At 37.7% G+C, this 72,089-nt stretch overlaps 1 long non-coding RNA gene across 2 annotated transcripts; it reads right to left on the bottom strand.

Moving 5' to 3' along the window:
• Positions 1-21,460: 21,460 nt before the first annotated feature.
• On the bottom strand, positions 21,461-43,151 carry LOC146508610 (uncharacterized). Of its 2 annotated transcripts, none has more exons than XR_014876896.1 (3): positions 42,468-43,151; positions 40,840-40,916; positions 21,461-25,698 (listed from the first exon to the last, which is right to left on the bottom strand). It is a non-coding gene; the product is annotated as an uncharacterized LOC146508610 (long non-coding RNA). The 2 variants fall into 2 exon arrangements; XR_014876895.1 differs by lacking the exon at positions 21,461-25,698 and adding an exon at positions 33,991-36,691.
• Between the last annotated feature and the right edge of the window lie 28,938 nt (positions 43,152-72,089).

The raw sequence follows: 72,089 nt of genomic DNA, 5'->3' as shown, positions 1-72,089 counted from the left end.
GTATATATATACAAAAAACATATATGTATATGCATTAGATCCTGAAGTACCGCGACCAACATCTGCACCTTGAAGGGATCAAAAAAATGAGAAGGATTCATGGATGTGTTGCGGGTGTTATTTTGTTGTAACTCTATCGCCACGCTGTCAACTGGAAGCAACTCTGCAGCACATAGAAAACTAACTTGACAGCCCACTTTAACATCTGGGTGGTAGGTTAATCACATGATTACTTTGGCAGTAGATTGAGGTACAAATCCTAAAAGGAAAAATTGCATACTGATTCATTCTGGTCCTTATGAAATGTATACAATGAGATCAGTGTATACTCAAAATCTGGCAACTTCCTACATTACATTTCTTCCTGCTTGAGTTGACATTTTGACCAATATGAACACTGTCAATAAATTCTATTTTGTATCTGTTAAAATGTTCTTGGCTTTTGAAATATGAAGTTTTTAGATTTATGATTTATGTTATTCTTTAGAATCAAGTCTTCATTTAAATACTACCAAGTCAATAAGTTATTATTTTGAGCGATTTGGGTCGGTGTTTACTACCAGCTCACAAATTAGATTTTTTCTTGGTGATTACGCCGATATACAACCTTGTAGTACTGTTTCTAATAAGTCAGCAGTTGGCAGTAAACTGTAAATTAAACTGATAAACAGTTTTAAAGTAACATGCTACTGTCATCACATTACAGTTACATCTGTCAGTAACCCAGTAATATAAGGCATCACTGTTCAGTAATCACATTATTGTTAAAATTATGAACAAAAAAGCAAACAAAAAAACAACAACATATTTTTCTTCCTTCTCACTTGCGCTACAATCAGCTGATTTCAAGTCACACATAAAGTAAAAAATGGTGTCTCCAACTTCTGAGTAGTGACGATATGGATATTTCTTTTTGATATAAGAAAGGAAATTACCAAATAATAAAAACAATGATGAGCACTTCAACTTGTTGGATTACATCATCTGTAAAGTTTTCTACAGTCGAATCACTTCAGTGATGGCTTTGGAGGTTTGTGATGGCATCTGGAACTATAGCCTAAGAGTTATATTTTTGATTTTATGTGACAATGATCATGTTACAGAGGAATGTAAAAGTAATGTAATGAGTAGTATGAGCAAATTACATCCTCCAGTCGGTAATTAATCACTTTGCATTTCTCTATAATGGCTGCAAATGTAAACACTATATTTTAAAGTGTTTGAGTAATATCAACACATAACAACAAATCAGGAATAACAATCGGAAATGTGTCAGTTAAACGTTTTGCGATATTTTACATTTTTACCCCCGAGTCAGTCTGGCTGGTGTCATTCGTTATCTGAGCTGTCAATATGCCAGGCATCTACATCTATTTACTCTGGAGGAGGCTATTAAATTTTGTGAAAGGAGTTTCATATCCGTCGATGAGTGAGTGAAGCTCACTTCTATCCGGTGGCAGTGAGTTTGAGTTGAGTTACTGAACACATCTTGAACTTTTCTCTATGTAGGGACTGTTTTTGTCTGTGTTAGCTGCTGTTAGCTGGTGTTACTGAAATGTTTTCAGACTCAAAACCCCATATGACATGCAAATGCATTCAAACTGTTTATCAGAAGGAAAGGATGATTTCTAGGACACTCAAGCCTATTGTTATCTGGCATAACATTAGCTTATAACCAGCTGTGACACGATCTGTAATAAATAAATTTGTATTCTTATTTTATAGCCCTTACTTGGATTCAGAAGATGGGACAGAAGAGAAAAAAAGAGGATGGGGTAGAGATGAGGAAGGAAAGAGGAATGGTGGATAAAATAGAAGAAGAAAAGGCAGAAGAAAGAGAACGTGAGACAGAGATAAAGAAAATACACCAGTATAAATCTTAAATTGTACTGGGTTACCTAAAATAATGCTTTGGTTTTAAGAAAAGTAACAAGTAATGTTTAACACGTTACTTTTTTTGAATGAAGTCCCCAACATTACCCTTAAATACATTAATACTCAGTTTCTTTCACATGTTACAAGACAGAAATAGTTATAAGGTCGAGGCGTGAAGAAGTAGTATGCTAACAGGTTCTAGATGGTCTGTAGCAGACTGTATTTAGAAAAATCAGTAGACAGTACCATTGTTTCAGGGGATGACTTCCAATTTCCATCAGCCAAATATGAAATCATTCCGCTGCCAATACTGACTGCCAAGTTAGGGCGACAGAGAAAACACTACAGCTAAATCTTATGTTTGTAGTACAAGGAATGAAACCGTCACTTTCCTGTATAGCTTAATCAGAGAGATTAATTTAAAAGTCGATACTGAAACATCGATGGCTCGAGGAGAGCACAGCATGGAGAAAACAGGCATCAAAGTCAAAAGTCTTTCAAATCATTTGGTATGCATGAGTTTGGCAGTGCAAGTCAATGCAAAGTAGAACAGCTAGTCGTTAGCTATTTAAACACACTGGTATGAAGGAGGCAAACAGAAGCTGTGTGTCCTTTTAAACTTTTTTTAAATTAGTGGGGATATAAGAAAGATTCAAAAACTGGAAGATTTTAACTTTGCATAGCATCATTACATGGCTGAAATGAAAGTGTGCATGTGTGTGTGTGTGTGTGCATATATGTAGGTCTGTGTGTGTGTGAATGAAGTGAGAGGGTGTACATATGTTTAACTGTGCACATGACAGGAAGAAGACAGGGGCAGAAAGATGAGAAGGGAAAGGGGGGCGTCTCTGTGTGCAACCTTCTGTTAAGATTTGGCAATGGACAATTCGCCTCATCCACTCCCATCTTGTTACTGTGACACTCCAGCCCATTAAATAGAATAGATTATTGATTTTGCTCTCTTCGCCTGCTCTGAGATTTTCCATCAGACCTTCTGTGCAGTAAAAGAAGTGCTGAAGAAAAGCACAAGTCATTATGTGTACTGCCACACAATGATGCATCCCTTATACATATAGGGGGTACGTGAAAAAAAAAAAAAACTCCACCGTGGCAGAGACTGAGGGGTATCGTGGTGCTTATTCAGAAATTAAGTCCAAACTCTTCATGTGGCATAAGGATTTGAATGAGAGTGGTGCCACTGCAAAATGCGCATGCTGTTTTTGTATCGATTCTGCGTCACAGAAAAGACGAGGTAAGCCTGTTTGATAATCGAAAGAGGAGGCACTGAGAAAAACTCCCTGTTCATCATCAGACTTGGATATTGAGTGATGACATCACATCCCCAGGTGCCCATCACAGGACTGCTCACTTGGCTTTGCTCCCGACGAGAAGCCGAATTGATTTATTACTCACATTCAGCTCCTGTTCTTGTCACAGAATATTTTGTCATCATCTCTCTTAGATGCTTTTGACCCACCAATGCTTAACTGCTCCAATGCTCAATAGAGACACTTATCTTATCTACTGTATTTAGATCTTTTTTTTTTAATTTAACTGACATAGCCTTATTTCATTAATCTCACCACAACAGTCATTGCTCTTTAGAAGATCATTATAACTGTGTGGAAATATTACAATTGGCAAACACCTTTTGCAAGAAAAAACGCACAATTTATCTTTTTTGTAAATTTATTTATTTGTTTGTTTAAAAGGATGTTGGGAAGGAGATTAGGTGATGATTTCTCTACTGGTAAAGGTATTTCTACAACATGTAAACAATTCAAAACATGAAAAAAGAGTAAAGTAATAGTTAAATGCACAATACTACTAGCCGAGCAGGAGGCACATTTACTTTAATTTACTTGTTTTAGATTAGTAAGAGGATATATTGAGGCTTTTCATTTACCAAGAGAAAAGATAACGGACTTTTAGATACCTGAGGTAATCGTACTTGCTAGTACGATTACCTGGTTGCTAGTAAGTATTATATAATTCATAATTTTATTTTTTTTAAGTCCACATGGACATCAAAAGCATTTCCTAATAAAATTAAAGACGAAGTAGAGGTAATAATCTTGCCTGCCTGGGTTTGCGCACTAAAGAAAGTCACATTTATTTAAACAGGAAGGTTAATTATTAAGAAATTGGTCAATAAGTGTCCTGATAATAGTCAGAGTATTACATTAACACCACTAACGCTAGTTTTAAAGGAAAAGCCTGGTGAATTATAAGGGTTTGTAATGACTACATGTAATGTGTGTTTTTAGGTGTCTTCCCAGATCTTTGGGGATTAACTCCTGATTTAATGGTGTTTTTATTCAATAAAGTTCATATACAGTACCTGCATTTCTAAAATTCAGAAATCTGTGGCAGCTACACCCATGTTATAAGACCGAAACTGTACATTAAGTCCAGCCATGGTTAAAAAATTTTGCCAGAGAAAATACATTTATTTTTCTCCACTGTGGAGGTGCAGGTGTTTGCGCTGATTTGGCATTAGCTTACTGCAAATGAGATCCAGAAACCTGCTGGTTCAGTGCAACAGTGGCAAACAAGGACACACACTGTTATTGATGCGAAACACCTGAAATCAGACCAGATGGTATCATACAAGTGCAGACTCACAATACATGCATTTACAGTAACAAGAAGAAAGAAGAATGTTGTAAAAAGTGTGTTTGTGAAACGTCTTCTCTTCTAAATATTTCACCGTCAACTGTAAGCTGTAAAGTGGAAACATTTAGACGCCACAGCAAGTCACCGACTGCTGATGCCCATGAGTGCATGAAATCTCCAACACTATGCTGACAGAATAAATCCAAACCTCCTTTGGCATTAATATCAGATAAGATAAGATAAGAAGAACTTTATTGTCATTGTAGTTATACAACGAAATTTGTTTGGTAGCTCACAGAGTCCAGCAGCACAAAGCATGTGCACCAGGAGCTTCGTGGTTGGGTTTTAATGGCTAAGCAGCTCCTGCAGGTAGAATTTGCTGGTAGTCAAGCTACACTGTATATTAATACAGTGTAGCTTGTGTTCTGAGAGTGAAATGTTAAATTACATTTTTTAGGGTCAGTGACATCAACATGTAACCATCAGGTAACTGATAACTGTTGCAGCTGTTGCTTTCTTTGAGTACAGATGGCCATCTGTATGTAAGTGTCGCTATTTGAAAAAGCCAAACAGCTGGATTACCTCCCAGAGGCAAACTTGAAAGAATAAAAATAATGAAAAACACTGAATTGAGTGACTTACAAGTTACAGTGCAAGTCGTAACTCTTCAATTGCTTTTCATGATTTAATTCAGCTTTTTTTCCTCTCTTTTAACAGTTGTGAGTGACTATTTTATGGAGGTGTGGTAACCTTTGAAAACTCTATTTTAATTCACTGAGGAAAAACAATTGGGTTGCACACGTGAAGCAGCAACAGGTAAATAATAGAGGAGCCACTGATCTAGTCAAATCTGGCTCATTATCTGAATTTTAAGTCAAAACAAATGGTGCGTGTATGGTGTATGGTGACTGAGTCATTATAGAAAACAATGTAATCAACAGGCATCATCCATTATCTCCCTCCCTTGCTGGCTGCCAATATAATATGCTGTATTTTTATGCGTATGCTGTTGCGTCGTTTACCGGCTCTCTATTGCTTTGTAGATGCAGAATTGCACCGTTTGACTTTGGGCCTAAATCTTTGATACTTGTAAGGTTTTCATTATGCTGCACAGACAGATTCCTCAATATGATGATATTGTAGTCCATTTAATTTCTCAAACACATTGGAGATCTCAGAAAAGAAGTGCACAAATAATTGCATGGTTGATCAATGCCATTCATTTACCTGACTGGTTTTAATCTGCACTCTCAAAGCACCCACTGAGCAGGTTAGAGCTGGCAGCTGCATTTACTGGGTGGGTCTGCTCGAGTCTCATTCGCAGAGAGGATTGCTGTGTTGATTAGCAATAATTTTAAAAATGGATGCAAGTTAATGGCACTTGCCGATGATAGAGTGATTTCTGCTCTTCTAAACTGAAATGAGGCAGGAAAGTTGTGTGCTACAGCCGGGACAGGCTGTCAAGTGCTCATGTCTACTTGACTGGACATGAAGCATACCAGTTTTAACTTAATGTTTATCTTATATCACTAGTTTCCACATTTTAACTTTGAATGAAAAGTAAGAATGGAGAGAAAAAACTGTCTTGCATCACCATTTTCCACAGTTTCCACTGTTATAAGACAGTTTTTTGTATCTCGAATCCACAAATACACAAATATATAATAATCATATCAAATATCAGCAGTGTGAGCAGAACCACGCACTTCTTTGCTGATTACACTGGCACATGTTTTGTAATACATTTTAGACACCATTAGGGATCATTCAAGATCTGACTTACATGCTACCAACTTGCTCTGCGTGCACCAGGGATCACCTTGGCCTGCAAATACCTATTCAAATGCCAAACTTAATTACCTTGCTTATATCCATGTAATGTTACTGGTTTAATGTTCATGACAATCTACCTTACTAATCAAAAGGAACATTTGAAAATAAAAAAGAAAGAAATAATTTCAACCAGGGCCATTGCCAAGTAAACACTAGCAGTCTGGTCTTTTATTGTCTGTTGCAGTATTAAGATCCCTACAGCAGATGGATCTTTTGATCAATATGCATTTAAGTCCAGCTAGCATTGTCCATGTAAATGGTAACAGACAACACTATGGACTTTGTGCCTCCATGAATTGTCACTGTTCAGTTTCATGTTATTATTAATATAATTATTGTTTAAGTTTCCCTGTATCTTTCAGTGCACTACTACTCTTTTGTTGTATTCTCTACAATGATAAAAATAAGCTTTCTATTCTATTATTTTCCTGTGTATTTCAATATCACACTATCATTTATCCATAAGTTACTGAAAGACATGGCCGACCTCTCCCATAAGATGCTGTCCTGTATTATAGAACACAGTAAACTTTAGGAAATACAATCTATTGTGTCATGAAAACATATATACTTCCCATAAGCAGAAGATTTCTTTGCCCTATCTAGCACCTTTAACTCAGATTTTTCTTACACATCGAAATGATCTTCACACTGTTGTGATCAGATTTCTGTTCATTAGCTCTCACTTTTCCTACCTTCAGCACTGTGACGGTGGACTCCTCTCCCTTGACTGACTTGTCTGATAGGATTTAGTCCCCTCTATGCTGATGAAATCTGGGCAGTTCAGCAGCTGTGATTCTATCCTGTCTCCTGGTGATATAGCACATCCCTCTGCCCTCAGTGTCCGTGCACCAACCAGTCAGTTTTCTCATTTTGCCACACAGACATACTGAATTAAAGAAAGGATGGAAGCGCTCAAGAAATGTCAAAAACAGCAGCTCCACCATCATCATTAGAATAGAATAGAATAGAATAGAATAGCTTTTTATTGTCACTGTTACAAGAACAATGAAAGGCAGTTTGGCATTTCTCCGTGTGTGAAGTACACACTAGTGTAAGTATTTACACAATAACAGATAAATTTACATTTACACAAGAAAGATATGTACAAGTTATACATACACCTGCAAACATACACGCACATGCATACATATATATATATATATATATATATATATATATATATATATATATATATACTGTATATATGCATCCGTACATACACACACATATTTTCACATACATGCTTACATCTATATACATACACATACATGCCATCTAACTAGCAGGTGCATTGAGAGGTGCAGTGTGATCAGTGACATTGCACATTGAGTGTGTTGGGGGGATGATATTGCACATTTAGTGGGGGGGGGGGGGGGTGGTGCTGTTGCAACTATAATAAATAAGGTTACAATAAATACAGTTTAAAGAGGTAGGGGTGTTGGTTGCATTGAAGTATAAATAGAAATGCGATCTATAAATAAGGTGTAATTAGTGGCTTTACAGGAATTTTAGGATTGAGTGAATTTAGGAAGCAATAATAAAAATTTAAAAATATGCACATTTCAAGTAAATATGGCACTGAATAGTGAATATGCTTTTGTGTCTATTTCTTTGAGTGAATTCAAAGAGGAGAAAAGAATACAGGCAAAGAGAAAGGATGCAAAAGAGGAGAATAAGATGATGGAAGAGAAATAGAAGGGATCATTATGCAAGCCACAATTTCCTGACCACAAGCAATTTCTGCACAACTGTATGACATGCATTGCAAAGTGTAAGGTGATAGATTTTTCATGGCAGCATTTCACTTTTTCTTCTCTGTTCCACTGCCACTTCCAGGGGTTGCAAACCAGCCTGACTCATTTTTTACGGTGCAAATCCCCCAAGGAAAGCCTGTGGTCTGCCTCTGGCTTATAGTGAAATGCCACCAGTAGTGAGTGCTACATCCTCACATTCAGCTTCCAGGCATTACAGCTACAAAGCCCAGCAAAGCATCCCAGAGGCTTGAGGTTGAGGAAATAATGTTACCAACTCACACTGCATTACTGCCCCCAACACCAGCAAGTTACTGTAACGAGGGTGCAGTGTCATACAACAACATGAGTGCCAAGACACTAAAGAGCCAGATGCAATTTAAGTTTAACGCCACATACCTTAAAAATATATTTCAACTTTTAAATTACGTCTTGATATATATCCAGCCCTGCAGTTATTGACTGGGCTCACGTAAATACAAACTGTAAAGGAGCTTTCTATGGTCGGGAAACAGTGCTGCTTTCCGGGGTGAATCAGAAACAACTTCTTTTATAATTCAAAACTCTGACTGTCCCTTGCTGATTAAATCTCACAACAATGATGTGACATTATTAAGTCCAGTTAGAAATTGTGAAAAGAAAAGAAATCAGCTATTCCAAATTCAGTAGAGCTGTAATTGCTTTGGACTACAATATTACTTTGTCATACAAAAATTTTAGTATTCTGAGCAGATGACACTTATTTAATGGGGCAAAGAGCGGAATAATTCTTTACAGTGCATCAGTTTTAGCATATATTCAATGTTTTCTATGCGTTTAATGCAAGATTTTACAAAACACTACAATTTCATATTTCTATGAATTCAAAACAATTAAGAATAGGTGCTTATAATATAATCATGTCTAAACAATTTGCACATATTCATCTAAATGCAGGCTTTACTCATGCAGGTTTGTGACTTTCACATTATGCACATTACAGCACCACTTGCCGTGTCCTGACAAGTTGACAAATGTTGGAGAAACACACTGATTTAATGATGTGTTTTCTATCTAATTATTGCTGAGAGTCAAGAATTAGTTTAAAGGCCCTTCCTGACAATTTGTCAAACATGTGAGGGCCTTTACAAAAACTCACATGACCACGATAATAAAACATGTCATGCAGACTTTGAGAAATTAAGCTTTCTAACATGAAACATTCATACTGAATAAATACAAGTCTGGATTGAAGTGTCAGGGAAGCTACTCTAAAAGCAACATTTGTCGCTCATAATGTCATTATTTTTTGTTAGAACGGCCTTTTCACTAACTTTGTGAGTGTACGTGATGGTTCAAAAGCAAAGTGAGAACAGGAAAAAAAAGCTCTCTTCCATTTGCCTGCAAAGAGCCACTCCAGGGAGTTGGAGTGGAAATGAGCTAGTGCGTTACTCAGACCAGGTCAAATAGTTTGAGGTGATGAATCACTGCAGCAGTTCAATTAATGAAGAGATACAGAGAAGCTAGTCGAGACCAAATAGAGAATTGACTTTTAACTGAACAGACTCCCACTTCTTCCCAAAAGGGATTTTTCTAGCAGACCTCCATTTTTTTTAATTACAAATGATGCAATTTTTAAAAGCTTGCTTGTCTGAAATTGAAACAAGCAGATAATATGCAGGTGTGTCTTTGTTGCTGCGTCTCCTTCTTTAGCCTTAGATTAGTAAGACCTCATCCACATAAAATTTGTGACATCTTCATAAAATGATAACTACCAGTACTTAAATATGACTAATTTGTGTAATTTACATTTACATTCTTCTTGTAAGTGTCAAGAGATTCACATTTACATTTTTATTGCTTTTGACTAGCGTGATCATTTAACAGTGAACCTCCAGTTGTTAAAAATATGGAGCCTGTTGCGACAGACAGGAATAAAATATAGTGCTCAAATCCAGAAAGAGGGATATGCACCATGATCATGCTCACGACATGAGACATACTGCAGTGCACAGCACATACACAATACTGACTTTTTTATACACAAATAGAACCCAGAACCACCTTCAAGCGCTGTCTCAAAGGAAAGCATTTCTCCCATGACCTTGCTGAGGTCACCAATGCCTGCATGCTTCCAGTCCCCTTCTCAGCACAAGTGATAATGTAGAGTCCATTGAAAACTACTCTGATGGGGGAAAAAACAACTGCTTTTGTTTAATGTTGCCTTAAAAAAATCATGCATGAACAGATATCGTAATTACTAGCTTTTTGGGACAATAGAAAGTGACAAGTTACACTTTGAAGTGTATTTTAAATCATAGCGGTGCCACTTTTGCAGGGTTATTTCTTTAATGTCTCATTTGGGATTAATGACAAACCACACATCAGGTTTTTTTTAAATATGAAAATATCACGTGTGAGTAATATCTGTTTTTTCACGAGCGACAACTAGATCTCAACTTGTGCAATTGGTCTTGTACACAAAAATGCACAAATGAAAGGTAATTTAGACATGTACAGCAAAGCTTCGAGAAGTAACCTACTGACTGACTTTGCTGAATGTCTTTTTCCACGTGCTTAATGAGACACGTGACGCAAAAGATAAAAAGATAGCATTAAAAAAGCAAAAACAACACCATATTATCATATGTGCTTTACATGTCTTCTAACTGACAAAAAATGCAAACAAGTCGAACATGCGACAAGGCATTTTCAATTAAAAAGCTCAATCCTGCTGGTATGTAGCGCTATTTCATTTTCTACAAAGTGCACAGATCCACTCTACAGAAATCATATGCATAATGGGGCAAAAAACATAACAGTGGTGAGGTGGTATTATGTAGTCAGCATTGTTCGATCATGGTGAGTAAGCTGTCAAGCTGAAAAAGCAGTCCCTGAATCCCATTAAGAGTGATGGTCTCTTGATGCCAGCGATTTTGTAATGCTAGAATAACTGTTCAGGAAGTCGGTGTGTTTTCCGCTGAAAGCTTTAAGCTGCAACATGTGTGCATGTCATACACAACATGTTTTAAATTTTCATTTTTTTGTACACTGTAAACCAGCATCATCGTGCAGCTGAAAACAGCATAATTAGAGCACATGCATAAACAATAGGAACATGCATATATTTATTTATAAATTCTATACAACTTCCATAAGTAGCAGCCATATCGATGCCAGATGTTCCCTAGAGCTGCAACAGAATGGGCTCTGGCAGTTGGTCTAAATTCCCTCTCATCACATCTCTCCTCGCTCCTGCCTGCCTCCTCATTGACAGTCACGTCACATTCAAAACAATCCTCAGGCAATAATTGCCATAAACAAAAAAAAAAAAAAAGGGGGGGGGGGGGGGGGAAAGAAAAAAGCCCTGTTTATCTGGTCGGAACAGCAGTCCCAATGAATGCACGCTACCATGGGGAGTGAGGGGTAACACGGGAAAGAATGAAACCTTGATATTCATACAAAAGAATGAAATCAATTTTAACCAAATACATATCTCCTTTTTCTCTCCCACTGTTTAGCTTCTTTGATGTTTCGGGTTAAAATAATGGTTCCCACACTTTTGAGTGTACGGGCGGCACAGTCAGTCTGCTTGATAATTATAGATTAGCTTGGCACTGGCATTATCAGTACCTGGGTAAGCTGTTTCCTAATTATGTGAGGAGAGATAGAAACCTTGTCTACACACCCAGTCTGTAAGAAGAGCTGCCTGTCTGGTAAGTGACGCCTATGTCCACAATGTGGCAATATTTTTATTTTTATCGCAAGGTACTAATTTGTCTAGGTAGCTGCGTTAGTGCAGTAAATTAGACTCCACAGAATTATTAGCTTAAATGACAGCTGCCTATGAGAGACTATGTGGTACGAGCTAGACGTGGTAATGGATAATATGTGGATCATAGTGTCATGTTGCGTTATAAATTCATATTATGAACCACGACTGTACACCGGTCGCTACTTAAATAAAGCTTAAATAGTTCTTTAAATTTCACAATAATTAGAGTACTCTGTTCCAACATAGTATCAGCACTAGTACAGAGCTTATAAAGTATTAACCATGACATAAGCAGTCTATCTTAAAGACACTTTTTCAGTCATACAATTCATTGTTTCCACTATAGGCTAAAACCATTTATTCACAGCAGACTGCCAATACAGCTTCATGCACCACAGCAAGCCTGGCCTCATGTTATTTCATATAAAAATGTTCCACACAGTGGGGTATACAGATTTAACTTTGGAGAAAAAATCATAAATGTATTTGTCCTCGGCATCAGTATAGTGTGCTAGAAATTTAGGGTTCATCCATCCATTAAATTTAATTATTCTATAGAAACATACCTGTAGTGGCAGAGAAGACATGTAAGGACAGTATTCATACTTCAGACTATTGTTTGGAAGGATTAAACAAAAACAAAAGCAAATAGGTAAACTGGGGGGTAGGAACTTGTGAAACAATATTTATTATAGTCTTTATATTTATATAAAAAAAAATACCCATTCATAATATTCACATTTAACACACACATATATACACACTAGGACCCTTACTGGATATATATATATATATATATATATATATATATATATATATATATATATATATATATACATATATATATATATATATATATATATATATACATATATATATATATATATATATATGCATACACACACACACACACACACACAAGTAAAATCAATTATCAGGATATCCTATAAGTGCAGGCCTCTTATGGGGATTTAAAGGCTCTTTAATGTTAATTTTGTCTTAGGTCATTTAGTCATATTACAAAGAAAACACTGCATTAAAGTAGACCGCTGATGCTGAACTAACAGAATGAACATTTTATGTGGAACCTTTATGGAATTGCACCACTACAAATAACATGCCAGTAGGTATCCAGAGTGGGAGCCAGGAGAGCCCTTAACATGAGAGGCGAAATTACATTTTTGTGACATTTATTTCCCTCTCCACTGTTGCACAACGCTCATTTGGTGGTGCCATGGGGCTTGTTGGCTTCCACAGTAGTGATGTTGCGTCCATTAGAAAAGACTTTCACTTTACTTGTCGAGAAAAAAAGCCAGCTTGTCAAAGCCACAGTTGTGAATTGCTGGGTGTTTTAGGGACAAGCCTCTGAGGGTGGCCTGAAAGTGCACTTTATCACCCTGGGGAGTCAGAGAAAATCACTTAGTGGGACGATTGCTTTTCCCTTTTAGAGGAGGACTCCCAGACAGAGGTGGTGGAGGAAGAAGATGAGATTCCATGACACTCAGCTGACTTGCTGGGTCATAAGGACAATGTTTTTTGTTATATTTTACACCTACGTTCCCATGATAGCAAATTTTGAGATAGACAATGGCACTAAAACAGCTGAGAGCACAAAGTATCATAGCTTAATTGAGTTTGCGCAAGCTTTGAAAATGCTTGTATCCGAGGACTAAGGATATCCGAAGTAAGCCACACATTTTTCCCATCCCATTTCCCATGAAATGCATAGGAATATGAGAAAGCTGTCCCATATTAGCCAAATATCCAAATGCTCCTAGGCAATTGCATCTCATTTGGCGGCATCATTAGACCAAGCCTGTGTAATCCCCATGAAAGCACAAGAGACACAGGTCTGCAGAACCAGTCCCAGGGTCAGAGCACTGCTGTGGGGGCACTGGACTGCAAGACACTGATGAATGTCAGGAGACCGAAGCCCACCAGCCATCTGGCGGTCTGAAAACACTGATGGTGGAATGCCATCGATCTGTGTCACATCTACAAGCTTGGAGATGTGGTATACCACACAACGTTTTTTGTTTTGTTTTGTTTTTAAACGGGGTCGTGGTCTCAGCAGATATTTGAGACTGTAGTTGTTACAAACTATTAATGTAAGTGTTGTACATCAATACTTCTTTTATAAATTACAAATGTCTCAATTTTATTTTAAATAATACCATATGAAAAGCAACAACATCCAGTTGTCCCATTAGCAGGTTTTCTGCTACTTGTTCTGAGACTTTTCAGGGCAATGAGATGATCCAACTAAACGAACTAATGTCAGGATTGATATTTTTTATATTGTCATTTATGCTTAGAAATATATAATCATTTGTATGCTGATAAAGTATCTTATCCTTATTAGGTTTGATAAAAGTCTGTGAGCGCTTGTGTACCATGAGATGAGAGGGAGCAGCCTCAACGTTATAATTTCCACGATAGATTTAGAAACCAGACTGTTCTGTTCTATTAAAGTGCGAGACTTGAGATACGGCCTATTGCAAGTTTGTGTTTTTATAGTTTAGCAAGACGCTTACTTCTGCTTTTCTGCATACCTCATACACACAGTTTAAGTTAATTGAAAGGTCGTATGTCTATGTATGGCATGGCTGGAAACACACACACACACACGGACCTACACGTAATTGCATATTCATGTATGTTACAATAAAACGACTGTAGCGAAAGAGCTCTGTCTTGTCCGTTTTGTCGTGCAGATACTGGTCTTGCGGGGTTTGTGCCTAGGATAAACCCAACGCCTAATATTAAAATGTAATTTTAAAAAACTATTTATACAATGTTGGTATTATAAAGTTATATTTATCACTTTATACTAGAGCCTGGCAAGCAACATTTGAAAAAAATAAATAAATTGAGATCCTGCAAAGGTTTTTACGAAATCCTGAGTTACTCTTGCAATTTCTTGCAAAAGTTTCAAATTGAGTTAATTGGCTGCAGCTTAGGAGGTAGCGCAAGTCATCTACTGATCAAAAGGGCTGGTGGTTTGATGCCTAGCTGCTTTAGTCTGCATGCCAAATGTTCTTGCGCAAGGTACTAAGCACAAGTTGCTCATATGAATGCATGTGAATGTTCAATAGAAAGCACTTAAGCAAAAAAAGTGCTTTGGTGAATGAGGAATTTTGTATAAAGTGCTTTGAGTGTTCCAGATGAAGCAGAAAAACACTACATAACAAAAAGTCAATTTACTGAGACCTTGGAAACAACCATAGCAGTGAAGAGAGTTGTACATTTTTATTTTGAACTTGGCCTAAATGATGACATTAAGAGAATCCCATATGGAAAAGATATATATAAATCTTATAAACTTTATATTAGTGTGAAACTTGTATGAAAAGCATACAAGAGTGAAAACAGATATAAGATCTCTTGAAAAATTATATAATGAAACTTGTATGTTTTGGATACTTACTAAAACAATATATGAAAGTAATAAGAAAGTGGCCACTTTCATGAGTAATTCATATAGGTTTTTACTATTTCTTTTCCATATGGGATAAATCAGTGTTTGGCAGTATTTAAGTGAGAGACATCTGAAGGAAGTCTCTCACTTCAGGAAGTCTGAATTGCACGGGGACACAGTCATCGCAAGGCGATGTCAGTCTTGGTTGAATTCATTAACAACCAGCTGCAGTACTCTAGACAGCCTCACGGGTACCAATGGAACCCTATGTATGATAAATGCAGAAAATAAGTCTTTCTCAGGATCTCGCAAAAATACTACTAATTTATTTTTTCTAATGTCCTTAGCCGATCTCCGTGTTGTACCACCTCCAAACAACAGATAACTTTTCAAGTTCAAAACGTTTGCAATGTAGTTAATGAAACTCCAGAGAACTAGCTTTTGTTTCATGATGTAGTTTACATTCAAATCTGCAGCAATTTTTTTCTTAGAATTAAGTAGGTATTGTTATTTTGTTAACTATAGCCAGGTTGTTAAAACACAAGTAAGTTATAACGCTTTTAAACAGTACTGACAGGGAGAGTTGGGAGAACTAACTAAATGAATCCACTAAATATTTACTTTCTGGAAAGAAAGAAATACTCGTCATGACTTGACACACCCTACGTGACGTAGCTTAGACATAACTTGCAGTCACTGCTCATGTCGTATCATCTGTTTCTCTCTTAACCCTTACCTGCAGTTTACTTTCTTACGTGTGAATTACAAATACATTACTAAATTAGTGTAATGTCTGTTTTTATGAGAAAAAATAAGCCCTTTGTTCCTCATATTGGATCACTGTTATTGTGTGGCTGGATCATTTTGAGTCACAGAGGGAGAGAAGGCTTGGAAGGCAGAGAGGAAGACATTAGCTTCACAGCATGTGTGAGTGAACTGAAGGGAGAATTCAGAAGGAACGAAAATATCTTTTTTTACATGTATTTTTTGACTTTGTGACACATCCTCACAAATCACTTTATTGTTTCCTGAATTGCACCAGATGAATAAATGCACAGCAATGTGTAGCTTTGTATCAGTTGTGTCAAACAGTAAATTCATGTGCAACCGACTGGCTTTATATTCACTTAATATGACAGTGACAGCTTGCTTAGTGTCAACATTAAACATATACGTTATGTCATTTAGATAGGAGAAAAGTGAATAATGTGTGCATGGTAGCAAGGCCAACAGTATTACAGTGTTTCATTGTTGTTCTAAGACTTGTTAAATCAAACGTTGTGCAGCCAGAAAATATTTCATTGTGGAATAGCTTGATTGAGTATTTAAATTTACTGTGGATATTTGTCAGTGTTGGTGAGATACTTTAAAATAAAAGAGCTTACCAAGAATTTGTATTCTACCAACTCTATGCCAATATAGATGCAATTTGGATCTACATGATGATGACTTTTATTTTTATTTTTTACATTTTTTGACATTATATACAGAAAGTAGTAAAAGAAGAAATATCAGACATGTTAATAACTAAAATAATAATTGTATAATCATTTGCAAAAGTAACATGGGCTACAAAGTATTTTCTTGAAGCTTGCCGTGAGAAGTTCTGCCTAGTTCAAAAAAGTAAATTAATAAAATACTGTTGTTATGCAGATTAGACATATGCACCTGCTCACTGCTTTGTTTGAATTTCTTCATGTATATACATTGCAATCCTGATTTGGTAAATAGTTATCAGTAAATAGTTTCATGGCCTTCTAGGACCACAAACACTTACTATTGAGAGAATGGCATGTGTTCCAGTACAAATCACAATGTGTCCCTGTCTGTAGTGTCCCAGTAAGCCAGTAAACAGTGTGACTCTGAGCTAGTATGCACAACACCAGCACCCAGAACCTGAAACAACAATGAGTGTTCATTGAAAAAAACTCTCCTCTATAGAAGAAAAAAAAAAAAACATTTTTCTGCCGATGTATGGCTTATTAGAAAAATCAGGGGACAGCAATGTGCAGGGAAATAGCAGTCATACAAGGAATTCCATAAATAAAAGTCCCAGTCATTTTTCCCCCCAGGAGTAGTTGAAACAGTTCCTGATTGAGTCATCAGTACCACTGTTGCCCCCTCCAGCACATACAGTGGGACTGACAAGGAATTTACATAAAACAAATGAATTAACAACAAAGGTTTGCCAGATAGCTGGGTGATCAAGGGCACTGAGACTAAACTCGAACTGAATACACAACAAAAACGAGCACCAATAGAATAACTATAACACAAAAAAGCATGGAAAACCTGTGCATAAGTAGTAAAATCAAGCTTTACTAATCAATAAATAGCTAAAGCACAGCAAGTGAATATTCACCTTTTATTGACAGTTTAAAAAAAAATTCCCTATGCAACATGTTTTTTCAACATTGTAAGAAATCTGGTATCCTGGCCTACGAATAAAACATCTCATCAAGAGTAAACATCCTTGTGATCCAGTGTTACTGTGACTTCCAGTGTTAAATCCAGTAATAAAAATAGAACCCAGTGCAACAACAGTTACTTACTTTAGTTGGCAATAGCGAAAGCAAGAATATAACATTAGCTTGTCCTCCATTTTTACACAAATTACCTTTACCCAAATGTTTACATATAGTTACACAATAAAATTGTTGAATGAAGTGCAGAATTCCTGCTTTAATTTAAAAGGAATTACAAAAAAGAAATCTAATCCTAATCTGGCCTTCTTGTTATTGAGTGTAACCAGCGGTTTGCACAATGTCGTAAACCCTCTGTATTTCCATTCACGAAGGCATCTCTTGATTATATAACTTTATCTCCTTGAGAATGTTCTTGACTTGGTTTGGTGTAAAGCTGTTTCCTAACCATGGAAAAAACTCTGTCACCATGCACTTGGCTGTAGCTCAAGAGGTAAAGTCACCTCCTTATTGGAAGGTAGCTGTTTGATCCCCTTCTGCTCCAGTCTGCATGCCAAATATCCTTGGGCAAGATATTAAACCCATGCATCGATCGGAGTATGAATGTGTGTGAATGTTAGATAGAAAGCACTTACATAGAAGGAGCATAGAAAAAAACGCTTGTGTGAGTAGTGAATGAGGCGAGTTGTGTAAAATGCTTTGAGTGCTCAGACAGAATAGAAAAGCTCTATAAGAACCATTTACTATTTGCATTTTGTCTTTTGCTTGCTGAGCTGCCCAGTGCATTTATTATTTTTAAGAATATATTCGATTTTTGATTTGGCCATTATTCAAGTTGTTACTATTAGATAGATTTATTTGGGTTTTTCAGCCTACCAGCCTAGCTTTGACATCTACTGGACTGCATTTAAAATTGCAATGAAAAGCAAATATATGTAACCTGGTCATGGAACTGTTATCAGGCAATTGTCCAATTATATCGAGGCTCAGAAAATATGGCTGTAATTCCCTATCAGTTAATATACCAATTTTATAAAACCACTTTAAAATTTACAATTCAAATTAGAGTGTGCAATATTTTCACTGCTAGATGCCAATAGATTGCTGTTAACTCAGTTCTGCAATCTTAACCCTCCCGCTTAAAGTGAATAATTCTAGCTATAGGACACACGTTTTAGTCAATTCAGTTGAGTTAAATTTTATTTTTATAGTGCAAAATAAAAACAACAAATCAAAAACATTGAAATTTAGTCTTTACCCCTTAACGGCTCCAGCTGTTTCGACCAGATCTGACTAGTTTTCTCCTGTCTGTGGAACGGTGTCAGTCCACTGTTTACCTCAGCTGTCAATGCTGGGTGAAAAGTGTCCGCATCTGTTTACTCTGGAAGTTGTCTGTAAAGATTGTGAAAGGAGTCCAACCCGAGTCAATGAGTCAGAGAAGTTCACTTCAGACTGATGACAGTGAGTTGTTGAGGATATGGTGGGGAAACAGGGTGGCTTCCACAAATTGCAATCCCACTCATATTTATTTCTAATTGATCAATTATAAGTTAATGAGAAGTTTGTTAGAAGATATCATTACACACTAATTTATGAGTACAATATCTTTTTTTAGTTGTATTGATTGTTTGATTTAAAATCCACTCTGGTGTAAAAAAAACAAAATTCCAAAAATTGTGTTTTCTGTAAAAGCCTTGGTTCGGTTCGGGTCATTTAGTGTACTGGTGCTTCAGTGCTTGTCAAACAATAGTAAACTAGGTTAGGTGACTACCTTGAATTAATGGCAAAGAAAATACTGCAAAAAACATTACCAAGCTCCCTCTATATGGCATGAGGCTGAAATGGGCTAAGGATTTGTTTAATGGATTTTAAAAACAGTGTGAGCATTTGACTTCCAACTGTTAAGGCAGACCTGCAGAAAAAAAAGCAACACTGGGAACATCTGCCTGTCTCTAATGTGTTACTGGGTTTCGAGTTTTCCTGGGGATTCAAGGCAGTAGAAAAACAAAGCAAAATGCAAGCAGAATTCAAAACAAAGCAGGTGCCCCACGCAGTAGAAGCTGCACTCTCCAGAACTGGCTGTTTACCTCATTCAACACTGGCGTAAAGGATCATAAACTCGGCTGTTTAATGAACTTAACATGCTGTGTGCAGTTTAAAGATAGAAATGACGTGGATCATCGTACATCATGTGGATCTATCCACCTTATTTTTAATAAAAGGGAGATGTTGGCTGAGATGTTGATTTCACTTTATTATGTTAAGTTTTCTGAACAGCTTACTAATTTACAGTTAACTAAAGTGCAACCTCAACCCAATCCTTTTACCTCGGATAATCAGATATGCAAAGGTTAATATATACTTTCTGTCAACTGGTGACAAACATTATGATATAGGAGCATCAGGAGCAGCTTGAACCACAGTGCCCTCGCAGCTCGGGTAGCTGCAACTGCTAAAAGTAGCAGCAAAGCACTTTTCTTTCTTTCTCTTAAGAGTCATTACATACAAGGATTAGAGGACAAATTCCAGGAAAAGCATTAGCAATTAGAAGTCCAGCAGCCGTCAAGGTATGTAATTATAGGCAATGTGTGTGATTAGGGTAAGAGGTTCAATAAATTACATTAACATACTTTTAAAATCACAAGGGAGAGTCTACAAAGATCCTAAAAGAGGCAGAATGCATGTATCGATTTCCTTTCCCCCAATGGAAATTTATTTGGTGGCTGCTGAGCAATGAGCGCCATTGCAGTACTCAATTTCCTGACACAAACAATTGTAACACTAAAGAGCAAGTGGGTGTGCTGCAGAAAATGTGACATGATTTTTTTGTTTTGTTTTGTTTAAAGTTCCAGGCTTTTTGTCATCAGCAGCTGCTGTGTTATTTTATTTTTTATTTTTTCAAAACATCTTCAATTCAAAATAGAGTGTAATTTATTATTTTTTGCCACATTCGGCACAGAAAAAGTACAGAGAGAGACTGATTTTCTCTTATCTTGCTACCCAGTATGATCCTCTTCTTTTTTATTTGGATACTAAGATGAAGTGGGAAAATAACCTGCCATCTTGTTATGTGATTCTATATTTGCAGAGTGTTTAATCTACTGCCAGAGCCATCTCACTAATGAATCTGATGAAGTTTGTTGATAAAGTGAACACAACTTCCTGACAAGAGAATACTTATCCATGATAAGCAAAGTTGACTTCGTGTTTAGGCTCGGTTGAAGCGTACAGCTGAACAGCTCCAAACACTTCTTGATGTCAAGGTGTGTGCATGTGTGTGTATTGCACAGTTGCCTGGCAGAACCTGAAACGCAGCTGTTGGCTTTAATCGACTTTTCGGATAGGGGAGATTTTCCAGTCCAGGGACACACACCTTCAAATCGGCTCAGAAGCTTGCTGGCAGGACAGGGAGCCCCATCTCCATGGTCAAATGGCACCTTTCAACCTGTCTGCTGACGGGCTGGCTGGGAGGAGAGGCTCGGGGTCCAGGGGAAGAAACTGGCAGCATCGGCATGGCAGTCTTTTACGGTGGAAGAACGTAATTGCACAAGGCATCTCCAAACCCCACGGAACTGGCAGCTGTCCACACCTTTCCCTTGAGCAGGCTTAGAGGAGTACATCACTCGTATGAAAATCATGCTGGAAGCACAAACCAAGGGTTTTCAAAAACTTCACCTGAAGTTTGATTCTGTAAATGGTGTCTTTTTTCCCTATATTGCTTGGCAGTGGAAACACTCTAATGAATATGTTTTACATCCCATTTCAATGGTGCAACAATTAAAAACCTGTGTCAAGTTATTCAACTAATTATTTAGAGAAAGTAATGAGAGTTGCTTGCAAGTAGCCAGAAATAATCAGTTAATGTAGATGATTACATTATTTAAATTAAGATATAGTTCACACAGATCCTTGTGGAACTAGAAATTCCTGTTCATATGTCGAAGTTGGCACTAGATAGCTGAGTGTTTTTGTCCAGTATTAACAAGAAGCTTATTTTTCAGGGCAGCAATCCTATTTCGTTTTGCCATTTGGAATTTTTGATTGGATCTGAGTATTGCTTTCCCACCATAACGTCCTCGCTTGTCCAGCTGCTGTCTGTTATGTAGGCATTGGTGCTCTTGTTAACTGCTTGGAATAGCAGTTTAACTGGAGTGTCAGAGCCCGCAGCGAAACGGTTGCCATTCTTCAGGAGGAAGCATGTGGCACATAGCATCATTAAGAGGATGAGACCCTCAAGGTGATGTAGGCAATGTCCATGATACTTCTTGGCACAATCAATTCTACTTATGGAACCACTTACCTTCCAATGGCCCGTAATCTATTTTTAATATTTGCCAGATAAGTGCACACACAGGCATTCTTCAAGGAAAGGCTGAATTTTTTTTAAATTAGTCACTTAAAAAAAGAAAAGAAAGAGCGAGAGAGAGGTACAGTATGTTCACTTAATGGCAGCAAATTGTTCCGAGAAACTACATGAATCCAAGGTCTGGAATAGATAATATGATGTGAAAACACCAAAAACTGGAAATAACAATGCCAGCCTCCACCTGATAATGGACCTCATATTTTGATGTCTAATGTGATGCCTTACCTAATTTAAGCTGGCATTTAACAGAAAAGGTTTTGTATTCAAATGTATTATTTTGATGGCAAGCACTGAAATTCTGTTTCATCCTCACATTATTACAACCGCTGTTAATGGACCAACAAAAAAATGCCATTCATGTGTTACATGAGAGAAATCCCATAAATCATCAAACATCAGATGTATAGCTATGTTAGATGGGCATTGTTTTTAACAAACAGGTGTTAGAGTGTTCAAATCTATACACAGGAATCCAAATTAACATGCAATAACTGAGAGAAGTACTGGAAATATCAGTTAGAGGTACTGATTTAAGGCCTATGTGACCCCATACAGAGGTAATGTGTGATTCAGATTTCTACATGATTTTAATAATTGCATGTTGTGTTATAAACTCAGAAGAACACATAACTGTATATTTTCTGTTGACTGAAAATAGATATCTTTTCAACTAATGTTAAATAAGTAATGCTAGCTGTCTTCTTAAGCAGATTTCAGCAGCCACAGTGGAGTCTGTAAAGTAATAATACTGATATGTAATTCATTTGTGTTGCAGTATAGTATTTTGTACATGCTAATAGAAATGTCAGCTAGCAAACTTGTGAAAGTAAGATGATCACCAAATGAACCAGACAATATGATGGAGTTCCTGAACACCTCGCTGCTCACTATTATCAGATGCGTTTGCCTCTCTCCTCCCTCTAATCAGAGCTCTTGACTGAGCGCAGATGTCATAATTATTAATCTGCGCCGACGAGCCACTGATGATTGATGAGAGGCACATCCTAATCAATGGCAAATGTATGATAAGTGTTTACTGTGAAGATTATGGCAGCAGTACCTCAGGTGGAGTGGCTTTTCTCCTCATTATCCCACCACCACATCACAAGCAAATAACTCACTGACACTTAGGCCTGATCTTTAATCAGGGATTATCTGGCACTTGACATTATTTTTGAGAATATGTTATTCTGCCATATGCTTTGAACCGCAGACAGGAAAACAAATTTCTTCCCCCACTGGCTTTAATAGAAATATTTCATCATGCACAAGTATTTTGGATGCCTGTAAGGCAGTGTTTTTCCAAGCTTGTGTGTTTATGGATGCAATTACACTTTTGAGTCCAGACTTTAATTGAGACTTTGTGTAATTTGGTTTTGGACTTTGCTGATAACAGAGCCTTCTGGTGCATTTTTCTGTCATGTTTAATATCCAATTTCAGCTTGAACCTTCATTTAGTTAGTTTCATGTTCACCAAATCTGGAAATCATATGGACTCAGTTCTGTGGAAAGGGAAAATGTAAGCACTGTTCCCACAAATCTCTGCAACAGCTTACAAAGTCTGACATTCCTAGCTAAGGGCTCAGTGCAGAAACCCACAAAGCACAAGCAATTGCTGGTTGACAATGCAAATACCTTTTGTAACAACCAGCACTCAGGCTCTTCTGGACCTACTCAAGACCCTTTGAGGATCAAAGAAAAAGAGGTGGATTTTGGGGTGTGATTGTCTTGGTAAACCTTCAGCCAGTCACTCCCCTGAGAGGATGGTTGGCTCGAGACAGGAAGACTAGACGTCTGTAGGTTTCGGTGCGCATCCTGGGACATTGGCCTGCTCTTTGTTTAAGTCATAACAGCAATGGCAGCAGGACAAAGTGTTATAATAGCCACCAAACTGTCATAATTAAACTGCACACTGGCTAACATCAAGATCTCCATTGCCATTTCTGCAGTCATTTTTTCCATATGCTACATGGCTGGAATCTGAGTGATTTGGGATGTGGAAAGCTGCAAATGTGTATGCTTAAATGAATAATGAACAGCTCAAATTATGACAATCCTTTCTGTGGACTCATAGAGGGTGACTTAGTTACATTGCGTTGTACAACGAATCAAAGATTCTTTGAGAAATCTCTTTTCTCTCTCTTTTTTTCTTGTCAGAATGGTTCATTTATTCATTTCAGTTTACCAAAACGAAGTCCCTACTTCTATTCAAATCCATATACCTCGCTTAATCTACAAGAATTCTAATTGCTTCTGATTGATATTCTGTTTTAAAGCACAAAAAAAGCTTAGAAAAGAATCATCAACTGTGCCTGCCTGTAGCAGAGTGGAATCCAATTACAGACAATCCTTAGATGGCAGTGTTCAACCACAGCAGAACAACAGGAAACAATATGAATCGTGTGTAAATAGAGAAAATACAGGTTTTAACATACATAAATCAAGAAAGACGTGAAGGATCTTCCAGGGATGACTTTTTAATTAACGCATAATATTTAATTCTAAAACATTATGCCGTATAATATGACCGTCTATTAACATTGCAATACAGTGTGGTATACAATATAATAAAAACTCTCTTCTTACTGACATATACATATTACTGAGATTTATTTATAGTGCATTTTCAAAAGATCTAATTCATATTACACAAATTATAAAAACAATGCATTTCATGTTATAGAAACAAAGGAAGCCTTTCTAATGGCCTCATTTATATCCTTCTGCAATAAGAACAAACAGATCTAATGGCAGTTCACATCTTATGTATTCTCAGCCTTTATGAATGCAAAGTGCTGCTAGCAGAATTCCCTGGCTGGTAATTCTATCAGCTTGAGATTAAATTTGATTCCTTTTTATTATGTTTTCCCTGAGAAGAGAGTACATGGACACAGTGGCACCACTGGGATGCATCTATCAAATGAAGTTCTATGTTGGGAGACGGTGTGATCTCTTAACGTGCTCATAACATATTGTTTGGACTACAGCATTCCCAGTGGAACTAAAAGGAGGCCGTACAGCAGATTACACTCAACGCTATAGTATCTGGGAGGTCCCTTAAAATTGACATATCAATCAAGCATTCATTACCAAGTGTACAAGTGAAAATTGGCATATTGTGCAGTGCTATTGTATAAGTGAAAAGGCTGTCAAATCATCTAACTGATGTCAGCTGGGCCTGTGTCAAATAAAGCCGAAGAGTGATTCAGATAATGTTAGAGGACTGCAACAGCACAGTGACAGAGCACTCTTAAAATCAACAACTAGAAGTCAAAGGGGACATGATGACATCATGGCATAAGAACAAATGTCAAAGCCTCACCGAGGAGCCTGAAGCAGGCTTGTAAAATCATATATAAATGGGACAGTGATGTAAAATTCCCAGCATAATGCTTGAACATTTACATTTGGTATGCCAACTATGTAAGGGCTATATTCACATCTCGTGATAATAGTAAAACCGCCTGGAGCAGAGAACTACAATGAGCTAGTAGTAGAGAAATGTGCTGTAACTGATAACTGAGCAATATTGAAGGCAAGGCTCTCTGCTGGAATTCCCTTCACTGTAGAAAACCTTTGTTGGATTCTGTGGTCCTCTCAGTGCAGAGAGAGCACCGGTATGTGTCACAGTGGGAGGCTTGAAACTTTCTGTAGAGACTCTAAACAAGGAAGCAGAGAAAACAACAGACTACTGAGTAGATGCTGCTTTAGCTGTGTTCATGCACAGACAAATGAAAGGAAGAAGCAGGAATAACTTTCCCTCTGGTTGTGTTCCAGAGACTTGCAGGAATGATGCTAACAAGAAATAACACTATTCTGGTGGATTGTGATATTTAAACACTTTACATTGATGTTAACATGTTGCTTTTTACTACTGCCATCCATGCGAATGATGAACAAACATGACTACAGATGTGGACGGCACATTTTTCTGCTTGCATTTCCAACTGTTTTATACTGTAAAAAGCTGTGACTCATCCTAACAACAAACTTAACTCAAGATGTGTTGGTTCATGGACTCGCTGTTAAAGATTTGGCAGATGTACAGTACTATGCAAAAATTTTGAATAACCCATCATTTCTTTATATTTTGCTTTTGAGAAGACTGATTTTTTTTTTTTTTTTTTTTTTTTTTTAATTGCTAGTAATCATTCTCTTAAGTTTTTCTTTGGGCATTTGCTGATTCCTAGTCCAGTTCTTGTACCCAACAATCCTAAGAGTAATTTCTTGTCTTTATTTTTTCATTCAACATTCCAGCATGAAAAGCACACAACTCAATGGATGTGATAGTGTTGTGTCTACACATAAAACAGAACAAACAAAGATCCAGTTTTAGATTGTAGGCATTTTATTACTAGCAGTGTGTCACAAGATAAATAATCTGTCCTTAAGGAATAGGGGGAAAATCCGCAAAGACCTGAAAAAATGGCCTGAGAAATGCATCTGGCCCTCCAATTGATCAATCTGTGGTTTGCTGAAGTCTCATTAGAAATGGAAGTGGATGGGTGGCTGTCAAGAAGCCAATCTTAAGGAAGGGAAACAGGAAGAAAAGGCGGAGGTATGCCAAAGTACACAATAAATCAGTAGCAACAAGAGTGATGAACCCTAATTTTAAACTTGTGATTCAAATCGTTGTCAGTAGGTAAAGAGGAGGTCAGAAGAAAGGTACAGCAATGATTACCTAGCACCATTAGTAAAAAATGTCAAATCTTGACACAGAATGGAACAAAAAGCATCCATCATCCAAAGAAGAGCCTTGTTCTATTTAACCTCTTAAGCCCCAAGCCTAACTGATCTCCTGCCTTTTGCCCGCAGATCAGGGGGCGTTGGGGCTTAAGAGGTTAAAGAAATTACAAGAAATCTTGCGTAAGAGTTCAGTCATACCAAACGCTTATTTTCAAGCTCATTACAACTGTGCAAACTATGTTTTTGCATTATGTAATGCATTTTCATGCATGTTTGCACACGTTTTAATATATTCCCATTTTCCTGGCCAAACATGTAGGGTGGATCGAGAGCTTTGCACTTTACTGTAGATGGACAAATGATTGTAAAACTCCTCATCCATAGTGATTTCTTTTAAAAGCAAACATGTCACAGTGTCCATATTGAAGGCTAAATGATTTTCGCAAGGGGAGTTTGTTTTCAGTTTTCAAACTGAATAGCGATTAAGATTTAACATGTGCATAAATAAGAATTTTATCTAACTGAGTATTATGTGCGTTAAACATGCCTGGCCTATTTGGAATAGCAGTGGAAGCAGGACAAGCTGACCCAATAAGGCAAATTGCTATTACATTAAAGTGGACAATGCCACCACAGAATGCAGCGACCACAATCTAAGCCGTAAGCATAAATATCTCATTTGACTTGATGCACCATCTGAGTAATTCCACAAGCTCTGCTTCAATGGTGATTGCTACAGAGTCTTGGCAGAGGTAGAGAAGTCAAATAATTAGATCAGAGCACCACATATTCCATGGTCCACACACTTGTCTGTTATTCATGAGATGCTTTTTTTTGTGTGTGCATGGGTTGTTTGGCCCTATCAGGTTTTCAGCTGGCAGAGAGAAGATTTGGACGAGTACCATTAAAATATAAATATTTTATTTTAAAACCATTCATTCGGTTTTAATTATTATATAATGCATTATGCAAGCAAAATGTAATGCTCCGAGTGTGATTTTGGTAGGTTCATCATGCCTCGAAGCTTGTTCTGACTGCTCTGCACAAGCTTGGACATGAATGTACAACCTCACAACCAGGCGCAGGTAAGAGCACTGTTATACAAAGCATAACAGCAAAACCCGATGCTAATTATTTTGCACGTTTTCCTTTTCTCCTTTAACCTAGAGTAATAAATGACCTAAAAAAAATATTCCCTGTTGCTAACATTATATTTTTGACACATGTTGGTGTTCACATATGATTTCTTTCCAGCAGAGAATAAAGACAAATGTGAGCCTGTTGATGTTCCTATCTAGATGAAGGTGTTCCATAAATCATGCAGCATCACCCTGGCTTGTTTCAGCTGTTCTATAATGGAGGAGTTCTTACAAGGCCCAATTAAAAGAACCCACACAGCTCAGATTGAGGGTTTAAATTATTTAGCAAGTTGCATAAATATGAGTGTTTGCTATTTAACAAGGTGTAAGAACATGAATTATGAGCATCATTTCTTTTTCACTCTCTGCGGGGGGCTTGCTTATTTATGTCAAAAAATCAGGGGTATAAAATTGCTATTGATTTTATTTTGAGGTATCTTAGTTGCTAGGTTATTTAAAGTAATCCTAATCACAATTTATATTTGTGTCACATGACTAGTTTTAGGTGATTGTTTTCATTTTAATACTCACAAATGCATTTTTTTCTTTTTTTTTTTTTTGCTCACCTTGCTCTTATCGCAGCTGTTTTCAGATTAGATGCTCTACAGCAGACAGCCAAGACAGATACCAGCTGGCTAAAACCATGACAAAAATAGGAAGGAAACGAAGTGCATGGGGAGAATCTCTTGCCATATATATATATATAGATGTATAGATGCAGCATGACAGGAACAGTGGAAAACTGTCTCCAGTCTCCGGCACTAAAATGTACCAGTTGGCCAAAATTGTTAGGATCCCTGCGTTGGTTCCCAATGTTTTGTGTTTTTTGGACTTGAATCTATGTTGTATTGAGTTTTGTGAAGTGAGTCATGTTTCTAATTCTTAGTCTTTTGCTAATTTAGTCAGTTCCCTTTCATGTCCAAATTTAGTCTCACCTGTGTGTGTCCTTCCCAGTGTCCCCACTGTGTAGTCAATCATGTCTGTCTGGGAATGTCAAGTTTGGCGTTGCTCTCTCTGTCTCTCTATCGCTCGTGAAAAACTGATGTTGCATTCAACTGCAAACATTTTGTCAAAAACAAAGGAATCCAAGCCACTTACAATATGAATAATTGTCACAACTGCGTGGCAAGAAAAAGACTTTCATCACAAATCAACATCTGAATTTCAATAAAATTACTAATTCAAACTGAAGTTTTACTAAATCGGCTCAAATTCCTCACTGTGCAATTGTGTTGTCCAGAGAGAAAAATCTGAAAGCAAACTTTACAGCGTGTTTCATTTTCTCTTCACTAATCAGGTTTTCTCGTTGACTCCTACACAGATGGTCCTTTGTGTACTTCACACAATGCCATTTTGCTTGTAAAATGTCAAGGGGAAGAATTTCCATCAGTCAAAGCACATTTAATCAACTTAACCAAGAGAATTTTGCTGCTACTGCAGGTAAATAAAGAACTTTATATTTATTCCAGTATCTTTTATAGTCACAAAATGCTGTGAAATAGTGTATGCTAATGTGAAAAGGGAATCATCAATACTGAGCTCACATTCACCTCTGTAAAGTAAATAACATGAACCTGCAGTTTAGGCTCAAGAGCTGATAAGAGTGCAGAAATATGGAGAGTTGGTAGACAGTGCTGAGCATGGCAAGGTCACCAGCAAGTCAGAGTAAGGTCGTCAGCACCACGCCAGTCTGCCTGCTGCTCCTCAAGCCTGACCTTGTCAAAGTCAAGTGTTGAGTTGCTAATGCCCCTTAACCCAGCGTGTGTAGTGCTAGAAGCCTTCACCAATGCTATATGGCCGGATTTAGCCGCTGGCATTAGAGATGAAGCTAGCACTCCTAATTGCCTCCGCGTGATTCCCAAGCTTGACCCATAGTTGGCTGCCACTTCATCTCCCTTTCGTCTGTCTCTCACTCCTTTTTCCGCCAGAGCTACACCCATAGCGGGACAGCTGGCTCTCATCCAGGAGCATCAAAATATTGTCAGGACCACTCTCTGTGCTCCCGCTACCCTCGTCTCCAAATTAACCTTTAAATCAAAGAAGGAGTCCTCGCCTCTCCTCTCCTCCCCTGCTTCTCCCTCATCTTGTCCTCTGGGTGAATTAATAAAACCTTAATTTCCTCATTAGCCCTGTCAATTCATGCAGGGAGTAATAGGCACTACTTGGGGAAGTGCTCTCTTACATACAAAAATGTACCATTGACAATTAGCTTTCTGGGCTCTTTTAAGGGTGGAGGGAGGTCTTTTGCTCTAAGAGCAAAGAGCATCTTTTGGCATACTTTATACTCATGCCTATATGTGTTCATTTGTCTGTGGTACAGTGCAGTCAGTGTTCTTACAGATTTGTTGTATTTTCCAGCAATTATAAGAGAAAGCTTCACAGCAGGATACTTTGACTCAGACGGGAGGACTATGTGAAAGTGCTCAACAGCGTTTCATCCTAACTGCACGTATTGTGTCCTGTGCATTGTACATAATACAGTATCATTGGTCTCAAATTCTTTCCCCACCAATTTGAAGCAATGATTAACAAATAGAGTCAGACTGTAGAAGTGACAACAAGAAAATTAATGTCCTAAACTGGCACTATAGTCTGAACTAAACATCAGTAAGTCGGTTTTGGATTGTATGTGGCAGGAGCCAAAATCCAAACAGTTTTCTCTAACTTGAGTCTTACCGAGATGCTCCTTACCAAGTAACTTGATAAGCTGCGTGCATCATGTCTTTAGAAGAGCTGGAGTTGTTCCCACTGAATACTGATGTTTCTTAATTTATTAGAAACTATTTTAATCTACTGTTTTATTGATGTCTTTTTGTCTTTATAAGGTGACCTTGGGTTTTAGAAAGGGACACTCAAATAAAATGTATTATTATTGTATTCTGTTAACTGTACTTTGTAAGAATATAACTGATAAATTAAAACTGTTTATAGCTTTCTTCATGGAAAGCATTGAACTGCATAGCTTGTGTTAACTTATACCAACAATCAAAGGAATCCGGTCTTTAAGTCTGTCGGCCCAAACTCCGCTTCAGATCCCAAAGTCAAACGATCATCACTGAGAGTTAAAAACTGTCTAAATTCTTTTATCTGTAATAAAATGATCAGTGTGGCTACTCTACCAGGTGTAACAATTAAGTTTAACATCTAGGCAACCATGAAAACAGAATTTATAAAATCTAACAGAGTTAGAAGTTAGCAGGAAGTTAGCTCGCTAGTTTCCATCTAAATATAATATGTTCGGACTGAGAGATTTCTGAAACGAATTAAGACGTACAGCTTTGCTATCACTTCCGACATAAATGAAGACAGGAAAGTAAACAGCAGCGATGTTTGTAGGGTTACTGAAGTTGGGCAAGCTGGTATATAATGATGTGCTATGTGATTACTAGCAGCACATAAACAGTGAAGCTGGAGGATGAACGCTATGGAATTTCCCAGAGGAACCCACTCGAGGGATTAATAAAGTTTTATCTTACCTTATCTAACTTTTTTCCACTTGATAAAAGTTAACAAGAGTGTTCCCGATGGTTAGGGACAAATGCAGTCGCATGGCAGGATGCTGTAAATGGACCAAACTTCAGTCAGGAGAACAACTGAGATAATCCATCCACAATACGGGGTTAGTCATTAATATACTGCTGCATGGGCTGGGCTGTAGTTACATCATAAGATTTTAAAAACTGAGCTTTAAAATGAATAGTGGCAACCAACATTGATCACGGACTGTTTTTAGGGGCTTGTTGAGGTTAAATAGAACAAGATACAAAGCATTAAAACATTTCAAGAACAGCCTTATTAAACACAGAGCAGTTTGGGCCCGGAAGCAGGATTCATTGCGTCGTCACTTAATGACCGGATTGTTATGATGAGTTTTAGAAGAAATAAATTTCTTATTTGGCACATCTGATCTATTTTTCCATTGCTATGGAAATGTTCATTTAATAAAGCCCGCAGACAACGATGAGCAATAGCTAACATCTTTTAATAAAAACCAAAGCTTGAGTGAGAGAGCGGCCATCAAGGGGCGCTGACCAGCTGTTTCTCCCAATCCCAGGCCAGCCCTGGGTTTAAATACAGCTCACAAAACAAAAGGCATTACACAGCTGTTGTTTACACCTTTGGTCTCCCCCAAAGAAAGAGTTCACAATCCCTTATCACCTTTTACAGCGGTTGATCCCCTTGTCTATTCCCCCCGTCCTCAAAGAGAAACAAAAGACTTCTCCAACACTGGCACCAGGCTTCCTGTGTGAGTGCCCCCATTTCCCAAGATACAATCACCAGGCCCCCACCATCTGTTTAACTGTGTGAATAAAGTGTGAACCAGACATCCTAAACCAGGTGACATAAAAGTGCTGTTACTAAGAGAATACATCAATATATAAATGAAAGAAATTCTAATACACTATTTTATTCTCACTAAATGTCTAGCATCCTAAATATTAGGTTTTATGGGTATAACATTTGCTTGTGTATACTTTAGTACAAATATGCTATATTACCAACATTAATAAACTAGTACAAGCACATAGTGTATGTCCTCCTCTCCTGGAGAGCTTACGGTTCACTTATAAAATCACTGACAGGTCACATGATGACTTGTACTAATTGTGAGCCACACAGTGAAAAAACAAACTATGCAGGAGTAACTTAGGCTGTTTAAACAGAGGTTGGTGGTTAGATGCTAACCTAAAGGCCACATTTTTCTCCCCATTTTCTGAGTTGTTATTGTTTTTGAGAACTTTATGTTTATGTAATGTATTTTTGACATTTGTCATGCCCTGCAGTGCAAAAGTCGCAGGTTTCATGAAGCGTGACAAGTTTCTTTGGAGAAGCACTTAGCTTCAGGAGAAATGTATGTGTGCGAGAACACAGATTTCAGAGATATTTGTGTTTTTCTTTCTCTTGGTTTCATGTCCAAGTTAACGTTAAAAACGGTTTGTTTTAGATGCACCATATCCATAGTATTCCTGGTTGATTTCCACTCAAAACCCACTAATATGTCTCACTAGTTGGACCAACATGACATATTCTTAGAATGGCGCTGGCTTATCAGGCCATTTTCAATCTCTATTACATCCTTATCTACACTGACTGGGAGCTCATGAATCTGTCTTTGTAACAATGTTATAGATATGACCACATTTGACCGTAAACCACACGCAATTTGAAAGTCTGATGTTTTAAAGGAAAAAATATTATATAATTTAACAGTAAGTCACTGCTGTGGTATAGATCAGAAGCCAATCTGCTAATAAATCACTGGCAATCTGACATTAAATGTCAGAATTTGATGGCTCTTAAAAGAACATTGGCAAAAAGCATGCTTGATTAGCAAGACCCAGCAGAACTCTGTCAGAGTCATTTTTCTAGATAAATATATGATGTGACGGTTGACGTTTGTGATTTCGTGTAACTTGGGGACTCAGTTATGTAGTTGATGTTCAAAGCTGGCACACAAGGGGGGATGATGGGTAACTTGGCGCAGAGTACTGGCTAGAGGAGGGTGGCTGGTGGTGCTGAGGGAAGATGCTCTTTGTTGGAGGGTGTTTTCTTGGGCTCAGCACAGCAGGACATCACAGGCTTGCACTGTCAACACATGCCTTTAATGTTGCAAGTCTCCAAAAGAAACATCAAAAGGCTCTATCCATCGCGCTGAGATTTATTTTATTTTTACCTTATCTTTTTAGAGATTATTAAGAGTGCTCGGGATTCATGACAGATTTTTTTTTTAATAAATAACTCCGTTTAGAAGTTCAAAGCCAAACTGTCAGGATGAAATGTCAGCATCTGGACAAATAAATTTTAAAAAATGTGTTTGTATTACAACACAAAAGAGCAAGAGAGCTGGTGAACAAAGGTACCATGAAAATAATAAATCAGTGAAAATAAATCAGTTGTCATCCTGATTTGGGAAGCATCCTGGACTGCATCTTAGCATACAAATCAAGTGATTATCATTATTATTATTATTATTATTATTATTATTATTATTATTACAGCATTATCCTTCCCTGTTGCATTCATATTCAGGTTTAAGCTGTGTTAGTAAATCTGCATTTTCTAAGAAAAATAATATTTTTATTCCTAACTGTAAAAAGCAGCATTTGGTTAAATATACCAGTATCGTAAAAAATTATTTACTTTATTTACTTGTATAATTCAGTGTAATGAACTATAAAGTGAACTTCTTGCCTCTTCTGACTAACATATGTTAGAATAAATTCTAATGTGTTAGTTATTCTAGGTTTTCTCAAAGAAATCTTCCCATACAAGCAAATGTTAGAAAGGATGAATCAGTCTTTCCACTAATACACTTCAGTGCAGTCCTCTGTCTAATGGGCTACCCTGCAATACAAGAAAAAAATCTTTAAGTCCATATATTCTAAATGGGTCATTAATCAGTAGAGCATGACTTCTAGCTCAGGGCATGCAGATGTTTTAGCATAATATCATGTATGCAGCCATTAAGTGCATACAAAGTTAGCAGTTATAAATAGGTCATCTAGAGGCAAGGTTTTCACCTATCGAATGGAGACATGGAACCAATCAAATCTGCAAGCTTTTATTTCAGCCACCAAGATCAATAGCTGCAAGCTAGAAACGAGGAGCCTCTATCTAAAATGAGAGCTTGTTGTTTCAACTTTGGCTGCCATTATTGCTCTAAACTGCACTGAGTGAAATGCTTGATGTGCAAAAATAACCAAGTGGGATGGATCTCAGAAAAAAAAAGATTAAATTGATAATAAACAAGGTTCATTTCATGGCTTTAAATGTTGCTACCTTGTCCTACTTTATGAAAAGTCATCACCTAGACTTGCACTGTATGCGCCGTGCGCACATTTCTATTCGCACCTTTCATGGAAAGTTCCAAACACAAACTTGAACTAAATCCCAAAGTTTGTTGCTTGAAGTCAGTTGTTACCTCTATCTCACTTAATCCTCACATTTCCACTAACCTGAAAAATACAAAATGATATTTTCAAGGCAGAGCACTTTGAAAATGTTTAGCGCAGAAATACCTTTTGAGGTACAGGAGTCGAGTGCGTATTCACCCCCCTCTACCTCTCCTTCCTCTCAGTGTTTCAAAGTTGTGATAAGATGTGACAATCTATCAGACTTCAGTGAGGGTTTTTTACCATGTATGCTGCAGCCCTTAGTTATCTTGGTGGCATTTTCCTTGCGATATAACAGAGAATCAATTATGAGTACACAGATATGCAAAAGGTTTAGTCTGCAAAAGATGCTTCTTGACAGTCTGATGATATGATGGCGGTAAATAAGCTCCATACGTTTTTTTTTCTTCCTGAGCTAAAAATACTATTCCCTCGAGCAAACGGCTGCATGTTAAGATAAAGAGAGGAGAGCAGCCTTTAGAAAGGCACAGAGTGTGGAATTACAGACGTGACGCAAAACAACAGTCATGATCGTAATGATGTTGGTGATGTCAACTTATCTAGGTTTGTTCTACTGTACTGTCTCAGTAATGTTTAGTCACAGATTTCATAGTCTCACAAGAACATACAACGAATACTGGTTTGCACAGACTTGGATACAGCATGTGCATGTGAGATATTTTATAATCACTGCAAGTATTTGCAAACTATCAATTATTGCAATATAGATGACACTGAAAACTAACAGAATTAAAATCACTTATCATTCTCCAATCAGTCTAAGAAATAGTAGATGAAAAGATAATGCAAAAAAAAATGTTTTAAACATTCTTGATAACATAAATGCAGATGTGATGTTTTAAGGAGCATTTCTAAATAGTGTTAACCACAGATGCTAGATGAAGTCTAACACCAGTGATACACTTGATGATGAGACCATTTTTTAAAAAGATGATTTAAAATCAGATGTGTATCGATTTGGGTTTCTTTGCTTTCTTACTCTTAGATGTGAGGCAATGGTTTAGTTAGTCAAAGATTTATGATGGAACCACACAGCATTTTGGATTCTCTAAGAAAAGACCTCTGAGGCTTTACGGCTGCTGTTTATACAGTTCCAGTGAACTGCAAACACTTCAAACATCTCAGGAAAAAGGCATGTAAGAACTCCCAACAGGCTTTCTAATCAAATGTCACAAGACCTTCATGGAAACAGTGAAGCAATTCAGCCTATGGCTATGCCAGTGAAATGGCAAAAGCCAACACATCAAGAAGACTTTGTTTGTTTCCAAACCTCCTCAACCTTGTTGGCAGTAACAAGATGCCTCTTGCACTGGCCGTCGTGATGGATTGTTTGTTTGCCTGGGTTTGGTTTATTATATATAATTGAACAATAATAGAATATCGATCCAGCAATAATAAAGTGATGTGTCAAACATTGTGCGAGTCAGCGGTTGCAGCAAAATGTCAATTCTGGTGAGAGAGAGAGAGAGAGAAAAAAAGCGATTAAAAAAACATTTTTAAACATTTTCTTTTTTTTATAGGCTGCAAAGGTAAACATACACTACAGCTACTGTATATAAAAGTGATTATGCTCTTTCGTGAGAGATGTTTGTTGATTCATAAACACACTGCTGTCCCTGAAGACTTATTGATTGTGTGGTGTGTGGGGTCATCTTCTTTGCTTCCAGTTGGCAAAGCACTGCTTAGATGGTGACAGAGAGGATCTTAACTGAATAAAGACAGAAGCTTTACTTCCATTTCCTCTTTTTCTGTGCAGCTTTGACATGGAAATTCCTCAAACAGGAAGCTGCAGGATGTGGAGCCTTTTTTAAGTCGCCACTGAGATTAATAGACAATGCTTCCAGCTCCTCCTATGGGTGTAGAGGACAGGAGCACATTTACGCCACACTTGCATGCTCCTCCGGTTGCGTATACTGTGGCGATGACAAATGGGAAAGGACACACATTAGCTCTCAGCGTACCTCACGCAGCTTCCTACTCAGTAATGGATTCACCTTCGTGCCATCATCACCTTCTATTAGGCCCAGGACAGAATCAATAGTTTTCTAAATGCAGCTGAATCATTCATCATAAGAGGCCTTGTGCCATCCACCGCAGCTACCTCCTGCTACCGCTCCGACCTGCCTTACTTGTTTTGCCTCCTCACATAGAGTATTGATTACCCATTTATGCCAGCACCAAAAGAGAAAAGCTTGATCAAACTGCGCAGAGATGCTATCACATTAACAGATTTCAATACACATGAAAGCACAACGCATTAAATCCAATATGACCCTTGAAGCCTGGAGAAGGTAAGTTATAAATTTAAATTTCATGATATGACGGTGATATGAGAAAAACAAATAGGTGATATTATGGTGATATATTCAAAATGAGCTCTGGCAATAATAAATATAAGGAACCAACGTTTAGGAAATTAAATATAACGGAGATACTTATTATCTTCAGAAAAAGAGGGAGAGATTTATTTAATATAAGCTTGATGCAGTTTCTAATGTAAACACACAAAATCAAACAGCTATTAGCTCAACTTGAGAGGTCAGCCTAATTCACAGAATGGGTCTCTCCACCATGAGAGTCTGCAGGCAGCACCAGCCGGGCCTGGCCTTTATTCTGCCAGCATTCTTCTGGGAGGCTGGGCACTGGCTGCGAGGACATGATTAATTGCTGCAATAAAGCTCATTATGGAGATTAAGTAGGAGTTACAGGAGCATTATTGATCACTGTCCTTTAAATAACCTTAAAGTTGCTTGTTTGTGCATGTTTGTATGACGCTGGTCAATGTAGAGGGCAAAATGGGAGGAGGAGATTCAATGCAATGTTGCCGCAAGACATTAACATATGACATAAAATCAGTCCTGGGTGATCACGCGAAATGTGTTGGCATGCTTGCAGTGACACGGGGTCTTCACAAGTCACATTTCCTCTAGACTGCTGTCATATAGTCTCACACTTATCAGTGGAAAAGATCATGTTTGACATAAGGAGACAACTGCCACCCACCCATACAAACACACCACTGCCGATGCCACCACATCTAAAAGACCCTATTCTGACCCTTTCAGGAACATTTTAAATACAATTCAAAATAACATAAAACGAATTATTATTACAGTATGCGCCTCTTTGTGATGCATTGCTGGCTTCAGTTGGGATTTGTTATAATGCACGTTTGCTCCATTTATCCTATACAACTACTTTCTGCTTTGTCATGGGTTTATAACAACCAATACATTATAACTGTTGCTCTTTGAATTCTAGTTGAATCTATGTAAATTCATTTTTGGTTTTCTGCAGTGCTCCAGAACTACTGCATCATTTATTTTGTACACATGTACATAAATGCAAACCTTTCTTTAACAGAAAAAAAAAATGGAAATGCCACCTTTTGTTACCTCAATCCTTTTTAAAAAAATCCTCTTATCCTTCCTAGCTTCTGACACCCCTTGCATTTCCAATAAACCCCTCAGTCTCCTGTTGAAGTATAAATGCCTTGGTATTTTCAGAATATTGATCCCATGTTAAATCTTCTACTATGAATAGAATATAAAGGGTACTATTTTTATATCTGTAACCTTGACTGTGACACTGTGACTAGTTTACCTGACTGGTAAACTGTAGACTAGAGTATTTCTATTGGGCGATACAGAAATATACACAAGAGCCCTTTCAACAGGGCTTTCCAGAGTTTGGCACTTACTAGGTCAATACTTTTCTTGCGGCCCACACATTTCTTTGTCTGAGTCATCTGCTGAAAAAACCTGCTTGTGAGCAATGTATGATAATAAAAAGCTATGATCCACAACAAAGCTAATGAATATAATACACCTGGTTGTTTGTCTTTCACTTATCCTATAATTGACTTTTTATTTGTGAAGAATCTGGCCAAGGACAAGTGTAGGTAGTTAAGATTGTCAATAGGGAAAAAAAGCATCAACATAACATATTAAAGTAGTATAAGACATGTCAGAATAGCTCTGAATAGCTCTGTAATGTCTAATCTTAGGTATGAAACTGACACTGCTGTTCAGAAAAACAATAACAGAGACAAACAAACTGGGTGATTAATTAATTTTTGGTGAATAGCCACATTTATAGGGAAAAAATCTTTTGAATGTCCCTTCCAAACGTGTTGTGCTTAAATGCAATAAATACATAAATTCTGATGCCTTCTTGTGAAAATTCATCCATATCAGGACAAATCAGTTGGTCAAGCTTTAACACTCTCCATCAGCAATAAGTTGTCAAATGAGGCAGGCCAGGAGATCAGCACCTGCTCCTGCCATGCAGTTGACAGGTGTTAACCTGTCACTCATTCCTCAATTTGCCTCGCTACTCGCCACTGGCTTCACGTTTCCAGTGAGACCGACCTGAACACGCAGCTTTCCTCCAAGAAGGCAAAACTCATTTAGAGTGATGACGACAGCAGCTAAGGTTTTGCGGCATTTGCTATGTTCGTCACGTCCGTGAATAAAAGGACCTATTCCTATCACGCTAATAATGCTGGGCTGCTCATGTCACGCTCAGCGCTGGCATGGGGGCGTTTTGTGCATGTCAGTGAGATAAGAGAATAGCAGGGTGCATGTTCACGTGCCTTATCGGACTATGCCAGGAGAGGGTTTCGCCTGCTGTTTACAATGCTGCAACCTCAAAGACGCAAGTGCAAAATATGCATGTGATGCAGGTGGGTAAGAAAGGAGGAGAGAGGTGTGGGCTACAATAGGAAAAGGTAATTTTCATAATTAAATTAGTCTTGATAAACTGCTTAACACTGAATATAGAGTGTAAATATATGTGATGCAGTTTAGAGTTTGAAAAATAAAATGGAATATTCCCAACGCTCTGTACACCACATTCGGAAAATAACAGGATATTTGCTATATGCTATTTGCTATTTGCTATATATATAATCCTTGGATCAGGATAGTTTTTATACATCTACCCCTGACACTTTCCCTCATGATACTATGTGTTCTCTGCTCTAGGCAATGTAATGAAGTCAAAAAATAATTCCCTAAAGTCTTTAACATAACCTCTCACTGCAAAAGCCATACACCTGCAGCTGCTTATAAAGGAGTAATACCCCTGGCTCTACAGATAAGTCAAGGGCACAGAGTTAAACTCAGGCCTTATTCAGTGCTTCTACAAGCTCTCCAGTTCGCTATCGGTAATCTACAGGTGAGTAAGCATGGGCTAGTAGACTGGAGTTTGGCAGACAGAGATAAGCAGATTCATTGACATGGGACACTTTGGCATCATTTCATTCCCAGACCTATTACACCTTATTGATCTCTGCTCCAGTTGCTTTCTAAATCCCACAACACAAATAAGGCAGCTGCTTTGACTCAGAAATTCTCGAAACCCAGCCTCGCCTCACTGCCAGACACTCGCTTCCAGCAACAGGATCAGTCCAAACATAATTTGAAAGTATTTTAGGTTAGTAATTAAACTCCCCCTTGCGCTGTATCCCTATTAACTCGACTTTTGATCACCCGGTGGCTTGATATACAGAGTGGGCGGTTTCAGTAAGCATGCAAATTTGAATTTTGTCTTCCGTCTACAAATAAAATGTTGCAAAACATCAAGGAGTCTGATTCGTTTAATCTCTGAATCCTTGCTCATTTAGGTAGTTATGCACACGCACACACATAAAACACAACATTAGGCAATGTTTGATTGATAAAAGGTGTGTGCTAAACATAAATGCCACCATCAGCTATGAAAAAAAATGAAAGGCTTTAACTTTTGAATAAACTTTTGATTTAACCAAAACACCAAACTACATCTTGCATGAAATTAAAACAATGGGGCTTGCACAGCTGAACAAATGGTAAATGGAGGGAGAAGAAAGGTAATAGCTGCCTTAAAGGCCCTTTGTCATCACAAGAAAATGACAGAGGAATGAAAAGAAAAACAGAACTATTCAGTGTGACAAACAAAGCCATGCAAACATCAGAGATGTGCAGATTAACAGGGAAAACAAATGGATGCTGGCAGATCACAACATTAACCAACAAGTACGATTGTGAGGAATAAAAAGAGTGACAATACTTATTCTTACCTCACCAACATACAAGTGGAGGATCCGTGCAGAAACACTGCTGTCGGTGTCAATCTATTACAATGGCCTTAGGTCACCTGCAATGATCAATTTACTCTTTAAAAAAGCCAAGAAAATCCAAGTTTTCTATTATAGCAAGTGTTCAGTTATTAAAGTATGTATTTCAAAAAGTACATACAATAGTATATTTGTAATTACACATAACAAAAATGTAAATCAATACGTTTTCAGTCAGTAACACGCTGACTGAAAACATGCGCTTGCTTATTTTACCCCAACTGCCCGCAGTACTGCTCCCCCTAGTGGTGTAAACCTTCACATCATTTTAAATAGTTCCACACAATACTCCTACCATATGTTCAATATTAAGATCAAGACATTTCATGGACACACTCCATTGTCAGACCCCGGCCTTGGTCTGGCTGTTGGCTGGCAGTGGCTTGCCCATGTGGATCCCCACTGTGAGGCCAGACTCTTTGTACTCTTTGGACTCTTTTTGGTCAGTAGTATAATTCTCAGTCAGTGTCCTCTGTTCTAGACCTGCTGTTCTGGCATTTAATATCACATTTCATATTACATGACCTATTTCTCTTAGAGGTAATTGTAAAGATGACGTCACCACAGTGCTCTTGTGCCGGCTGTCTACTGCCTGCTAGCATCTCATCAGGCTTTTCAAACTTTATTCACGCCAGGAGTTGGTTTTCTAATTTTGGACTCGAGCAATTTTAAATCTTAAAAGCTCCACAAATTCATGCAGGTGTCTTTAGTTATTTTCGTCAATTAGACTTAATTTGCAAGTTGAAGATAGATGGATAACTGATTTGTGATACGTGACAACAACACAATGTCCAAATGAAAATGTTATATGTAATTTTTGCTGGCCTAAAGGCAAGTACATACTGAGATTTCAGCAATCGTTGGCCCATGGTACAAAAGTGTCAGGCTATGTCTTCTTGGCACAGTCCTAATAACAGCTGGAGGACATATAAAACGAATCCTTCTGCTGCCACGAATCCTAAAATGTTCTATATCTGTCTGGTTTGTTTTGATTGTTTTCCACCAATTGGACCAGTTTCAAGAAAATGTTGAAGTGATTGGCAGGCAATGGCAAATGGCATGCATGATGATATAAGTTATCCCACGACCCACGTAGTGAATAAGTCATCTTAAATTTCTTATACTGTCAGAATCTGGTCCCAGGCTGCCTTGGTTCACAAAACCATTATAAAAGTGGAGGTCTCATGCGACAGAGCACCACTGTTCAGGGGATCAAAGGCATTCATTATTCTTTCAAACTAGACAACTTTTGTCTAGCAAAGCCTGAAATTGCACAGTTTAGCATGTGCAACGAAGGAGATTTGAATAAAGCAAAACGGACCAAACATATCTACACTTATTGAATGTCACCAGCTGTGACTGGTACTCCGCTGTCTAGCTAAGGTAGCGTTTCCTCTGCAGCCTAGCAGTGTTATAGTGTTAGCTACAGACTTCTTTGTTTAAAGAGGAAACAGTGATTAACCAAGACCTGCTAAAGACGCTACTTAAACACATTTTGTCAAAGCCTACATCTAAACTGGGGTTTTGGATATTTGTGTTAAAATTCGTGGAGGTGGAATGAAATAGCTTACCTTCACCTCACCAAGGTAAGTAGAGCCGTTTGGTAACAGTCTGGTAACATTCTGTCAGTATTTATGTATTAGTTGCTGGTTTTGCTGTCTAGACGCTTTTCGACATCTCTGAGCTAATATTAGCTAGCTACTAGTGGCTGCAGGTATTTTTAAGGGCTGTTTTGTAGTCACTTTTTAGTTTGGTTAGTGCTGCATGGTAATGCTTACATGTTATTGACTGCTGCGGTTTGATAGTTTGGGTTTTGTTGGTGTTCTGAACTAGCTTTGTTGTTGGTACTGCAGTGTTCCTGTATGATTCACAACACAATGTTGGAAAAGTCAATTCAGTTTCATTTATTTATTTATTTATGTAGCACTAAATCACAACAAAAAAGTAAGGGCCCTACAATAGTAGCGACACAACATAAGTTATATGCTGATACTGGGAGATATGGATGATATTCAGAATAATAACATTTATTTTGGACTCAAACTAGATTTTGCTCTTAGTTCTTGCTTGTGTGTGTCTCTGGTAGAGGGTAATGTTAAAATTTGGGTTATGGAAGAATGTGCTGCTTTGTCTAGAGAGGTATACTATACTTGCCTTTCTTTGTGTTAGCTGGCTTGACAAAACCTAAATCCCCAATCAACCCTTTCTGCTTCAGACTCTGTGCATGCTCACATAAAAGGTGTTTCACACATAACTCTTCTTCTGTACAAAGTGATCTCTGTGATTGCAGCCATCTCCAATCAGAGACACATGATCAGATAAAATGGTGACTAGAAATCTATAAAGAACATAAAAATATAACAATAAAAAGAAATTAAGAAATTAATGCTGCCGAAAATTGTTAATCATGGGATTTAACATTTTAATTTGAGTTAATATATTTATTTTAACAATGAGTGTGCCCTTGTACAGCTCAGAAACTTTAAACTGTATATAGACTATCTCAGTCTAATAAAGGAGATGTAGAAATCACTTTAGTTTGTTGCCAGATCAAAAAGAAATTCTTTTTATTGATTAAACAGGTCGCATTGGTGTGTGTTCTGTCTTAGTGACTCAGTTCAAATAGTGTTAGTAGCAGATTAGAATCAAGCATAAAAACATTTCAAGATTTTCTGCATCACAAACTCAGTACATGCAAATTTAAGTGATAATATGATGCACAGTTTGCAGCTTTACAGCTGGGCTTCATTCAGTGGTGTTAGCAAGGTACGGTTTAACAGGTTGTGCATATGAAATCATTACCTCAGGAGAGATTATATATATCTATATTTCACTTAAAACATGCTGAAAATAAAGAATCAGTGGTAAACATGGTGCTTCTGGCCAATTTTAAGCCGAAACCCTGAACATAATCTGCTCCCAACCAGGTTATGTGTTTAGCATAAGTTACCATGGTGATTTAGCCAGTTAAAAGGTGAGCTGCTTTCACGGCACTGAAATTTCTGACTTTGAGCTCCACAAAGCTCTCAGACCCATTAATCTCACTTTGTCGTGCCCCCCTTGGAATGTCCACAAATTGAGTTTATCTGTTTAAGACAATGACAGCTCCTTCCAAAACATCTGTTGAGACATCAGGGATCACTGCTTCACTTTAGCAAAATAAGCGTTTGCTTTTTGTGTGCTTCATTGCTGTTCTTGAGGCTCTTGTATCAGGTGGTTGTAATGTGCATAAATTTCCATATGGATTGCTATGAATTTTGGATTGCTCTCCTGCAACAGTTGATCTTATTTTGCTTTTTGTGAAATCGTAGTCTTTGAGTCGTATAGGTTAAACTCACTTTGTGCGTTAAGCCTCGGATTAATGTTTGTGTTCTAAGAAATTTGCTGATGACTTGCTGCATATAAGTCTTTTGCAGAAAACTAGCTCTTGTGCTATTTGTAGACTGCTAATTTAATTATCCTGCTCTATGGCAAATATTGAGTGCTAGCATATGATATACAGTAACAAGTCTTAAATGTCATTATTAGGCAGGCATATAAATCAAGCAGTGTATCCTGAAATAAAAACAACATGGACTGAATATAACATACTTTGAATTTGGCTATATTCAAATCTGATCAATATACAAAATTACATAGGCTTCACTTTCATTACGCTTTCACATTTTAAACTTGACCAGAATTGGCTCCTTCACTGCTGAACATAATTACATTTAAAATGGCCAGTTTATTATCGCTTTCATTTAAAATATAGCAAAGATTTTCTAATGAAGTACCACAGTACCTGCGTGTCAGGAAAGATATCATTTTTTCATGCGGACCTGCTGCAATAATACATTAGGGCCTTTATGTCTGACAGTCAGAAAACGCTGTGATAGATCATTTCTATGTATTTTCAGCAGAAAGAAAGGAAAATGGCCCAAAGAATTACCATATTATACTTTATTTAGTTTAGCTTTAGACTTAATTATAATCAATTTCCCCCACTGTGCCTGGAATAAATGCAAAGAGGCACAAATCAATGTTTAGAGGAATGCTCCCTAACTGATGATGATCCATAATCACATTTGGGCCTCTGTGTTATCCAGTTCGACACGTTCCTCTTCACTTGCACTCCTCTCACTCAAACTGTTATCAGTCAAAAGCCCGACAGCGGCTCTCTGTTTCTCGGCCTTGTACGTGTCTTTGTCAGTCCACGTGTCAGCATTCGGACAAGCCGCTATCGGAAGAGGTTGCTTCCTAGCCATTACTTCCGCCTGTGTGACAACAGCCGGCGTTATCTTCTGTAGTGATGTGAGCCCGTAGCTGAGTTGCTGATTAATAGACACGAGGTCACGTCACCTCCCTCTCTCCCTGTCTGTCTCTCGCTTTTTCTTCTCTCTCCCACTGTCTCATTCACTCCGTTTGTCACCATGTGAACGAGATTGGAGCAGGCAAGTTGAACCAGTCACAGACAAAATTAGTGTTACAAGAACAAGGTCATTTGTAGGTGGTAAACATTAAGTGTGAATAAATGTTTTTAAAACTGCTCTCTCTTAAGGACTCAGACACAGACACACACACCGAAAGACGCACATGCACGCCTACACGCACACATACACAGAGTCTTTCCCTCTGTTTTTAATTAAAAGCCTGAGTGACAACGTGGCCTATTTCTTCCGTGGCACTTTCAAATTGAGAGAGCGAGATAAGACTTGTATTTAGGGGGCCTTATCATACTCATCTATTTACTGCCGGTAATTTTTCTTTTCTTGCCTTACAAGAAAAGTGCAGCCAGAAAAATTCTCCTCTATCCTCTAGGTTTCAAATCTCAAAAGCAAAACTATATGTCTTTCTGGCGTTCTAAATCCTCCTTCTGCCCCTGGAACATGGAGTACAAGAGTGAGAAATGGAGACAATGGATTTTGCCCGTGTCCTAATGCGCTTTCCATCTAAGCTGTTATATTGAGTCAATATCCTACCAGCCCGATGAATGATTAACATGGCTGTTTTTTGCAGTGTGCTCTGGTTCCGGGGTGTTTACTCCACAGTAGGGCCAGGTCGGATGTCTAAACATTGTCATTTCTGAGCCCAGATCCACGCAGGATGCATAATGACAGACCGACATTAAAGCCTCTACAGCACCAAAGAATCTGTTTCTCCTCGGTCTATTTTTGCATCCCAGTAAGAAGTCACTTGATCCTACCTCCTTCCTGACAGTTCAGCAACTGGATATCATTTTGTGTCTGCCTGTAAGATTAGCATAAAAGTAAAAGGGAAAGCATTTTACTCTGAGAACCAACAGGAGATATGACAAGCTCTGAAACATTTACGCTTGGCTTTGATTTGTTTGGCCTGGTTTGTGTCTGGTATGTCTGAAGGCAAGGCTTAATCAAAAGAAATGTACCCATATTGCTCTGGAATATATTATGTAATGCCATTCATACAGTGCAGCGGATGACTGAAGTGCATTTGTAAGCAAATGAGCTGCATTGTTTGTGGCTTTAACCTTGACAAAGGCAACCTGTGATAATAAAGCATTTGTCAGAAAGCCAGCCCCACTCTGAGCTGCTTCTCCCTCTTAATGTGAGATGTGGTTGTGTCGTCGCCGCTAACATTTAGTCTTCGTTCACGATGAACGGTTGCACAGCCAGACTTGTACAAGGGTAACATGTAGCAGACTTGTCATAGTATGGCAATTCAAGTGAAGACCTTCATATTTTTGCTGTTTCTTGGCCCATCAAACTCTCAAATTGCTTAAGCAGGTTTGTTAGTTAGACCGTCTGTCTGTATGTCAGCAGGATGACAGAACAGCTACAAAGCTGAGTTATTGTGTATTTGTATGTAGAGCAAACATCTTGACCACTTTCTTTGTATTTTGACTTTGCTGTTTGGGTGCATTTTTTTTCTTCTTCTTCTTCTTTATATTCTTCTTTCAGCTGTTCCCATCAGGAGTCTCCACAGCAGATCATCTGCCTCCATCTTGCCCTACTCCCAGCATCCTCTTCTGCACTAACTCTCTACATGGCCTCCTTCACTACATTATAAATGCTCTCTGTGGTCTTCCACTTTTCCTTCTGCCCCGCAGCTCTATCTTCAACATCCTTTGTCCACTGTATCCAGAATCCCTCCTCTGGACATGTACAAACCATTTAAACCTTGCTTCTCTAACTTTGTTACTAAATCACTTAACTTGAGGTGTCCCTCTGATATTCTCATTGCTCTCAGTTCTCATTTCTGACTTCCCCCGGTCACTCAAGATAAAAATCTTTACATCTTCAAATCTGCCTGCAGCTTTTTACATTTTTTAAAATGTATTTATTTTTTTGTTATAGACAAATTCATTCAGTTTGACAGTTGCACATAATGTCACAAATAAAGACGATTAAGATTGCATTTTACTAACCTTAATCCATTTTTTAAACTGCATTGTGATGACGTGGTACATTTCATTTTGGATAACATGTAATTTCTCCACCTCCATTTATGATTGGAGCTGAATTCTGTTACTGTCAGTTAAAATGGCAGTTTTCACCCAAAGAAAAAACATTATGATCTGGGGCAAATTGACAGTAACATGAAACTTGTGTCTGTTGTCTGGTGCATCGATGCAAGCTGGCATTGTTGTCAAGCAGGGACAACAATACATCATTGTTCAACATTTTTTAATAATGCTAAAGATATTTACTGTGTCTTTTAGTAGTTCAACAACACCAGGGAACAATGGATAAGGGAACTGTATAACCTTTGCTGTAGGAGAATCCAAATCTCAAAGTTTTAAGTTAATCTTTTAAATCTGTTTTAGGTTTATCAGGTTCATATTTCTGAATCAGATTTTGGATCGTTTGGAGCAAATGCTGTTTTTGATTGACTGATACATTTAAAGAGCCTGTATATAATCTGAAAACCAATTTTTTAATACATTTCAGATTGTTCCTACAGCTTGTGAAAATTTCCTGACTCTGGTTGCATTATGCAGTAAAATCACATTATCAAGTTCTAGATATTTGCAATAAGGATTTTTAAAATGTAAAATTCATTCTACATTTGGAGGATGATTCAAACTTGAACATTGACTGATTACATACAAGTGAATAAATACATAATTATCTGGCAAATGTTTTAGATCCACAAATCATGACCTTTTACTGTTAACTGTCTAAATGAACAGTGCTGATACGCATATCAAGGAATTGATGAACTAATGAATTAACTAATGAAAAAGTTGAGGTACAAAGGGAGTATGTCCAAATATGAACAATAAATTAAATACACACAATTTTGAATGGAATACAACCCAGCAATGTAATTTTACACTGTCTTGACAAATATGCATTGTATTTACCATTGTTAAACGATATGAATGAACGACATGTAAAGACCAATATAGCTAATCACAATTAAAATGAAAAGATGAAATATATATATAAAAAAGGTACAATTCAAAGTAATATGTGAGTCTTTTTGTAATCCCCCATTTACTAACCACACCCTTTTTCTTAGTTTCCCTGTCTATCTATATTCTTTGAATTGGAGATCTTAGCTTAGTTATAGCCTCCTGTACTATACCACTGTGTCCTTGAGGTTCTGTCCATTTCTCCTCCCTTACTGCCATTTCCTTGCTCCCTCACCCATTCCCCCCTCCTCACAGTGGGAAGATTTTCTAATATCCATTACTTCCACCAGGGTCAGTGCAATCCCACTGGGTCCGCCAAAGACTTGGCAGGTGCCGATAAGGGCCTTGCTCCAGACACTGTAATAACTTAACAAATCCCTCCATGACCCAGAATCCCCTTCACCAGCATGGCATCCCACTATTTTCCATAAAACTATTAAAATCTACCTGGTGTCATATTGGGAGAAGCGACCGTGGGGTTGCAGTGCACTCTATGCCTTGCACATCTCAAAGCTTTCCTGTTAATACATAAAACCCAACAATAAACTATAAATAGAAAGGGACAGCATTACCATTCAATACCTGCTGTCAGCATGTTGTTGGGACTGAGTTGGTTCATGGACTTTGTGAATAGCTTGTCAGAATATCTCTGGTTTAACCAGGCATTTAAGGCATGCAGTTTAAAATGCAGTCTGTCTTTCATACCTAAATGTTTTTTCATCCATTACTTTGCTCTATATTGCGTTCCCCTCGCAGACATTAGGTCATTTTGACCAGGCCTCCTGGAGCTCTTATCCGATAATGATACCCGCTTCAGTGGGTATCAAGCCACAGCTCCACCCATTTCGTTTCCCCCCTCCTAACACCTAGCTTTCAACCTGTCAATCATGCTTTAGCCGCATTCAAGTGGCAATAGTGTTAATGATTCATTTCCCTTGTAATCCCTGCTCAGGCTGATAAGCTCATGACGGCTGCCGTTATTTGTGGCTGTTTTCCATTGTTTGCAGTGTTAAATTAAGCCTCAACAATCCATCCGCTGAGCCTCTGTGAGCAGAAGAAAAACCCATAGGCACGAGCTGCTCTAATAGATTAACTAGCCATACTGCACAAAGAAGGTGAAAACATCTGTCTGTTATCAGTACTGTTTCTTCATGCGAGTCTTTTACTCAGTTGAATGAAAAGAGTCAAGGCCTGTAATTTATTTCTGAAGTTAATTCAGAAACAAAAAAACAAAATATCATTCTGATGTTAAATTTTGTAATGCATGTCAAAACCATTAGTCAGTAAAGGTCCTATAATTTACCCTCTTGAAAATGTAATGTTCCAAAATGTAATTTCAAACTGTCAATATGTATTGACAAACCCTTAGAAATGATACTGGATTTGCTCCTGCACCTGCCCTTTAAAGGACGAGGTCTATGAAACAGGCATTAGAAGTTCTGATCTCGTCTGACATCATCTGGTACTTCTGTCTCTCTTACTTATTTAATATAACCAAAACTCTCAGTACGGTGATTGTTCTTAATATTTGTGAGTAGTGTATTCACTGGAAAATACTATATTTGCCAATTAAACTATATGCCAGTTTAACTGAAAATTTGCATACACTGAAATACATAAATATGGGAATATAGAGTAGGATAGAAGCAAACACATGTAAAAGGGTCCCAGTCCTAAAAGTGCCCAAAATTCATCGTCTTTCACAAAGTAAGCATTTCATTTCCATGTAACTCTGTCCCAGGTGCTTGCAGTTAAGAATACTAATAATGAGAGAGAGTTTTTATCCATGCTACATGCCAACAGGACCCAGAATGGTATAGGGTCTTTATCTTACAGTATAAAATGCCTTGAGGTGACCTGAATTGAATGGAATATTAGAAAATAATTACAGTATCTAGAAATTGCTAAACACAGATGATGCCCAAAAACATGATTACACCATCTTCAGTCATTTTTCAAGATCTTGTGAAATAAGATTTATGCTAAATAAAGTGTGACTGCTGGTTAACAAAATATGCATTCGGGTTGGATTTCAACCAAACATGTTTTTAAATGGCAAAACAAACAACTGCTTGCCTGACTTGAGAAAGTGAGTCAAATTGAATCTGTAGTATTCTAATCATCACATTGTGCCTGTCAGAGCAAGGTGAACAACGGCCCCCTCATAAAGACATCAAGCTAAACATCAGTGAAGCGCGCCATGGGTAATAACAAGTTTCATGAAGCCATAAATCTGCCTAATCTAATGATTTGGCTCACCTGCTGCACTACTTTGATGTGTCATGTGCCCACTTGTCACTTCAAGGAGATGTGCCGGCTTGATGTCAGTGGCCTCCCTCAACTGGACAGATTTATTTTTGTGTATGACTGGATGTCTTTCTGATTTTTAATGTGCGATGCAGGGAAGTGGAAATTCTCAGTTAAGTCATCGTCATGGTCCTGGGTTTTGTGTCATTTTGGAGTTGGGAATTTTTAATCAGAATTTGAGATTCTATTTGGAGTTTTTGTTATCGTAATGTTTGAAGTTTTCCATTTCTTTTTTGGATATTATTATATAATTTTTTTTATTTTAAGAGTTCTTGCGATATTGTTGAGTCTTTGTTTGTTCTTAATGGTTTTCCTTGCAATAAGCGATTGTTTTGGAGTTCTTTTGATTCACGTTTTCATTGTTATCCCAATATGATTACCTTTAGTATTCAAATTATGTTTATTGTCTAATGTTAATAGTTTTAAACATCTGTTCACCTTGTAAAGCTTGAACCATGAAATAACTATGAGAAAATTATTATTTGTTTCAAAAAAATTAAAAATAAATATTAATCTTCATGTCTAAGCTTTAATTTGTATCATATTTGCTGCATCCAGAATTTGTTTTTTGCAATTAGTTGCTTATAGTTGCTCAATAATTTACAAAAACTCATGTATTGAATACGGCATTAATTTCTGAATTTTTTTATTTATATTAAGCTTTGGTTCGTACTTACCTTGTTCTTTCTTCCTCTAGCGGTGTTTCTGTCTCCGTCCTGTAGTGTTTCCTTGCCTCTGTCTTCGAGTTCCACGTTGCCATGTTTAGTATTGTGTCTTTTGCTTTCCAGTTTTACTTTGACTTGTACAGTAAGTTAATGGATCAGATTTTTATTTCAGGTGCCCCTAACATTATTAGAATGCTGCCCTTCCTTAGAAAAAGACTTGAGCAGAACCTTAGACAATTGCTACCTTACATAATGATTTAGAACTCCACTGAGAATTCAGAAGGGAAGTACTGGCCCTGGATCATGATGTGAAATTTTGTTCCATTTCCCATTTTCCCAGGATATTCTGCGTTTCATCTAATTGAATGGACACTGTCCCAAGTTTCAAACAAATGACCACAATATATCGTAAACAATGCAGCCTGATGGCAGTTTGAACAAACAGTTCCCACCCAACACTGGGGACACATCGCTCATTTGGTCTTTCTTTCCTGAAGAACCTCTTTTTTAGAGGCAGCTTTGCTCCATCATCATAAAAGCTTGCAATTATGGGAGTTTGCCAAGTGTTCTGAAAGTCACCTTACTTGCTGTTTGTAGGAATATTAAAAGGATCTCTCATACCCTTTAATACTTTACTTTCATAGATACATGCAAACATAAACAAGCACTCAAGTTTACATTTTTGAGTCTGCAATAACAATTACCACCGCAGTTTTCTATTAATTGGTTCACAGTACTGTTTTTTGTCTAAATAATTTCTGTCTGGCATCTCAGAACACAGATTTAATGAAAAAGCTTTTAAACTTAGATCAAAGCCTTTTAATAATATTTTAAAATGGTACTATTTTGGCCACTTTCATCATGATTTTGCTCACGTTTGGTGTCCTTGTAAGTGAGTCATATCTCATTTATATAAACATCTGTCCTTTTACTCCACACTTTAAAACCCATATTCAACTGTTTACATACACATTCATGCAGCACTGTTATTGTATACATAGAGCACTATTCCTCTCACACACATACATTCATGACACATCTTGGCCAGTGTTAAGCCAAAATTATGCTTCAGTAGGGGTAGCGCAAAGGCATTCCATGGGCAGTCACGAACTGCCCGTCTACCTGCAGAGAGTGTCTGTTGTTGATGGAGCCAGTGTACAAAATATGTGGTACAACTGGTCTGCAGCCTACTCCTGTTTGTGCTGTTGTTAGTCCATCTGACAGCCATGGAGAAGAGTTAAATTATAACATACGAATATCTTAAGTGAAAGTGAGTGTTAAAAACAAAAGCGGCCGATGGAGCCGCCATATGTATTTTCCATACTGTATTTTCCATACTGTATTTTTTTTTTATCATTGACATTTTTTACAGATTTGTTCCATTTCTGATGAGCTGTGCTGTTTCCTTCATTATCCCAGGCCATTTTTTAAACAAGTCTTACTTGTCCAGAGATGTGCAGTTGCTGTTTTGGGGGACTGCATGGAAGCACATTTGTGATGAGTGATAACCCCTCTCTGTACTCTGTCTGTAAGGAAATCCATACGCAAACACATATTTGCAGTTCCAAAAATTACACATCAAGGCGTTCAGTATCTTGCCCAAAGACACCTTGGCTTGAGGGTTGAAGGAGCTCAGTATTAAACCACCAGTCCTGAAAGAAGTGGACATCAGTTTTCCAAGTATTGAATCACAGCCCGTAAGAGATAGTCCTCTATAATGTGGCTTTCAGAATTGAATAGTTTGTATTGATGTGATGTAATTTATATTTACTTCCTCCAATGCTTCTGAGCTGAAATAATCTCTTTGAATCAGATCTTTCAGTATAGTGTTGCTTATAGTCTCTTTGTTTTTGCAGTGTGTAGACATGCTTTCTTAAAGTCCTTATTTACTCTTCATATTGGAACACAACCTGAAGTTCTCAGGAATTTTTAGATGATCTAGAAGCCGTCCTGCATGTTACAGGATGCTAATTTTTTGAAGATTTTAGAAAACTATTTAAAATATTTCTCTGAAAACAGAGTTGGCCTGAAGGTGATCTGAGAAGTTGAATAAATATTTGACATATTTACATGGTCAGAAGCAGGGCACTCTGATGCAGCTAGAAAGCATTTCTCTGCTATAAATAGGCAGAAATATATTGTTCAGTTTTTGACATATTTTAGATAAAATCATTAATGTGACATGGGAGATAAGACTTCAGATATAGTCACTGCATTTACTTCTGTTATAATGTGTCTCATATTTGCATTTGGCTAGTTTCTTGATTTGACACTTTTATGTTTCTTGAGGGAGGCAGTAGTTAAAAAAAACACTGTACCTAACGAGGAACTGGTACCTAAATCCTTTGCCCATATCTCAGTCAAGGAGCTCAAATTGTGACTCCGAAAATGCTTAGGCCCAATTTTTCTTTACTTGTATTGGTGATTGAGTCTGGGTACCTCTGTCTTTTATGGGTCTCTCATCTCTGTAGAGATCTGATAGAACATGTCCGTATTTTCTATGTATAAGCATGGGGCTGTTCGATATAACGATATATATCGGATGACGATATAAAAACCTCTATCGTTTAATTTTATGCTATCGTTTATTTCGTGGTGTTGCAAAATAAACTGTTTACGGCAATATTTTTTCATCGTTTTGATGGTCACTGTAGTGGCTATATTAATTTCTTAAAGTTCTCTCTTTCTCTTATATTTTATATAACCACACTACGGACGGACAAGTGACAGTTTTTATGTGTTGACGTTAGAAACAACGACGGTAAAACCATCGCGTCACGTGTCCGCTTGTTTATTTTCCACATAAACCTTTCACAATAAAGCTCAAGATCCTGTTGAGACTTTTCAAAATAAACTGAATCACGTGAAAGAGCAGATTATTTACGGATGAGAATTAAAAAAGAGCCACCAGGTGCTAAAAAATAAACCTTGGACTCAAACGTTAGGACAGGCTTTTCCCCGCAGCACGCCGTGTAATGAATACTCACAAAGAAAATGGCGGCCGTTACAACTTATGTCTAAAAATGTATAGTTTCATGCATTGGTTAAAACACTTGACTCCAGGTACACGACGCCCAGCTGGAAACACTCCATGCAAGTCGAGCTGCCCGAGATTCACAGAATTTACAAAAAAAAGTTACATTTTTGTGATTTATATCGTTAACGGGACGATAGATGTCGTATATCGGGATATGAGATTTTGGTCATATCGCACAGCCCTATATAAGCATTGCAAATTGTGGGCAAGTTGGCAAATCTTATGTTATATAGTGCAAAATAAAATGGAAAATAATACTTAATCTGGTCAAATGACCTTCATACTACTGTCCTTTTCTTTCTCTCTTGCATACATTACACAGATGGCTTGACCTCTTTCACATGATGAAGCCACTTGTATTTTTAGATCTAACTTGAAGGAATATGTCTTGCCATTGTGGAAGTATGTTTGGTTAGGTATTCCGCCCCTGGAAAGATGTCTAAATTAGAACACACCAACAGCGACCTATATTACCTCTGATTCAGTCTAAAGGCTGGAGGGCTTTTGGCTGTTCCAGCCCCACCACATTATAATTGTCACTTCCCTAGGGTTGGCATGTAGGTCTTATACATTTTCTATTTCATTGTCATAGCTTGTCAATGTATAAGTAATGCTTTGAAGATAAATTTTTGATTTCATTTTTTTTTCCTGGCAAGAGCTACATGAGAAAACTGTTCTGCAGCTATTTGCTTTTTTCTATTATGTATTTATCCATTCATTTTTAGGTTGTTTTATCCTTTAAAATGAAGTAATTGTATTACAAATAAAGTGCCCGTATTTGATCTTCAAATGTCTTTGTTTTTTTGGGCTAACAGTTGATTACAGAATTTTTTTTAGTTTGCTACATGTGAGACCAGGAAAATCAGAATTTTTTGGAGGACAATATTACTGTATGTCTAAATAGTTACAGGCACATTTTTAGTCAAATAAAATAAACTAATTGGCGAATTAACATGTAAATGTAACTTTGTGTAACGCCTCAGTCAGACAGGTCTACAGATTAGTCTGTGACCCCCAGCAACTTCTGCTCACTTAGCTAAAAACTGTAAAGTCCCTGAATGGTTTGTGAGTTGCTGCTGGAAGTTTCAGGCTGTCACTATGTGAAACTGGTCACAGAGGGTCTTGCACCACAAAAACCTCCGTGTGATTGCTTTGCTAGACACAACTTTTACTTTAAGGGTGAATAGATTGTGTGTCTGGTTTGTGACCCCCATTTTGCATAGCTTCCCTACTGCTCGGTGAACATTTACAGACAAGCCAATGTCTTCCATGCAAACCAAAAATTAAAATTGCATTCAGAGTTGATGACAAATGGAACCCAGAAAAAACACAAATATTTTAATCTTCCATGCCTGAAACATATTTATTTATATATTATCACTTTACAAAGCTCAAGTCTAGAGCTTGGCTTAGACTTAGACCTCTGCTGGATCCTTCACGGTAGACTTTGCCTTCATATTTACCATATACATTTACCGTAGCTTATACAGACATAAACTTGCATCAGTCTTTTCATTTACCCTAACTGTCTACCAGAGATTAGAGTCCATCCATCCATCCATTCTGTGTTGCTGATCCAATTCATGGTTGTGAGGGAGGCTTGTGCCTATCCTTGCCAGGGGGTGAGACAAAATTAAATTTAAATGTAGTTTTTATTTTAAAAAGATACTTAAAAAAAATCTAGCTTTTTGCTCCCTTAAGAAATTAATTTCTGTACATTACTTTTGCAAGTATATAATGAGGACACATGCATAAATGAAGATGTCCCAGGAAAAAAATACAGTTGAAGCAAAAGCAATTTGATAAATATGTAATGAATTTTAAAAGATTTTTCATATAATGCCCACCCATTGTGAAAATAAATGAAAGCCTTACAGTACATAACACAAGTAATAACATCTTTGTTTGATTAGTAGCTTTAGCTTGGTCACTCAGTTAGTACAATAATGCAAAAATACCATGTGTGTTTTTTGCTCTCGAACATGTTACACTGCTGTTTCAATGATATTTGCAAGACAATATTAATGTGTACTGAATACTTTGTCCTTCATTATCCTGCAGATTTCCTATTACGGAAGAGCTTGTTACATTCAGCTTATGGTTCTGCAGTGTATATAGACAAAAAAGGCAGTGTGACACAAGATTTTAGGAAATAAAAAAGGAGTTAGCCCTTGCTCAGAATCCAATGTTTTGTGCCTGCACTTGCATTATAATTGTCTATCCTGTTGGTAGAGCAATTGCTTTTCTTCTTCTATGATGGATTTCTTTCTGTTCTGTTTAATGTTGATGCAAAGAGTAAACCCTTGTAGCTATTTGTAACATCACTTTGTTCATGCTGGATAGTTATTTGTAGAAGTAGCAGAAAGAAAACACGTTCTCAAATAACAACATCGGTCTAGAAATGCATCCCTGTGTTTATAAAGCAGATGGTGCTTTTTGAATACAAATTAAATGGTTTTGTTGTTCTGTTATGTGCTTATTCCATTTAATTAGTGTCAGTATTCATTCAGTTTACAGCAATATACAGCAATTTGGATTACATGAACATTTGTACACTGGCACCTCTCCAGTAATTTCACTTTTCAGTGCTTTTGATCCATTTTGGGATCTTAAACAATTGAGACAGTAGGGAGAACCTGTGTACTACAAATAGTTGTTCTTTGGCACAAAATGCTGACTGGTCTAAACCAGGATCAGTTACTATTAAAATAACTTGAACTGATTGACTAACCAATCATAAGAAAATGTTAACCTTGTTAACATGTTTTTATTGTATTCATTTATTTTTTGTGCTAGACTACACATGAGTAAAAATAAGCAGTCAGTACCATTCCTGATTATTTCCACAGTGAAACAGTAGTGCACCAATGACTGTCTCAAAGTCACAGAGAAGCTGGGTTACATATGTGGCTCACCTAATCTAGCCTCATCTGGGACTTGTGAGAAGAGGTGATTGATAACAAGGCTTATGTAACATTAGCAAGATATTATTAGCTGTTCGATAATACAGGCAAGTTAAAGGCTTGGGATTTCTGTTATACAGTGGCTTGCAAAAGTATTCTGCCCCCTTGAACTTTCCCACATTTTGTCACATTACAGCCACAAACATGAATCAATTTTATTGGAATTCCACGTGAAAGACCAATACAAAGTGGTGCACACGTGAGAAGTGGAACGAAAATCATACATGATTCCAAACATTTTTTACAAATAAATAACTGAAAAGTGGGGTGTGCGTAATTATTCAGCCCCCTTTGGTCTGAGTGCAGTCAGTTGCCCATAGACATTGCCTGATGAGTGCTAATGACTACATAGAGAGCACCTGTGTGTAATCTAATGTCAGTACAAATACAGCTGCTCTGTGACGGCCTCAGAGGTTGTCTGAGAGAATATTGGGAGCAACAACACCATGAAGTCCAAAGAACACACCAGACAGGTCAGGGATAACGTTATTGAGAAATTTAAAGCAGGCTTAGGCTACAAAAAGATTTCCCAAGCCTTGAACATCCCACGGAGCACTGTTCAAGCGATCATTCAGAAATGGAAGGAGTATGGCACAACTGTAAACCTACCAAGACAAGGCCGTCCACCTAAACTCACAGGTCGAACAAGGAGAGCGCTGATCAGAAATGCAGCCAAGAGGCCCATGGTGACTCTGGACGAGCTGCAGAGATCTACAGCTCAGGTGGGGGAATCTATCCATAGGACAACTATTAGTCGTGCACTGCACAAAGTTGGCCTTTATGGAAGAGTGGCAAGAAGAAAGCCATTGTTAACAGAAAACCATAAGAAGTCCCATTTGCAGTTTGCCACAAGCCATGTGGAGGACACAGCAAACATGTGGAAGAAGGTGCTCTGGTCAGATGAGACCAAAATGGAACTTTTTGGCCAAAATGCAAAACGCTATGTGTGGTGGAAAACTAACACTGCACATCACTCTGAACACACCATCCCCACTGTCAAATATGGTGGTGGCAGCATCATGCTCTGGGGGTGCTTCTCTTCAGCAGGGACAGGGAAGCTGGTCAGAGTTGATGGGAAGATGGATGGAGCCAAAAACAGGGCAATCTTGGAAGAAAACCTCTTGGAGTCTGCAAAAGACTTGAGACTGGGGCGGAGGTTCACCTTCCAGCGGGACAACGACCCTAAACATAAAGCCAGGGCAAAAATGGAATTGTTTAAAACAAAACATATCCATGTGTTAGAATGGCCTAGTCAAAGTCCAGATCTAAATCCAAAATTGATTCATGTTTGTGGCTGTAATGTGACTAAATGTGGAAAAGTTCAAGGGGGCCGAATACTTTTGCAAGCCACTGTATTTTTAACAGGTTTGAGAGTAAACCAAAATATGTTACCAGTGCAGATCAGATTTTGATCATACCTGGGGTGTTTTTAAAAAGAAAAAAAAGAGAGACAAAAGGGGGAAAAAAAACAGCTTTTTTTTTTTTTGTAACAGTGTTACATGACATAGAGAATAGTACTGGATTGGGCTAGGGTGGCCTATGTTGACAAGACTGGTGTAAAATTAGTACTTATACTTTACTCATCAGTTCTGAGGTGTTAATAAACACCTGGACAATAGGTGCTGTTATTGGTATTAATGCAAAATTAATTTTAGTTTAACATACATTTAAGAACTGTCCTCTTAGAGTACCAAAGCAGGCTCCTGTCATGACAGTGAAACATTGTCAGTTACCTTTACTACTATACATTTAATGAAAATAAAGCTACATGAATTCATTCATTCATTCATTTAGTCAATGGGATAAATAAATGAATGAAAGGATAGTTTTGTGAAAACAGCACAACATCATTCAGTAACTGCCACACCTTTTCAAAGGATTAAAATTAGATGCTAAAAGTGAACCTGTTCTCACTTGCCAGATAAGGGAAAAGAGATTGGAGAAAAAAAACAGTGTGTCACAGGTTTACAATTCAAAAGATTACAATGATGGACAATGCAAATCCTTCAGTGTGTGAATAGCACGGTGACCTAAGTCCGTTCAGGGTCACATTTAAGCACAAACAAAGAGGCAATGTGAAGTGAAAGCTTTTTCACTTCAATTTAAAGCATTGCACGTAAAAAGGCAGTTGGAGTCCTTTATTATTCAACATGTGAAACAATCTTAAACATGTAAAAAGTTAATCTTTTGACTTATTTTCATCCACTTCCAATATGCTTTAGAGAACCACGGCACATTTGTAAAGCAGATATGAACTGTTGTGTCTCCGCCAGCTAGCTTTGAATTTCACAGGTCCTTGTAAATTTACAATATGTTTGATTATAACACCTTGTTTGGCCTAAGTCTTTTTTTCATCTTCACATATTCCCCCTTTTTTTTTTTTTTTTGCCACAGTTCATCTTCTTCCTTGTTTCTCTAAAAGTCTTCTCTTTCCCGTCTGCCTTAACCCCTGAGGATACCGACTCCAGTGAAGGTGTAGGACCTGGAGGATACTGATAAGCCCTTTCCTTTAAACCTTGGCTCCACAGCCCGAGTGTGCAAAGAAAGAAAGGCAGCAAAGTTCCCTGCACTATTACAACCACATGGTCACATCAGAAATCATGATGTCCAGCCAAGAATGTGGCCTTTTGTCTTTTACTATAGCCACGGGGACAGCTTTGAGCACATGATCAGTATAAAATGAGAAACTCTTCATGTAAAATTAGAGTGGGATGTGGGTAGATTCAATGTGATGTAACCTAGAGGATTAGTCAGATGTTTGAATATTGTTTATTAGAGATACATAATCTTTTATTTAGTGTGAAATGAGAAATATGTGAGTTTAAAACTGCTAATCTCTATCAGTTTAGCCCAAACAAAATCGGATAACAGTTCTGTTAGAGGGGGAAAAAATAAAATGAACCAGTGTTCTTAAGCCATCAGCCGTCTCACAGGTAATTTATTTTATCGTGGCCATCTCTTTGCAGGTTCTTCTATAAGCTGTAAGCCATTTGCCACAACAGCTGTCATGGCTGTAATCTCCATGGTTGGAGATGGACAGATATCCTCTCCAAACTAGCTTTTCATTCCGCTCGGTACCTCACAGGCTGGCAGTAGCCTCTTATTTTTTCTACAGTTAATATGGGAAATGAGTCATTCAGGAACACAATATGATATGTTTTAGGTTATATTTTAGCACCACAAAGAAGTTTAGCATCGTTGACAAGATATTAATTGTTTGAAATTTAAATATCAAATTAAACATTCATATAAAATACAACAAAAACACACCTTAAACATCATTGTAATGGATTTTTGAACCTTCATTTAATCTACATGGAACAAGCTGATAGTTTTTCCACATCAAAGACTCTTTAGCATCTACTCATAGAATGAGCAATGTCATGTAAATCCTACATCACCAGTATGCTGTATTGCACTATTAATACTGGGAAATTTGTGCTCGACTTTGTCTCCCAGTGGTATAATTATTATTAATACCAAAGTTGTGCAGCAGATTATTATAAAAATGCCTAGTTTTTATTTCCAATCTCTCCTTTATAGTTGATTTTAATGGTATTCTGTCAGAGAGAATGAAAAATTAACAGTTTATTACACCACAAAGCTTTAGTGCAGAGTGCAAACAGTCTACTAATGCCTGCAGTAATGGATATAAAAACATAAGATCCAGCTGGGAGAGAAAACATACATTCGTGCATATCAAAACTTGCCGAAAGGCATCTTAGTGCAGAAAATGGGAAAACAATATAAATCTTTAATGCTGTAGTGGGTAGAATGACCTTACTTCCACTTGGAATGAGGATGTGCAGGTTTAAAATACAGTGGTAATCCCAGATGTTATGCCTGTCAAAGTGACATTCATACTCTGCATTTTTTATGAGATCCCTCAATTGAGAGAAAATGAATTTCCCGTTTGACAAAGCACTTCATGCATTTCTGTGCTAAACTACTACATAGATTATATGCAAGGTTTTTGCTTCGCTACATTTTAGAGATACCTTGTTAAGCAATGGATGTTGCCTTGTGTTTTATTTCAAGGATAAAGGTGTTTTACAAACACAGATAATAAGGAAAAGGATTCTTAAATATGTTCTAACCAGGTCTGGTCTGGGACTTAAAAAATGGCACTGGCATTTTTTGTCCAGGTCACCCACCATGATTTGTCAAAACAGTGCAAATGGTTCAGTTCAATATGTTCATAGAGTTTTCTCAAAGCAATGCTAAAGCTGAGTACTACATGCAAAAAAAAGGGAAATAGAATAAATAGGTCAAAATAGCCAATCATTTGACTGGAATTCTTGAATCTCTCCTTTTCTAATTATATTTTCCTCCATTTATTTTCTTACTACATTAATTACATCTTCCTCCATCTCTTCCTCGCTCTGTTGTTGTGTCTGGTTACCTTTCTCATGCATTTTTCTTGTTAGTAGCTTGAGCTTGTTAGAAGTTGTTGCTAGTAGTACTGTTCATGGTGCAGCTGCTGTAACAGCAGCAACCCTGGCAGCTAACGTTGATTAATTTGACACATTATGCTGCTGTGTACATCTGATTTTTCTCTTTTTTTAAATGTTCTATACTATAAAAAGGTGAATAGTTGGGTTCTCTAAAGTTCTGGCAATAACCCCAACTGGCCATGTGCTCAGCAAATACCTCAGGCAGCACAAACCCAAGAAAGAGGAAGAAGAGGAGGAACCATCATGGAAGGACAGGCCCCTACATGGTATGTACCACTGGCAGATAGAGGAAGTGGCTGAATCCTACCAGTGACTGGACAGAGTTGGACTGAAAGACAGCACAAAGGATTAATTATGGCTGCACAGGAACAAGATCTGAGCACAAGATCCATAGAGACTGGGGTCTATCACACCAGGCAAGACCCCAGGTGCAGGCTGTGTAAAGATGCACCTGAGACAATCCAGCACATGAAAGCAGGGTGCAAGATGCTAGCAGGCCGGGCATACATGGAACGCCATAACCAAGTGGCTGGCATAGTATACGGAAGCATCTGTGCCAAGTATGGTCTGGAAGTCCCAATGTCAAATTGGACACGCCCCCTAGGGTGGTTGAGAATGATTGATCTAAGATCCTGTGGGACTTCAAGATACAGACGGACAAAATGGTGGTGGATAACGAGTCGGACATAGTACTGGTAGACAAGACATGACAGCAACGTAAGGAGGAAGGAACACGAGAAGCTGAACAAGTACCAAGGGCTCAGAGAAGAGCTCGAGAAGAGGGTGAAGTTAGAAGTGGTCCCAGTGGTAACTAGGGGTGGGGGAAAAAATCGATACTGTGTAGTATCGTGATATTTTGTTTGCTAATAATGTATCGATACAGGGACAGCAGAAATCAATATTTTGTTACAAAAAAAGTTTTTGTGGACTGGAACATGCTCTGACTTCAGAGCATGTTGATCCTTTTTCTGAGCAAGAATCCTGACATTCCTTCACTGTCCAAATGTGTTTAACTTGTTTTATGGCAGCAATAAACATGACAGTTTACTTATTTTAATTTAAGGCATGTTTTATTTTAATTAAGTTTAAAACTTTTTTATTTCATGTAAAATTATATTTTGTTTTCATTTACTTTCAAATTCTTCAGTTGCTGAAGGGGCTGCATAGTTTTCATAAACTGCATAGTTCAGAATAGCTATAATTGTACCAGATGGTTGCGTTCAGTTAAGTTGGACTAGACTGTAATACAAAACCGTTCAGTTTGTCAACAATAAAACTGAAATGAGAGAAAGACTGAGTGTGAGACTTTGATATTAGATAAAATGAATATTGATAAAGTTTACCTTTATGTACAGAATCTGAATATCGCAAAATATTTTAAAAAATTGCAATAATATCGTATCGTGCGTTAAGTATTGTGATAATATTGTATCGTGGGATGTATGGTGATTCCCACCTCTAGTGGTAACCTGAGTGCTAGGTGCGGTGACTCCCAAGCTAGGCGAGTGGCTCCAGCATATCCCAGGAACAACATCTGAGATTTCTGTCCAGAAAAGCGCAGTCCTATGAACAGCTAAGATGCTGCGCAGGATCCTCAAGCTCAAGGCCTCTGGTAGAGGACCCGAGCTTGAAGTATAGATCGACCGCAGGGGAAAGAGGGAATTTTTTTAGTTTTTAATCTATATATATATATATATACTGTCCCACTCAAAAGTTAAAGACCACTTGAAAAATGACAAAAAATCTTATTTTGCATGGTTGGATCTTAACAAGGTTCCAAATAGAGCTTCAACATGCAACAGGAAGAAATGGGAGTGAGACAAAAAATGTTATGGAGCATACAATTTATTGAAAACAACGCCTAAACTGAAACAGTCTGTTTTTGCCATATTTCAAGGGGTCTTGAACTTTTGATCAGGAGTGTATAGGGATGTTCTGAGCGCCTAATATCTTAGTTGACTAAAATAAGAAACAAAACTAGACTAACTGACTAGTCTAAAACTAAGAAAAGTTACATTTGAGGAGTGTTTAATTTAAAACAAAATCTCTAAACAAAGGCATTTTAAACCACAATCACATTCTTTAATAATTAATCATGCTGCTTAACTGTGCACTACAGTTCTTCTACTTATTTGAAGTTGGGGGTAGCATGGAAGTCTGGGGTTCCCTTTCACCAGCCACCTCCTCCAGCTTATCTGGGGAAATGTTGAGGCGTTGCCAGACCATCTGATGGATATAATTTCTCCAGCAGGTCTACCCCAGGGCCTACTCCCGACACAATATGCCTGGTCAGAGCACCTTACCCAGGAGGCGCCGTCTCAGCTGTCTCCTTTTGATGTGGAGGAGCAATGTCTGTAATCTGTGCCCCTCTCAAATGACTGAATTCCTCACCCAATCGCTAAAGAAGAGTCCATCCACCTTTTGGAGAAAGGTCATTTCTGCTACTTTATCCATAATCTCATTTTTTGTCTTTAACTAGTAATAATACTTAAAAAAAAACAAAAAAACAAAACTAGCAATAAAAGTGTTATAAAAAAGATCAGGCTGAGAATTTATGCCATTTCTCAACAATGATGCTCCAACTGGTGGAAGATGGTTGCATAACATGTTGAGGTTTACTTCTCGACCTCACCTCTCCCAGCTGGAGAAGAAGAGTCATATGAGGCTAAGTTATCCTTTCATTAAAGCTTTATTACCAATGTGCATTGGAAGATCACACTACATGCAGCCACAGCAAGCACCAAGTTGATCTGAGGACCAGTTCTTCAGTCTGTTTATTATAAAGGCTCTGGGCGCTTCCTTAAGGGACTGCCCTTATAGTTATCTAGTAGTCACACAAGCATCTTGCAACCTTTAGATTACATGCTTAATCACGGGGGCTACAGGTGAGCCCCCCCTCGTGCTCACTACAGTCAACAAAACAAAACATAAAAAGAATACATGTGGTTTCCTTATCAAGCACACCCAAGAACATGCCCCCCAATGTTTACTTGGAAAGGTACACTCCCCAACTGGCTCTCTGTAGTTTCCTCCTTTCTTATTCTTCTTTACAACCTACTGCTTATCTCTGCAAGTCAGAGGGGAAATGTTTTTAAGAAATGTTTTACATAAATTACATTTGTCAATATTTTTGTTTTGAGAAATCAAAACATAAGTGAAAAATGCTTTAAAATAATGACATTATTGGATTTTTCTTTTCTTTTTTTTACATTCACAGTTCAACATCTGTGAACAAAATGAAGCGGTACACTCCATACATTGACTTTCAATGTCTGTGATGCAGTTGTAAAAATACTTGCATAACTGGCAAGTACTGAACAACAATGTATTTTATATGACAATGTAGGTTGCTGTGATTATGTTTCCAGCTAACAACTGTCAAAAGGGTAAATCAATAGGTAATTTTGGGGTTAGACAAGAGTGGTTGGAGTCAATATCTTGAATCAAGAAACCCAATGGAAAGCCCTGAGGGAGCCTGGTAAAAGGATTACCCTCTGCTACCCTTAAGTTCTCACTTCATAATTGTCTTTGAGCAGTGATGAACATCACAGGCATGACCATGTCTACATCCCACACTTTAGCCAGATGGAAAATCAATATAATATATCGCAGCTAACCCTCGCCACATGCCTACATTGCAGTTGCACTGAAACATTAAACACAAAAACATGTTCAAAAAGCCTAACATCCTGGAAACGAAAAGTATACCAAAGTTAATGGTGCCATTCATGATAGAGGACCAATTGCAATGATTACAATGGAGGATAATCATAAGGCTAATCTCGAGCTCTCCCATAGGCTTTTTGTTTGGTGATCTATGCTATGCATTTACTTCCTGTAGAAAGAACTCCACTGACAGGGGATGTAATGCACACACAGTAATATTCACTTTACTGTTTCACAGTGGGCTATGAATAGGAACAGCGAATGAATCAGGCCCTAATGCGAGCATTATCCTTCAGACATTTGTGCTTATTGGTCTAATGCTCGTCAGTGGAGCCAGAGTGGAGGATGACATTTTTAATGTCCAGTTTTATTGTCTGTCCTTTCTCACTAATGTTCATAGTTCAAACTCATGAGCTAGAAAAGTAAGTGATTTCTACCAGCTTTTACAATGCATTTAAAAATGCATTGCACTCGTACAACCTGATGAATCAAGTGATAATTGAATAATATTTCAAAGCCATTTGTTAGAAGCTCTGCAGAGTTGATTCTCTGTGCCATCTAGATTTAACAATGCCAATGCATTATTGTAAATAATCCTCTTTGGCACAATGAACTGTCTTATCATGCTAAAGGATTTATTCTCTTTTGTGTTTTCGTGAGGCCCTAATGCCTTGGTTTGTGATTTTCTGAAAAGAGAAGCCACAGAGGAAATTCGTGCTATAGATTGAAGGAGAGCCACTTGAAATGGGGTTGGCTGACCCAGGATGGAAGTACACAACCAGCTTCAAATGAAAGAAATGAAAAGAAAGAGAGAAGCTTATTGGATGTATTGAATCATTTTACTTTGTAGCCAGCCAAGGGATTGGATAGGATGCGTGATCAGACTTAGTTCCAGGTCGAAATGTGTTATCAGAAGCGCACTTGACCAGACATCTTGAAACATACACATAGGCTGAGCCAATATACTTTTTAAAAACAGTTCCGTAAAAGACAGAGTTGTGGGGGAAAAGTCCTATTTTAACAACACTTATCTGTTGTAATTGCTTGTAATAGAATGTTCATTATTTTTACGGTATATTTTAATGTTTTAATGTTAGATAGTTAGAAAAAAAAATGCTAAAAACATATAACCAAAGTGAAAGTAAATTTCAGTTAATCAGTAAAATAATACATATCTGTACATGAAAGTCAACAATAGTGATAGGTTTTTGTTTTTCAAACAACAGTGTACTGTTAAAAAATGGTGTTAGCAAACTAACAAGTTTAACTCTTAAAGGCTTGCAATAAATAAAAAAAAATCCTTTTTTATGTAACTATAAAATGTGTTTTTAGTAGGTTGCCCTTTTGCAGCTCTGAGCAGAACACTTTCAACTATGTACAGCCATTCACATCAATATCATGGTGAAATTCCTGTCTTTTTATAGACTTCTGGGCAATGTGGACTCTATTAAACCTGTAGGGCCAGTTTCATAGCCACCTACCCTCCATGTAAGCTTTGAAAACACTTCAAGGTCTGTGCTAAACCTGAGGGTAAACAGTTATACAGTCTCTGCTAGCAGTTTACCGCAGCAGCTGCTGGGGTTACACTGCAGCCTAACGCAGCACATGTAGCCAAAATACTTAAATTGTTACTTGGCTGTTCTGTCAGTAAACTTATTTTTGTCAGACACATTTTCCTGAAGCATTTATGACTGAGTCACTAACACTTTTGGACCTTTAGCTAATTGCTCTAATGTTCTCATAATTATTTATTGTCTGAATTTTCCCTCTTCAGTTTATGATTTCTTATCTTCTCCTCTCTCAATAATCCTTATGTCTGAAGTTTCATGTTCTGGTCGATTGAGGCTAGAGCTGGTTGAGAAATTGACCTTTTCAGTCGTGGAGTTTTGCAGCATGATTTTTTTGATAAAGAACGCAAAATGGCAATTACGGAGAAAACAGCGCTCTTTGATTTTGAGAGGCAGTAAACTTGATGTTTATCGCTTTTATACTGAAGAAACATTTCTGCTTCTATTCTGTCCACTCTTGAAACATTTCAACAGTTATTATTTGTTATAATGATATACTCAAAGTTATGTTCTTTAATCTTCTAAATTATTCATGGTGTTTTGAATTATATATATTTTAAGGTAAGGGTTAGGTGCATACAGTGCAAATATCTACAGAGTTGAAGGACCTTACCACTTTTTCTATGATTAAAAAACCCTGAAACAAAACAAAACAAACAAACAAAAAAAACCCTTCCAACCTGCTCAAGAGGTAGAGGACCTGCACAGATGGTGGTATACTATACCAGCCACCCGGGACAATTAGTATGTGAATTGATGATGATGCGGGCTCAGCACTAATTGGAAACAGGTAAATGAATGTGATTTCTCCCTCTGTCTCAGTGGGCAGCGACATCAGGTAGCACTGTTATAAGTCTATTTCCATAACCAGCCCTGGCAGCATGTAATGGGTTGATCATATGCAATGCGCAGCCAGTCTGCACCTTGGCCACCAGCACTAATCACACGCACAGATTGCATTAACATTGCCTTATGATCTTGTTTTGAAATAACTGAAGTGCATCAGCATCTTAATTTACTGGCGAGGAAGCAGATGATTCTGTACAGGGGTTGAAGCAAGTTTTTCCATTTAATGTTATTTTTTTATGGAAACCCTGATGCTTTGAGATGTGACTCTTTTAGGAACCAGTTTTTGTCATCTGCTGAGGTTACAGGATGACTTTGCTGCATTGAGTGACCAATGGACAGGGCCATGTACTGTAACATGTAGAACGGGACCCTCCTTCCGTAAGCCATAACACTGAGCTGGTTTGTGGATGGGTCTTCCAGCGTGATAGTGTCCCAAAACATGTTGCCAAGTTAACAAGGGTGTGGCTAAAGAGGAAGCATATTAAGGTGAGGGAGTGGCCTAGCCAGTCTTGAGACCTCAGAAAATCTGTCTAGGGAGCTGAAGCTTAGAGATGTGTGCAACCCTGCTCACCAGCTGCCAGAAATGGTTTACTATGTGCACGGGAGGTGTGCTTGCTAAAAAGAGTTTGTCCACCAAGTATTTTTCTCCCTCCATAAGACAAAACTAACATAAAAATGAGAGATTGTTCATTTAATTGTAAGTGAGCAAACCCATAATAATAATCAGGGGATCAAATATTTATTTCCTCACTGTAAATAGGTGGTTAATTTAAGGAGCAAAACTACTTGTATGTAGGCAAAGAGCTACATGGTGCAGTTTTCTGCAAAGTCATGAAAGGACACACTTTCATCAACGATAAACAATCATCTAAAGATTGACTATTCCTGCAACAAGCTTCTTTGGCATTTCCTCGATTACATCCCGCAGTAGTGCGATTCACCAGCAAAGCACTTTTCAGTAACTTCATTGCATCTTTTTCAGACTTTCAGGGAAACCTCCACTGGACCAACCCACATGTAAAAAAAAAAAATTAAAAAATAAAGATAATGAGCAATGAGTTTCCACTCAGGACGCTCCCACAGTACCACAGTGCAGTCTTGCTGCATTTAAAATGCTCTTTTCAGTGTGATTGTTATTATCAGATCCATGCTTGGGTATCGCAGAGATCTGATCTGGATTTATTTACTTCCACTGTGCTACTGTTGCTTGAGCTGAGACAATGTCTAAATAGGATCAGATCAGAGCTCCAAAGTCTAAATTACTATGGCTCTGTCATAACTATTATCACTGCTATTGCCATCCTTACAAAGACAAGGTTGAAGTGCAACAAGTGGACTCTGTGTAATGTTCTTAACATTTTCATACGTTTTCACCCTGAGATATATCATATATTTTGTTTCAAATATGCATGAATCTGAGCTGGTTCATTGAATATTTTCAATAGATCACCAAGACTTCTGCAAGATCAGTGTTGCACAAATGTAGTCTAATATGCCTGAAGCTGTAGCATGCATGCAAAACAAAAACAAACAAATAAAAAACAGCTCATTTTAAATAAAGTAAAATCAATGAGACACAAAAGGAATCACTCTGTTAACCTGCATGTGATGACACATGTTCAATTAATGTCATCACTTGTGCGTTTGCTAATCACTTATTCAACCCCCAGTGGTGCCAAAGGCTGGCAGTTGAGCCTCACGGGAGGTCTGGCCTGGGGAACCTCTCTTTTGATGGAGCATGCAGGCATTTTTTTTTTTTTTTGAACCTGCAGTCCCCTCCAGGAAACCAGCGGCAAGGAGCAGTAAATCAATAGCTACGCAGTGTGGGCAAATGACAACCCGTTTAGTTTGGCGGCCTACTTCGTTTCACAACATGTGGCCTGGCCTTCTAAACCGAAGGCAGGGTCTCAGGGAGAAAATATTTCCCTGCACTAAATCAGATTTGGCAGCAGGTGGTCCGTGGAGTTGTGAGTGAGCTGCCTCTACACCTGCCAAGGACTGCGGAGCCAAAAGAAAACACTCTATTTTTCTCCACCCAGGTGACTCTCCTGCACCTCCCACTGGTTCAATATATCAATGGTATCTAGCCGGTGGTGATGTGTCATCCATCAGGATTGCAGCATCTTCAGAATAATCATTTTGTTATCAGAAGAGTAAAGAATGCAAAGGGTGAAACTAAAATCGTATGTTGAAATAACAAACAGGACTATGAGGGCCAAAGTCAGCTGGTACAGCTGAATTGAGTAAGTGATTAAGTGGACGGATGAATTAAAATGACGCTAGTTCAACATTACTCTTTTGCAATTTGAAAGAAAATTATATTATTCCTAATGATTACTGTTTTTGAACGCCATAATGCTTTTATGGCCTTGATCCCTGTGAGGAACAATCAATTTTGTCATCTGATGTATTGATGCAATCTATTTTCAAAGAGAGGATGAAAGAGCGATCTGTACATAGAAATTCAACTCTCTGGCTTTCATGAGACCGCTGTAATATTCCTCTGGGCCAAAACCTGTAGCACAGTTGACAGAAAGAAAATTAATTCCCATCATGTTCTTAAATCCACGACAATTTGTCCCAAGCAGCAAAGTCACTCTGAGAGGGGAAAAAAAGCGATATAAAACTAAATGTAAGATGAATTATGCATGTGAGAGGCAAAACTCGATTATACCGTTATTTATCTGATTGACTGGTGCTATGGCAGTGAGGTTCAATTTCCACTCCTTCGCTCACACTTCATAGCCTCTTACTCTCTGACGATCTCTAATCTTTACATTTCAGAAAATGTACCGTGACTGTTTTTTTTTCTTCTTCTCTCTCTTCATGTCTCCTCTCTCCTCATGGCATCCAGGTGGTACACTTCACTGGGCTTCAAGAGGACCGCTATTAATCTATAACAGTATTTCTTTGCCATCTTTTGTAATTTGTTTCTCCTATGAACTCAGTAGTCCCCTAAACAGCTCGTGTACACTCATGGGTCATAAACTGATGGAATAATTTGTGGGTTTCCAATGAAACCATTTTAGAGATTATTAACCTGTATTATTTTTACAAACTTAAAAGAGGAAGCACAGAGGAAATGCCCAAAATAAAACAATATACAACCATTCGATTAATGTGCTTCAAGGTGTTTTAGGAAATCTTATAATCTAGTATTTAAATATTAAGGAAGTGAAAAGTTTTAGCGCTTTACGTTCAATAAATATGTGATGATTTCAGTATGTAGTCATGTTCAGTACTAACCAAAATCATTTTCCATAACAGAGCAGTTCTACTTTATTTTTCTATACAGTTTTACAGTGTTATTGAACTCTATAAAAATAAAGTAGCAATACAGTTTACCTTCAAGCTTGATATTTTAGTTGACATTCATTAAAGGTGTAGGCCAAATACATAACTGACCTAAAGTACAAACTTGCAAATTTCAATACATTTCATAAAAAGCATTATATTTTAATGTTTTGAGAAAATCCTTTGCCATTTCAGTTCAGTTGTGAATATTTGTCTTATGTTTTATCACAGTATTGTGTTAAAACTACATGTATTATTCCTACATGCAGTTGTAACAGCATACAGGTTAAAGGGGCTGCACTTCACATGACTTTGACTTTAACACTGCATCGTACAGTTATTGGTTGTTTTATATTCTTGTGAGTGAGGATGTCAAGAGGGAACCTCTTATTTTGGCGTCCTTCACTGACAGCGGACTTGCCACACTTATTAAAGTATGGAAGCATTGTCAAATTGCTTTTAAGAGCCTATGGATGCCAGAACTATTGCTCCACAACCTTCCCCAGATTATTCAATCTCATAGTCCTATTGCTGGCTCAAGATAAGATGGAGAATCCATGCAGTGGAGGCTTATCTGAACTTAGCACACACGCTCAGGAGTATGGGATTTCACTCCAAATTCCTTCCCTGCACTCCAGGTATGACCCAATTAATGTGAGAATTTACTGCCTCTTGCGTTCACCTCCTTCCACATCAATAAATGATAAGGATTTTAAATAAAGGTTGCAAAGGGAACTTTCACAAAAATATCAGCTTGACTATTTTTTCAAATGAGAAAGAAAATTATTTAAAAAAAAATCACAATTAGCTTATACCTTTCTGCTTTCTACATTACTGCTAGTTTCATTATATTTTGCTAGAAATGTAGGTGAAATACATGCAACAGTTACTAAAATGCAAACATAGTGGCCCAGTTTTCTTAAAGGACAGTCCAAAGCTCTTCTTTGGATATTGCCTTTTGGTTTATTCTCTATTAAGATAAACTCACACTGCTTCAATAATGTTAAGGTCTAGG

This window comes from Neolamprologus multifasciatus, chromosome 11 (genome assembly GCF_963576455.1).
Source record: "Neolamprologus multifasciatus chromosome 11, fNeoMul1.2, whole genome shotgun sequence".
NCBI lineage: Eukaryota > Metazoa > Chordata > Actinopteri > Cichliformes > Cichlidae > Neolamprologus > Neolamprologus multifasciatus.
The sequence above is the reverse complement of the archived record's forward strand: the minus strand, read 5'-3'. Positions and strand labels throughout refer to the sequence as shown.